Source organism: Cavia porcellus, unplaced genomic scaffold (genome assembly GCF_034190915.1).
Source record: "Cavia porcellus strain 051 isolate PalLab524CR breed Dunkin Hartley unplaced genomic scaffold, mCavPor4.1 scaffold_2, whole genome shotgun sequence".
NCBI lineage: Eukaryota > Metazoa > Chordata > Mammalia > Rodentia > Caviidae > Cavia > Cavia porcellus.
Window position 1 is genome coordinate 20,546,142 of NW_026947485.1, and position 72,089 is coordinate 20,618,230.

Below are 72,089 nucleotides of genomic sequence, written 5' to 3' on the forward strand. Positions count from 1 at the left end.
TTTGTCTAAATTCACTGATAAAATTTCAGAAATCCTTACTTTTCCTTATTGTCTTCCAATACACTCTCTCTGACAGGTATTTTTTATGTAAGGCACGAGTTTAATGTGTGACTTTTGTGCATATTATGCCCTTTTCCCCTCCCTCTGATGATTGCAAATGAAAACCATAACATAAGGTCCACTTTTTCTTCCCCCCAAAAGTCATTCAATTCTGTTTTTCCTAATTTTTGCCTGACTGTGTAGTACTTAGAGAACTGGAATTGTCTCAGGTTGCATATAAAATAAATAATAGTTAATGTACGTAACAACACTTTCCTTCTTAATAAGTACTTCTTTCGTAACACAAAAAAAGAAGGCAAGCGGCCTACGGGGTACAGGTTGGATACTCCTGCCTAGGATCTTTAGGCTCGGTGGCTTTGCTTCTTGTAGCAGGTGACTTTAGACAATAGCAGGAAGGAAACTCAGGCCAGAACTCAGGAGCTCTGATTCTGCTCCTGGCCCCAATTCTGAGAGACTTTCCCTCTTTCCTGCCAGTTTCCTCTCTGGCTACCAGGAATGGTGGCATTTGTTTCTAGCTGCTGGCTTCCCCCATTTCAAAGCCTGTTCGGGAGAAGTGAATGAAACACTCTGGTGTTTTGAAAACGAAGTCAACACAGACCATTGCAGTGTGCAGCAGCTTGGCCTGGGCCGGTGCAGTGTCAGCCACTAGCAAACCTTCAGTCCCTCTGAGACAATATCCACAGCCTCCTCCCCTCTGCACTCTGCATTACTAGTTTTGTCAGATTCAGGTGGACAGGGACAGCAGACTTGACAGTGTTCTGTAACCGCAGTGTATCATGGGACTCAGAGTGGTGCCAGAGGCCCCTGCTCTGGGTCGTCAGGCAAAGTGGGCACCTGTCAGGCCCAGAGCACTTATTTGGGGACTTACAGGACTGATGCTATTTTGAAATGCTTCTGCTGACATGAGCCTATGTGCTTTTCCTCCCTCAGACTCTTTAAGCACCAGGCAGGCGCACCGCATCAGCTGTGTTCACCTCGCCGTGATGGCGTTTGTTTCCAGCTACTCCGAGCAGCCTTGATCTTCTGCTTACCAATTCCAGAAACGACTTACCAATTCCAGAAACGACTTCCCCAGCCACTCTCTCCCTGCCCCTGCTCACCTACATCTTGCATTTGTAGGAAGAGAAGAGGGTGTGGTGTTGAATCATTGCCTTTTGAGTCTCAGCCTTTCACGTTTTCTAATGGTCCACGGACCCTAACTTTAGGGTAAACAACAAGAAGAACAAATCCGGCAACTTGTCAGCGTGAGACCCTTTAAAACCTTACCCTCGTCCACGTGTAAAGTGAAAACAGTTCTGACGTGAAACTAAGAATCGTGCAGTTCATCGCCTTCCTGGTCCTGGGTTCAAGTGGCTCAATTAATTTGGGTTACACCCCAGGAGCACACAGGACTTTATCTCTCCAGCCGTGCAACAGGAGAGCAGCCTGCATCGGTGGGAGGGAGGTGCTTCCAAGTTGTGGCTCATTTTTAGTTCCTTTATGCTTTTGTATCCATCTGTGATAACACAGGGAGTGCGCTGAACGTGCTCTTAATGCAGCAATAGTTTTTATTCTTTGTCTAGATTTTGGGGAAGTGGATTCTGAGTCACTGACTATCTCCAAGTGTGCTTGGAAACCAGGGCTCTCGGTATAAACAGCCGGGCAAGGCATTAGATGGGAATCTTGGACGGGGCACTTGTAAGACCTGCACAGACCGCTTGGTGGCGCTCACGACAGCAAACTTTTCTAGGAGACAAAATTTCCAGCTGCCACGCTTTAGTTCTGCTCTGCTGAACAGAGAGCTGTTCAGTCCCAAATCTGATCCCGAATTCCAAACCATAGTGTGCTACGAAACACTGAGAATTCCTGTGACGACAGATGGAGGGGGAGTTCGCTTGGCTTGTGTAGTTCCAGAACAGCCTTCTGTCAACAGCCTCTTCTCCCGAGAACTAAATTTAACGTGTGGCTAGAAGGGTTTAACCTGGCAAGTCCAAGCGAACCCTGACTAGAGTGCAAGCGACGCCCTGTAGTTACAGAAATGGTCAAAAGCGATACAGCCAAAGCTCACCAGGGTGAAGAGAGACAATCCCTTTCTTGCACTGTAAGTCTAGTGACAGTGAACGTTCGGAGCCCTCAGCTTGTAGGCACAAAGTACCTCTTTTTTTTTTTTTTTTCTGTCTTTTTCCTTTTTATTGGTACCAGGGATCGAACTCACGACTGCCTGCTTGCAAGGCAGGTGCTTATGCTGCTAAATCTCCAGGCCCCCACAGAGCACTTTTTGCAGGCCACTTGATGTACAGCACAAAAGGAACACAGCAGGCAGGGTTTTTTTTTTTTTTTTTTTTTCCTAAAAGCACTTTTGCTTTATTAGTAAACACCAGGCAGTGGGGCAATCCTAGACTTCGTACACCTTTGCACAAATTGTAATTTCTTATCTGTTTTTATGTTGCATAGTTTTAAAAAATGAGCCATGGAGGTGCCTTATGACACATTTTCTTTAAACTGACTATGAAAATTTAATCCTTTCACCACTGGGAAGCAAAAGTGATATTCCTTGAGAGGAAAACCGGGTAATAGTCGGAATCGATGGCTCCCTAATGGCTTTAACCAAGTTCAAGCTCCCTGCAGGCCAACCCAGCCTGGTTTCTGCCCTCCGCCCTGCCCTTCCTGGAACTTCTCATCCCCAGGTCTGTCTCCCAGTGGCTCTTCAGCTTGCAGGTGGCCAGGTTTCCCTGCTGACCTTCTGCTTAGTGGTTCCCCTGTGACTCAGGCTTTTGTTCTATTTACAGCATCTGTCCACTGCTAAAGTTTGTGATTTTCCTTTTTACTGTTGTTTACATATTTCCTACAGGCATTTTTAAAACTCTTATTTTCCTTGGGTTAAAGTTGTAGCTGTTATGAGTTGGAGACTTTACATCTAATGCAGTGGCATCATCTGTTAGGTGAGCTTAATACCTTGCTAGAGGATTTGCTTGAAGAATAGTCACAATACTGCATGCAACATACTTAGAATGACACTAGTACATAAAGAGGCTTCAAGACATGAAACTATTACTGCTGTTGTTAGAATCAGCACCTCTGGGTGGTAGGACATCATTTGCTTGCTGATTGCTTCTCTCTTTTCTTTCTGTTAAAAAGTGCCACCCAGACCATATTACATAAATCATAGTAGACCCCCTAGGATACTTTTCCTCGTTCCATTGTCTAGCTCTAGCTGGCTGCACAATATTTTGAATATTTTAATATACAGTTGTCCTTCATTATCCATGGGGGATTGGTTTTCTGGGACCCCTTGCTGATAGAAAAATCTGGGGATGCTCTAGCCTTTTGTCTAAATGGCATAGTTTTGCATGTGACCTTTTCATTTTTCTTCTGTGTATTTTAAATTGTCTCTGGCTTGTAATACCTAATTCAGTGTGATCGCTATGTAAATCATTGCTGTACTGAATACTTAGGGAATGAAGACAAGGAAAGTCTCTATGTGTCTAGCACAGATGCAGGTTTTTTTTTTTTTTTTCCTGATTATGTTCTATCTGCTGTGGGTTTAATCCACAGACACATAACCCACAGATACGGCTGGTGTTGACCTTTTTATTGATGATTTTCCTTTCTTGCTGGAGTGTAAGCACCATGACAGTGAGGAGTTTGTTTTGCTCACTGCTGCATTTTAAGAGTTCAGTAGGGGTAGGTGTGACATACTGAGTGAAAATCTGTTGCATGAATGAATAATTAAAAAATGATTATCATCATCCTCTATCTCCTCTAAAAAGTAAGCATGGTCGCATTTAACTTGCTTATGTGTGTGTCCTTGGTAAAAGAGCTTTAGAAATATTTGTTAAATAAGTGTATTTTAAAAAATGAATCTTGAGAGTTTACCAATGCAGTGAATTTATTAGCGATGGTTATTTTTTAATTAATTGGTGATAATTTTGATGTTTGCTTTCAAATCAGTTTTATAAAGGATTATAGATTTTTGGGTTTTTTTATTTTTATTGGTACCAGGGATTGAACTCACGACTGCCTGCTTGCAAGGCAGGCGCTTATGCTGCTGAGCTAAATCCCCAGCCCCAAGGATTATAGATTTTTGAAATCCCATAATTTAAATTTAGCTTGTTACTGACCCTTGCAGTCTGATCTGCACAAGGCATTGTGTTTTTTTACATATTTAGAATGAGGCAATGATACCGTGTATACGTGGCTTAGAATCTGCTATGCTTCACATCTAAAATGTCCCCAGATGTCTCATGCATTCCAAGGTGGTATTCCCCGGAAGTGCTGGGTCATAGGTTGCTGTATTAATCAGTAGAATTATCCACTGATAAATTCATAGCTAAATGTGCTGCTAGTAGATGGAGCCTGTGGTCCATCCCCTTCTCTTAGGTCCTCCTCTCTCTCTGCCATGCAAGCTGGAGCTTTCCTCTACCCTGCCCTTCTCTCATGCCCCGTCTGCCTTGGTGCCATGGACACAACCATGAACTGACCCCTCTGAGACCAGGAGCCAAAATGAACTTCTCTTACTTTAAACTATAGGTGCTAGGTATTTTTTTCCTAGCAACAAGAAAATGGCTAATATGTATGTATTAAGACTATTTCACCAAGAGCTTGGAGAAATGTACGTACTCTGCCTTTATTTTTTTTCCTCTTGATGAATAAGTCCCTTCAGTTTTTCAGACTCTCAACTAGATTCAATCAAAGTAATAAGATCAGTCACCAGGTATCAATATCAAGCATCATCTTCATTTCAAAGATGACTTTATAAGTAAAAATATATATTTCTCCATTAATATTTTGAAGGATATCATTAATGCCAATAGTTACCATTTTCTTGCTTGCTATAAAACCTAACAGTCCAGAAACAGAAGGCATGTTCTTTGTCCTCTAGAATCTCCAGGTTTAATTGTGGGTGTTTAGACACCTCCCCAAAGACAGTTACACAAGTTAAGCAGAAAACTTAAGGGGCTGAAGCGTTGACTGAGGAAGTAGGCGCTGTGTAGCTCAGAAAAGGAAGTCGTCTACCAGTGCTGGCGACCGCACTTTGCCATCCTCGGACACAGTTGTCAGCATCTGGTGTTGACAATGCATTTTGTTGTCTGACTCCATAAGTTCCAGAACTTCTTTTATATAAAATGAGATACTAAGTTTCCTAACCTGCTCTTTAAATTCCTTGATGAATAAATCCCTTTATGTGGGTTTTACATTCATGGGCTTAACCCATTGCAGAGGAAAACAGATTAAGTGGATATGACACTTTGATTATTCAGCCTACTTTGAGATGTTATTACTTAATTCTCTTCCACATATTCCTTTCCAGTGTGGTTTTCTTCTTTGAGTCTCACTGTCAGCTAGAGCTGACCCTGTTCTATAAACTCTTTTCCACCAATTTCCCGTTATAAAGTTTTCATTCACTTTCATTCGAAGGCCCTTGTTGTGGTCCTGAAAGTATGTCTTCTTCCTAACATTCCTCGTTATTTTTTCTTATAGGCATTAGTATAATTTATCTAACTGATACTACACTTATTGGAAAGAAATGTTATGGGGAGACAGTTCAAATGTTTTCCAATGAAACTTTCAATTATTAAGGAAGACCAAACTGGCACCCTCTTGGATGTGACTACACAAAGACAGAAAAGAATTTATTTCTATTTAAAAGAAAAAATCCCTTCAATTCATTTTAGAATGTTAATTTTAATAGCCTTTGTTTTCTGATTTTGACATTATGGATACTTTATGTTAGGGATGTGCAGGATTTAGATTTTTGGATGTGTGTAATATGGGACATTTAACCTACAGCTTCTGTACTGAGCCATATCTCCAGCTTTTTTAAAATTTTGAGACAAGCTCTCACTAAATTGCCCAAGATGGGCTTGAACTTGCAGTTTCCTGCTTCAGCCTCCCAGAGTATAACCTGGGGTTCCAGGTATGTATCACCACATCTAGGTAGGATTTGAGAATTTAAAAAAAAATATTGTACGCTGATATGAAAGAAACATTTTGTTACATAAAAGTAAAATATTTTATGATATTTGCTATTAATATATATTCCTAATATTTAAATAATGTAAGAGTGATTACTGGATTCATCAGCAGTTATAGACAATTCTGGGCTTGGAAGTTGGTTATGCCTATAAATGCCTGTGTGAGAATGAGAACCATGCTTTTCCTTTAATTGAAGCAGTACCAGCACCATGCAGTACAGAGTACCCTGAGTGGTGTGGACACACGAGCTTTCATGGAGAGCTCTGTGTTTTTCCTGATTTTTCTTTGCAAAGGCTTCACTCTTCCTGGCTAGAGGGAGGGTACTTTCCTGGCTCATGCCAGGCTGAGTTTAGGGGACCTTAAAGGCCAGAGCACTGTCACGTCTTCGTGAGGCCAAGGGAGCAGGACAGGCCTGGCCGTGGTCAGTTTTGCCTGATAGAGCTCTTTGTTTGCTGTTGCTAGTAGACCGATCATATTTTAGGTGCAGGATCTCAAAATAAAGAATTCATTTCTTCTTGACTTGACTCCGGAAGAATGAGTCTGTGTTTCTGAAAGAGCACAGGTTGGGCTGGTTTCTCTCTAAGCAGGAAAACAAAAAAATTCTACCTTACAAGAAAAACACAAAACAACTGTAAATAAAATGTTCATTGGATTAGCGCATCGCAAAGTAATATGATTACTTGTTACTGAGCCGAATCTTTAAATGGGGACGCCAAAGGAGAGAAATGACTCCAGCCACGGGACCTGTTTAGTCCTTTCCCTGACTTCACACTGGTTTCTGCTGCTTCTCAGCTTTATTAGCATGTGATGAGACCAGAGGAAGCAGCCCAGATGGGCTGTGTGCTCACAGCGGCAGTGTTTTTGCTTGCTCCTGAAAACAAAGAGATGGACGTGCTTACACTGCGGCGCCTCCTGGAGTTTTAATCAGAGGCTGAAAATGTCAAGACAGGGGTCCTTTCGTGGTGCCATTTTCCGAGGTGGACGACCCAAGGACCTAACAGTGGCCATTTCGGCTGTCACGGGGCAGGAGGAGCAGCGACTGCACGGTCCAGCATCTTCACCCTCAGCCAGCTCTCCGAGGCGGGAATATTTACTCGGTCTCTTAGTGACTGCGGGTTTGGGGCAGGCTCGGCTACTTCCTCTGCTGCACCACCCCTTTCTACACCCTTTTTATTCTTTCCCAGCTGCTTCCCTTTTTAATGCTCAGCTTCCTCTTTTTTCTGGCTTTTTTTTTTAACCAGTGTGCTTCTCCCTTCCCCCACCTTTCCTTTTAGTGACTGCGTACTGATAACACATCCATCCTTTCCTGATCTTTGAAATAGTATATTTGTTTCATCACAGCCTTTATGCTGCTTTCAAAAGACCATTTAAATTATTTATAAGGTTGTACTTGGGAAAGTAAACGTACACTTACATTAGAGTCTACCTTAAAATAAGCTAGCACTTTGCCAATGCATTTTGGTAGCATGGGTGGTAAGGAGATGCTTGCTCCTGACTTTGAAGGTGGTGCTGTATGCTGTTTCTGCATATTCATATTTTCCCAGCCACATGGCCTCAAAACAAGCCCCCTTCCGTATTTTTGCTCTTTAAGGAAAATATTAACATTCCCATGTAAATGAAAAATGCAAATGTCTCTTGTCTTCTGGGATGTTTTCCCTACCTTGTGCATGGCTAATTAATTTTCTTATGGCTGCACCCTTGCTGTCCTGAGCTATCTATGCTCCTTTCTAGAAAATCTGTGCAAGATGCTTACGTAGCAAGGTGAAGGGAATGGATTTCACTTGTTAAATAGGTAAGATTATAATGGGAAAGGAAATGATGACTTTCTATCTAAGAAATTGCTGAGGCCACTGCTGACCAACGCTTTTCACATTCTTCTCCAGGCTTATCTTGACAAAGCTTCAAGCCAGCATTTTCTTAATCCCCAAAAGATTCCTTGAGTTTACACTTCCACTGTGACAACTCTGCTCGAGGGGGCAGAGAGCATTTGGTCTGCCAGTCTACTCAGGCTACACAGCTGTCATAGCCCCATAGAACCCAATTATGCACAAAGATCCAAAGAACCAGTGTACCTAGTGGGGGAATGTGGTACAGGGCAGATGCCTGGGAGGCACTTGTTTAAAACATGGGTTTGGAATAATGTCCAGATTATTACCCAGCTCTCTGGGTTGTTGGACTCATACACTTACACTTTCTGAAATTTTGACTTAGTAATCATAAAAATCAGATTTCCAGTGGCTAAAAAGTAAGCAAAGCAATAAAGCCCTATGTTTGTGATGTGGAAACTTATTAATATACATGTAAGAGCTTAATACAAGCCAAGCAATGCATTTGTGTGTTCAGTTGCAATTCCAAACAGTCCCCTGTAAATAATGCATGTTATTGGCAGTGCCCACAGCGTGGTCAAAGTCAGGAGCAGTCTCGATTGACTCTGATGTGTGTGACCTCATCATATAGTGCAGTTCCATAAGGCTGTGGTGATGTAAATGTTAACTGTGCCAAAGTCTGCCTCTCCCAGGTCCAGGGTCATTCATACCAATAGGTGAGGGTGGGTTTAGGCCACACTTATCAGCTCTGGAGCCTCCTGGAGGTGGGCAGCAGGAAGGAAGCTCTTTAGACAGATTACAGAGTGTGAAGAATTACTCACCTGCCATGAAACAATCAAATTCAAGAACAACCAAGAACAGGGCAAAGATCAGCATAGAGGGACGCTCGGTTATTACTCATCGAATATTTAAAATGGCTGAGTATATCAGTGCATTTTATTCATTTGGGGTACTTATTTCTTTCCTTTTTTTTTTTTTTTTTTTTTTTTTTTTTTCTCTTTTACATCTACTGTGGATGCCGGATGTTCCTCCCGGCTTCTTTGCTTTGGTTTTCTCTTTAACTCAACTCTCCCGAGAGCATCACTAGCGGATCTTCATTTTGCTCACGGTTGTCTGCTTTCTACATTTACTGCCTCCCTGATTTCCTACCATTGTGTTCAGAGCATGCAAAATAATACAAATTTCCTGTTCAAAAATGTGGGGTACCTGTGTCCTAGATTATAACTCTCCACACTTGGGCATTTGGAGCCTTCCTCACTTAAATCTTGGTTTCCTGCCTGAGGACCTAAGCAAGCCTGCCAGTCACAAGTCCTGCTCATGAACACTGCTTGCCCTATACTGTAAGTGCGTGTGTCTATGCATCTCAGGGAAGGAACTCAGTACCTACTCAGTAGAAGAGACCTCTGTACACTTGGACAAAAAATCCCCAGGACCTTTCTCAAGTTTGGAAAGCATCCAAAAACTATGAAAAAGACCAATAGAATGGAAATTAAAACAAAAAGAAATAGAATAGATTCCTGTAGAAAAAAAAAGTTAATTCGGTAAACAGAATAATGTAATAAAAAAAATCAAGAACCTATAAAAAGTTAAAGAACAAGAAGACCCATGTGGACCTTGAATGCGTTTTGACTAAAATAAAATATTTCACAAGAGAGTTTGACGCTAGCAGTGAGGAAATTGCTTAGAAAATAAAGCAATGACAAAAAAAAATTGAAAAAAAAACAGGAAAAAATCAAAGAGTTACAACATACGAGGTTCATAAATGGAGAACAAAGAAAAATGTGGGGTGGAAAATTTCAACAAATATGAGAAAGACATTTCCCACAGATAAAGAAAAAAGTCAGGGTTTGAAGTTAAGGTGCTATGATGGCTGGAGAAACGGAAGACAACCTGGATTCACCTGTGTGAAGTTTCCTATCCTTGGGTTCAAGAGAAAATCTTACTCATTCCTGGAGAGGCAAAGGAAAATGCCCCCTTTGTATTAGGAAAAATTGAAAGAGTAAAGGAATCCTGGATTTTAGGAATCAACAGATTGGTGTCATGAAAGGATTGGGGAAAAAATCATTTGAATGTAGAATTTCCCAGTCTTCCAAATTATTAACCAAGAGGGAAAGCACTTGGTTAATAATTTATAATTTGCCTAAAATGTCTTAGACCCAAAGACTTAGAAGCTGTAGTTTTCATGTATCTTTATTTGGAAGAATTTACCTGCGAAGAAAAAATTCTTATCAAGCATTTTTAGTACTAAGAACCAAAGTAAGAAAAAAAAGACGGGGAAGAAAGATGGCCTCAGAGGGTCCAATAAACAGTGCGCTAACCCAGCAGTGATTTGTGTGAATCCCAGCAGGGAAGTGGTGTTAGCAGATTTGTATAATGGTATCTCGATGAGTGAGTGGGATTGTTTTAAAGAAGAGAATTGCAGCGGCTATGATTCAGATGCCGATGGTATTAATGACACAGTGACAAAAGCATGTTGTTCTCGTCAACAAGAACACACACAGCTCCAGTCCATTAAAAGCAAAATCCCCTCCTGATATTATCTCAGCCAACTTGCCTCCACTGCATAAAACATGGAAGATATATAAAAGAAAATCCTCTGAGTTTTAAGTATTATAAATGTTTAAAGTAAATGGAATGATAAAATGCTTAAGTATATCATTGACACATAACTAATGAATAAAAATAAAAACAAAAAACATATCATTTAAACAGCAGGAGTAAATAGAAAATACCTTCGGTGCTTAAATCAAGAATTACTATATTATTCTGAGTGGGAGACAGAATTACCACAAGAAACAAAAGACAGACCAGAAGTAGGAAGTGGTATGTTGGGGTGGATAGAGATCGAGATCATTGCCTTTAAAATTCTTAAAGGCATAGTAACTTAAAAATATATATATAGTAGCCCAATAAAATGAAATATAAAGAATGTCCTCTATATTATTGACCTTCTGTAAAAGTTTTGCTCAAAATTTAAAAAAAAATAATAAAATGCATCCCTTAGATGTTATCCTATTCTCATGGATTATTGAAATGTTTTTATTCATTTGGATCAACTTTGTCAGAATTTCCTTTTTTAATGGTATAGAGGAAGACTTGCTTCAGCCTTCCTAGTAGCTGGGATTACAGGCTTGTACCATGCTATTCAGCTAGACTTTTCTTTCTTACGTGTATTATGATATTATGAGAAATTACTCTATTGCTTTATTTTAAAATAGTTCAAATACACTGGCACACTGTTTAACAATAGTTTATAAAATTAAAAGACTATACACAGCTGAATAAAAATATCCATTGTCTTTTCTAAATCTGAATTTTGATTTATTGCTACATCTAACCTGGATCTAGTTATCAAACTTTTTGGTCTTCTTGTTTATGGAGTTTTAGTTCTTTAGCTAAAATTAGTTAAATGAAATCCCTAGTGTTCCAAACATACTAACTTGTTTATAAACAGGAAGACTCAAAGGCGTTAGCTGGTGTGAGGGTTAGATCTACTAATGAATTAAGGTCTTAGGTTGTAAAGGAAAACCTCATTAGCTTTGGTGCATTCACCAGAAATATTTCTGTGGTTTTATTTTTCCTGAGTTTTCTCTTGTAACCATGCAAGAAGATAAAAAACATACATGTACATGTAATGGAACTATGTGTTGTTTATGCGCTAGTAGAGAATAACATTGAGTACATGCTTCTAGATCAAATAAGAAGTCAAGGAGGAAAACATTACATTTTCACTCTATTAAAGTCGTTATTTAAGTGATCTTCTATTAGCACAGGAATAAGACTGAAAAATTCACAACATTGTTTAGGATACACATGTTCTAAAAGATTGTTCAATTCAGCAGCTTTATATTTAATGCTATAAGAGGTACCAAATAGTACAATCATATCTACTGTTCATTGCCTACTGTCTATATCAACAACGATGCTACTGACTGGATGTTATTTGGTCACTGTGAAGGATTAATACAAATTTCATTTCAATTGTGTAAATCATTTCTCTAGATATTATTTATTTCACAGCATTCTGGTTCTCAAGTTCAGTGTGAATTGCACACAGTCTGACACCAACTGTGGCACAAGAACAAATGTTTTCCCCAATGAAAAGATCAATAGACAAACTCAATTCCTATGACTTTTGATGACTAAGCATATTTGTGTTTTAACTCATGTATCTGTGTATGTGCTTCTCAAGTAATTAGGGGATGCACTTGGATTTGTCTCTCTTTTGAAATTCTCAGATCGCTTTCTAATATTTTCCCTAAGTATACTACAGTGGTTTTTGGTTCATTACGTTGTGTCTACCTCCATAAAACTTATGTTAATTTTAGGTCTCCTGTTTCACGTCTATTTATGTGTCTTCCACTTCCTTCCAGCTAAACACCTAACTTCTGGAGAGTTTCTCTGGCTAGAATGGAAGCAGTCTCTATATTGGCAGCAGCCTCAAGAATAAGTAGGTTTACATTCTTTCTTATTTTTCCCATTCTGAAGTATCAGTGGCAGGTAAAATGATGCAATTGAATTGAAAATGGAAGTGGATTCTTCATCCTGTGTCATCTAACACTTAGTATGAATTGTGTTGCTAAAGTTTTGCGTAAGCTAGACATAAGATTCAATTTTCTGGATTGGCCAACACCTATGGCAAACTTCATTTTTCTTTATTTTGTTTTCAGTGAAATATACCATCCTGACAACACACTCCTATTGCTGAAAACAACCCTTATTATTATTATTTTTTGTTTGTTTTTTGAGACAGGGTTTCACTACGCAGTTCAGGCTGGCCGTGAACTCACTTTGTAGCCCAGGTTGGCCTTGAACTTGCATCGATCCTCCTGCCTCAGCTTCTCGAGTGCTAGGATTACAGGCGTGAGCCATCATGCCCGACAACTCTTTTTATTTTGGAACAAGTTCTTGGTATTTGGTTTTAACCTATGGCACTTTTTCAGTAGTCCTCATCAATGTTAAAAAATATTATCCATGATGTATGGTAGATTTAACACCATGAAAAGCCTATAAAATCCCAGAGTTTTGCTTAGCTGGTCTGCCATGGTTTTTTAAACAGTGTTACATAACAAAACACCCATTACCCTTGAAATTTGGTTCTTAGATTATAATACGAAGCAAATGGCTGGAATAGCAATGAGAAGCCGTATTGAAAGTGAGTAGAAGAATTGAAAATATATGACTACATTTCATATACTTAGTCAGTCCACTGAATCTGTACAGCAAATACACTGAGACAGTTCTGGGCTTTTCGTATTCGGTCATGGATCACTGAGTACTGAGGTAGTTCATTACCACACAGCAAGAAAATGTGCACATGTGTGTTATGTATGTGAAGATGAAAGAATATAAAACTAAACTCTAGTTAAGAATCTGGACCAGGACAGAAGTAGTGACAACCCTCTTTCTAGTTTCCTGTCAGAAAGACAAAAATGCACAAAGAAAACAAGCCAGATTCCAACATGAGATAACTATCTTGTTTAGTACCTTGTGTGTTACTATTATGGGAAATCCAGACCTTTTAAACCAGTTTTTCCTCTTACTTCTAACCAGGAATAGGAGGGCAGTAATGGTGGCCTGGGTTTGGGAGACAATGGCTGCCTCAGACATTATGGGACCATGGTGTTAGACACAGACATTTTAATATAAAAATGGAAGCGGTTAGATCTTGAAACTTAGAATCTATCTTTTTGGAGTGATGACCTCTGTTTTGTGAGTATCTTACAATTAGGATTCACTGTTTTTCTCTCTTGTGGCTGGATAAACTCTGGGGTTCACCTCTGTTTGAGAGGAAACAACTTACTTTTCTTCTGACTCCCAGACAGCTCAGAAAGCTACTGGGAAGAAAATCAAGGAGAAAGCAGACCTGGCTTGAGTAGGTTAAATTGTCCTTCATACCCTCAGGGCAAAATGGTCTCTTTCCTCAATAAGAGTTTTGCTTAAGGTCATCTTTCGAGTGTTTTAGTTCAGTGTTTTCTGCCTATCTTTAGTCTAACAGAACACTTTGATTCCTCCATCTAACCAACTTGTCATGCAGATGAGTTTCATACAGACTTGGGTCAAAGCCTCTAGTTTGGATTTGGGTGTCTTTTTCATGTATGTGCATGTGTGTGCACTGAAGCACACACACAAACAATTAGAAGATGTGAAAGATATATTGGTGTGAATCAAGCTATGACAACTGACTAGCAGTGGACTTGGGAATCCTGGTCAATTCTCTCTTCATCTCAGACATATAATGTAACTGCTTTTCATAGACCTTGACCTATAATGGTTAACATTTTCTTGTTTTACTCTTACACATTTTCAAATTTTATTTACCTTATTTCTTAGAAGCTATTTGTAGGTTGGAGTCTTTTAATTTGGCATAAAATAGCAACACAAACAGTTATTGATTGGTTGTGATAATTTTTATAGCAACATTTAGATTATCACTAAGAACTATTTATGATAAACTGACAACTTGAATGGACATCTATATAGATAGAGCATAGAGCAGATGTCCTAGTAACTAACTGTATCTTTCAAAAATTATTAAAAATTAGACACATAACAGAAAATGAAAGCATAATGAGCTTCATGCATTTATCATCTGGCTTCAATAGTTTCCCACACATAATCTTATTTTAACTAAACCCATTCTACCTAAATGCAGGCAAATATTTTGCAAGAAATTCAAGGGATTTAATTTTAGCTGTAGAGATTTTAATGTCTGAAATGCATTTTAAGTGCTGTGTCATATTATCTTTTTATGTGTAATCTTATCCTGGAGTGATAAAGAATATCATATTGTGTTGTGAGTGATAATTGGGATAATTGACTGTATTCTAGAAAGCTCAGTTAGGATGTCCAGAAACTCACTATGGTGAGGTAATTAAATTTGTGACAATTTTGAGTCCAGAAGAACATGGCTGATAGATAGCAGCAGCCTAGGAGGCTCTCTGAGAAACCACACTTGAAATCCAGGAATGGTGCCAGGCAGGAAGTCCTAGGCAAGGGGAGATATTCTTTGCCGATCCAGGAACTAACTAATGAAGAGAAACCAACTGGAAATGCAATCCAGGTGATACAGCAGGAACAGATAAGGTCTCAGCACAGAAGCTGGACCCCGTGCCACTGGAAACTGCGATTTCAATTTCCTGCAGCTGCTGTTGCGTCCCGGTCAGCACAGCGGGAAGAGAGGCGCAAAAGCTTGGAGAGTGGGAAGCATTGAATGGAGTTGGGAGTGGGGCTGGCGAGGTGCCCTGCCTCGACCTGCTGTGAATGAGCAGATCGGGACCCTTCCATAGAGAAGGAGGCTTCAGCGGAGGACATACTTGGACCCGGCAGACTTCCCGGAATGAGATGCTGCAGTGATTTCAGTCATATATCCCCCTCTCAAGCGGGTTTGGTGGGGAGTGCCTGGCCTGCGAGATGCCGCTGGCTGAGACCCAGTGGGCTAGCCCAACCCAGGTCCCAGCACCTGGAGGTGCACCCTAGCAGTGAAGTCTTCGGTAGGTTGACCTGGAGGGGCGGGCCTGGCATAGACTGCCCAGGTCTGTGTCTCCTTGGTGTGCTGTGGTGGGCGGGAACACCTAGCCGGCACAACTCAAACAGACTGGCTGACAGGGAAGGCAGCTGGGCCTCCTATATATGCTTATATATAAGGAACAAAGAATATGGGGAGAGGGAGCAACAAGAAAGGGTCCTCGGCCCCCAATCCTGAGAAACATGCAATAGCAGACACAGCACCAATAGACATAAAGCGCTATCTCCAGAGCCTCATAGATGAGTTCATAGACAGAATGAAGTTATTAATGACCTGAAGCAAGACATAAGCAGAATAGTTAGAGAAATGCTAAGCACTGTCCAAGAAAAAACAGATGGAATGGTAGAACAGAAAAAAAGGGGAGAATTGTTTGATGGAGAAAATAGAGAAAGCATAGAATATGTGAAGCAGGTTCAAAGAGATTACCAGGAAACTAAAAACTCTATCAAAAACTGGCATAACAACTTGAAAGAAATTAAGGATAGATTATCTGAACTGGAGGGCAGATTTGTAATATGGGAGCATGAAATGAAAAACTTCTTAAAAATAACAAAAAAACAAACAGCAACAATACAAAAGCTAGAAGATGAAAAGAGGATCTATAACTTAAGAATTAAGAACATAAGAGAAGAAGTGGGGATGCAAACAAATGGACTACAAAAGCTATTCACAGAAATAATCCAAGACAATTTCCCTAATTTAGCAAATGGTAAAGATATTCAGATATATGAGGCATACAGGACTCCAGCCACCTACAACCCAAACAGAGCTACACGCAGGCATATAATAGTCAAAATTCCAGAAATCCAATATAAGAACAGAATATTAAAAGCCGTCAGAGACAAGAAACAGATCACTTACAAGGGAACACCCATCAGAATTACAGCAGACTTCTCGGCACAAACCATCAAATCACGAAGAGCGTGGGGGGAAATAATTCAAGCTTTGAAAGATAATAACCTCCAGTCAAGATTGATACATCCTGCACAACTGTCCCTAGAAATTGATGGAAAAACAAGGTGCTTCCAGGATAAAGAGGAACTAGGGGAATTTGCAACCACTAATTCAACTCTATAGAGAATACTGCAAGATAGTCTAAGAAAGGAAAATACCAAGATTCCAGAAAGAGTGGCAGAGAGGCCACAATGAATGGAGCAGAAAATGAAATGAAGAAGACAGACTGACAACAAACGACAGAAATAGAGCTCAACAGAAATGAGGCAGAGAAGATCAGATGGTAGGAACAGCTATTTTGGAGAAAACAAGACATCATAATAGCTAGTGCTGATTTAGCATCATCTTGTTTTGAAGTCCCATCAAACTTGTATTCTTCTGTCTCCATCGGTCTTACAAGGTTGTATCTTACTGGATTTTATTATATATGATAATATAAGCAAAAACTTTTATAGACAAGGAGTTTATATAGAAACCATTGTTCATTTTTTGTTAATTGGTTCGAAATACCCTGTAATAATGTCATTCTCTTGAATGATTTTATAGTGTCTTGATATGTTTGGTGCTACAGTATGCGAAGTTATACTCAAAGATTTCAAGGAAAGAGACACTATGGTAACTATTTTTATGGCAGGATATCTTGTGGTGAAACACTATTTTGCTCAAATGGTTATGCTTTGACCTGTGCTGTTCTGTTGTTATGCCCTCTTCTATCTCAATCCCCTTTTAAAAAATTATTTATTTTTTTCTTTTTCTTTTTTTAATTAAGGAAAAAATTAATAAAAATAGCAGGATACATTATAGTAACCTACTTTGATTTCCTATTAACTTGATTTGAAATCCTGTATTGCCCTCACCATCTTGTTTTGACTGATTTTCCTCTATTCTGCTTTGCTTGATAGTACCAAGTTTGAGAGTATAGGCAAAAACTGTGAAGACAATAAGATTCATTATGATGCCCATTCTGGTTCACTATTATTTTCTTTTAAAATCCTATAATGTCTCCAATGTTTTGGTTTTATTCTTTATTGTTTCGTTCAATTTTATTATAACTGCCAATTCTTCTTAAAATAGCAAGAGGCAGTATGGTATGTTGATCACCTTATATTTTGTTTTTACATCACCTATTATGTCCATCCTTTTGATTTGACTCTTTTCTGATATGTCGCATTTGGTTTTACTCTCTTCAAAAAAGTAATAAGAACTGTGGGAGTAATAAAACCCAAAATGTGTAATTGTCATTGTACAAAAGAAAAGAAAGTGCTCTAAAGTTTATAACTGCATATATGTTTAAGTGTATAAGACAGATAACCATATTACTGAGTGTTTTTTTGGATCATTGAACAAAACTGTTTGCACTCTCACTGTTTGAAAGTCCACTTTATACACTTCAATTTTGTAACTTGAACAACTAAGATGAGAATATGTAATCTATTAACTAGTGATTTCTTACTGTTTATTTTTTAAATTCTGTATTACTTGTACCCTTTTTCTGTTTTTTTCCTTTTTCTCCTTAAATTAAAAAAAAATTTGTGACAATTCAGCTGTGCAAGATGACACGATAGAGGAGTTTATAATACAATAAAGAAAAAGGATATTTCTCATGTTTTTGGTCACTGTTATTTGAGTGCCAACATTCCAAAGTGCAGTCAGTTTCTTCCAGACCAGGCTCAAAGTTAGTAAGGAATTATCAGAGTTAGCACACCAAATGACAGCCTCGTCTTGTGTCTGCCACAGGCATCATTTCCAACATCTGGCACAGTTTAAGCGCAGCCCTCAGAAACACAGTGCAAACCAAGTGGAGAGAGGGTCACAAATGCAGAAATCCTTGTGTTTATCAACTGCCAGCCAATTACAGTCAGGTTTGCAATGACTCAGCTTGATTGAGGCATGATTTTTTCTGTGCTACTCCAGAAAATCTTATATTTCTTTGAGAATAAAGGCATGGTGGTGCATACCTGTAACACAAGCTACTCAGTAGGCTGAGGCAGGAGATTTGCAAATTTGATGCCAGTCTGGGAGACTCAGCAACTGCCTGCTTTCAAGGACAAAAGCAAAAAATCAGAAAAAGGAATCTTTGAAATCGTATTTGCATTCCCATAACATTTATTAAAGTATATATAAGATGTCCAATAGGTACTCAGTGCTTATTAACTGAATTCAATATTGAGCAGAAATAGGAAAAAGTTTATAAATCAGGGCAATAATAGGCACACTGAAACATACTATAAAATACTGCATTAATTTTTAGAAAATACTAATGAAGCAGGGACGTATTTTTGACACATAGAAAAGAGAAGAGATGGATTGATTGTATTCTAATACTATGTGGTCACCCTGATTGTTGTGTTTTGAAATTTTGGGGTTTTTTTCTTTTTCTCTTTGAAATAAAGTGGATTTGAGAAACAATATTATGTGGTAAAAAATATAGCTTCACTGCAGCTAGACATATAAAACAGGTGCATTTGCTATGCATTATGGGTATATGTGGGGGGATGGGAGCTGGCTTGCCAGCTACCTGCAGAAGTTTTATTAATGGGTTCTTCCAGCAGAAGCACTGAGATAAATAAATAGCCTCCTACTGAGGAATTTCTTTTGTCAACGACCATTGGAAGGTCACATTACCATTGACAGTATTATACTGGAAGGGGATTGGGAAAATTCAGTAGAAATCTGTGATATAGAAAGGTTCTTTGTGATCCTGCGGTCCTAAAGAACTTAAATTATCATCATGTCGAGTTTCACATTCCTAAGAATTAATAGAATTATAGTGGCATTATGAAGGCAGGCAGAGGATGTTGAGATATTTCTTCCTTGTGGGCTGGAAGGGTAGCAAATGTCCACATTGTTTACAGCTGCAGAAACACCTGTCATTGCACAGTAGAGCTCTGGTCAAAGGACAAATTGGAGCGTTTGACTTAGACTAGAGGCTTAGGTTGAACTTCTCTCCTAAGAGCCCCTTCCCAGTCTTGGGACTCGCAGGCTTTGGTGTTCCCGTGCACACAGAGGCAAGCAGGCCTGGGTGGGGCTGCATAGAACCTATGAATGAGACGGCAGCAGGCCTGCAGCGGGGGTGTGGGCCACCTCAGCTCCTGACACAGCTACAAGGAGAGAAAGAGCAGAGTCAGAAGACGATGACTTGTGGGTTGGTGGCTTGAGGCAAAGCAGACATCCTGACCTAACTGCGGCCATTTTGTTAAATAAAGCTGCAGACCTTCTCTTCTCTGCACTAAACTCAGCTAGATTATGAGATTTGTCATCAAATTGAAACTTCTGTAAATATGCTAAAAACAACTTGCTACATACACAACAACGGTCATCACACGTACCTATTGTATCCTGGCCTCCAGTAGGAGCTTATCTTGTTCTTGTAACTTCTATTTACCGTGCTAGAAATAAGACAAACTGTCTGTAATTGGGATCTCAGACTTGGGAGATTACTCCTTTGGGGTCTGCTAGCATTAATAAAATTTCCTTTCTCTCCTGAGATCCTGGCTGCTGTACATTCAATTTTTTCCACAACAGTAGGGCATAGGAATTCTATCTCAAAGTGATTATGACCAATCAATATCTCCATACCTTGTTTTTTACAATCGTTTCTTCATTAGTACCCGTGTGCAGAACATAATGTTTCCATGCCTTGTGGGGAGGTGGTGCATGTACAAACACACCTCAACGTGTTATTTCAACCAGCTTTCATTTCCTTTCCCCCTTCTCTCTCCTAGACATTGCTGCCATAAGAAGTGCAGTCAAACATCACCGAGCTTTCATCGCACCTGGAAAGAGTGGCCATCATCAAATACTAACCACTGCTGCAAGGCTGAGGGGAAAGATGCACATATCTACATTCGTGGTGGGAACATAAAGCAGCCCAGTCAATGTAGAAATCAGTATGGTGGTGATCCCTCCAAAAACTGAAACTAGAAATTCCATTAGACTCAGTCATTTCCTTCTAGTATCTTTCTGAATGAGTTAAAGCCATTGTATTACAGTGATTTCTGCACACCCATGTTTATAGCAACACAAGTCACAATAGCTACATCTGGGCAGCGTCTATGTCCATCGTTAAGTGAGTGGGTATTGCTCTGCCATTAGGAAAGATCATCTTGAGCCGTTTCTGAGAAACTGGATCCACCTTGAGACCATAATGTTAAGTGAAATAAATCAGACATATAATATTGCACAGTTGATATTGCCTGGTTCCTTTCATATGAGAACCACCAAATATAAATAAACAGCAAAATAAAAATTAAGTAATAGAAAGCAAGGGGATAGATCCTTCTCAGAGGGGTAAAGGATCACGAGATAGAGAGAGAGAAGGGATGACAGGAAAGAGTCTGAAAAGCAATGAAGATGTATTAGGTGTATGTGCCAACTCCATGTAAGGTATGTAAACACTGTGTCCTGCAACACATACACAACAAATCTCCCTGTCTGAGCAGCCCAATTAGCAGCTCCTCTGTTTTGTGGTGAGAGTGAAGAGGCAGTGGGCAGAGGTGTGAAAGGTGAATACATCACTACAGCTTCCCCCGCGTTACTCATTAGTAGACAGTAGTTCATGCCATATGAAAGCATCGCTCCTAACTATATCTTCAGACTTACAGTAACACAAGGTCACAGAAGAATCATGCTTAAATCTTGTTGAGTAAATATATACATACCTGCCAATGCAGAAGCTTCACTCCCCAGAACATTACCTGTGAGCACTTTTGAAATAAATTAAGTCAGATCAGCCCCGTAGTGATATCACTGTAGCTGCTCATTAAAATGTCTCCTCAATTTTTCCTGCTTCCCAGCTGGGAAGAAATTTCCTTCTGTGTCTACTTATATGGCAAATTCATCAGAATTTCCTTGTAGTTGTGGTGGAGCGAGGGAGGAAGAAAGGCTTTCTCCTGTAGGATTTTCCTCTGTGGCTAAGGAAACTCTCCTTTCCACTAGGGCCCAAATACGCATAGATCCTCAGCTAGGCACAAGTGGGGGCATCAGCTGCCTCTTGGTGCTCAGTACCGCTTGGCTGCATTCCCAGAGTTTCACTGGGTAACGCTTTCTACCTGCCTGCTGCTTTTCTTTGTGGAGAGAAGAATCTGCAAAACAGTTCACCTGCTTTTTCTGGAAACAGATTTCTGCTGCATCACTACTAGTCAACAATGATCGAAGTTCGAGTCCGTTCCCTCCCTGAGTCTTTGTAACCCCACTACAAAATAATCTTTGTAGTAACATCTCCCGTCTGTTTGGGTATCTGGTGCGCTCAGGTTCCAAATCTGAAATGACTCCCTGAGCCCCGCAGGTGACTCCCGTGCATTCTCCTGGGACCTGTCACTCTAACATCCAGCACCTCACTTTGACCTGCTGGTTTATCAGGGTCCCCCTTGCTCACCCAGTTCAGCAAGGTGGTCTTCGCTTGGTGCCTCAACTGCTCCATCTCTAGCTATTTTTGCAGCTTGGAAATTCTTTTTATGTTCCTAAAACTTTGCCACTGGCTTATCTTGTATCTAGGCTAAAATAATGGGGCTAAATTAGCTGGAAACTGTTGGTTTTTTAGTTATAAAATTTTGAGAACTAGATACTTTTCAGCTATACCAATGCATAATAAAACATATTTTCCTTCCTATAAGGATAAAAGCATTTGGAGTCTTTCAAATTGAGTATTAAACATTTGACTGAGAGTATGTGCCTTGACACTTTTATAACATTGCATGCATCTTGTTTTCAGTGTTAAGAATCTGAGTTTCAGCCCTGGGTTGTGCTTGGTATATGGGGTTGGGAGCATCTTTTTTAAAAAATTTTATTTAAAGAAAGAAAAAAACAAAACAGTAAAAGGGTACAAGTAACAAAGAATTTCAAAATCAAATAAACAGTAAGAAATCACTAGTTAATAGATTACGTATTGTCATCTTAGAAATAGTTGTTCAAGTTATAAAGCTAAAGCATACAAAGTAGGCATTCAAACAGTGAGACTGCAAACAGTTGTGTTCAATGATCCAACAAAAACTTAGTAATATGGTCATCTGTCTTACACACCTAACATACTTGCAGCTGTATCCTTTAGAGCACTTTCTATTCCTCTCTTTTTTACAATACCAATTACACATTTTGGTCTTTATTACTCCCACAGTTCTTATTACTTTTTTTGGGGGGAAGAGAATAAAACCAAATGTGACAAAACAAAGCAGAATCAGTCAAAACAAAGGATGGACATAGTACATGATGTAAAAACAGAATACAAGGTAATCAACATAATGGTTACTGTAATGCCTCTTGCTACCTTAAAAAGAATTGCCTATATCATTAGGTATAATAAATTTGAACAAAATGGTACAGAAGAAGACCAATAAAACCTAAACATTGGAGACATTATAGGACTTCAAAAGAAGACAATAGTCAAACCAGAATGGGCATCATAGTGAATCTTACTGCCTTCAAAGTAGTTGCCTATACCCTCAAACTTAATACTATTGAACAAAACAGAATAGAGTAAAATCATCAAAACAAGATGGTGAGAGCAATATAGGGCTTCAAATCAAGTTAATAGGAAATCAAAAAAGTTACTATAAATATATCCTGCTAATTTGCACCTGGAAGCCGTGAAGTTCCCTGTCCGGGGCCCAGTGAGGGTCCCAAACCAGCTGGACTTGGGGAAAGTGTGGGGCACTCACCCCAGGCCACCCAGCCTCTCGCTGGCTCCCGCTTGCTTGCTTAGAACTACAGAGTCTGCCAAGCACAGCCAGGAGTGGGGAGGCCATTGCAGGCCTGCTCCTGGAGCATCTCATATTTGAATTTATAAGATATATTCCTATATACAGTTGAAAACATTGCTTCTAAAAATCCCACAATTGCAGTACAGGAAGAGTATCTGGCAGAAGTGCTACTACCATACGTGGGGGAAAAGCACTGTAGGCAGTGCTTGGAAGAATTAAGATGCATGCAGTCGCTCCTGTCTTTTTGCAAACATTTGCCTCCCTCTGGAGATGCAGCTCAGGGAGGGGTGGCCATCAGCACTTAAGGGACAGATGGCCACGCTAATAGATACCTTGGGGCTGGGCAAGATTTATGACACATGCAAGCCACACAGAAGAGCCTAGAAGAGCTCTATTTTGAGTCTGCAATGTAAAGTTAAAGTATGTAGTGAATCATAAGCTTTTGGATGGGTAATAAAGGCAGTTGAAATCATAGGCTTGGAATTAGCAAGAAGAGAGGGTAGCTAGACCTTTTTTTTTAAAAAAAGACCAATAAGAATTTAGTAGCGTAGCTGAGTCATTACTTTCTGGAACAATGAAAGTTTACAGTGTGGATTCCTAAATTTGTCCACACCAAATTTGAATTAAATGCTTCACTTAGTATAAAGATTATGAGGATGAATATAAACAATATAAATACCAGAATTAAAGAACTGGAAGATGTTAGAATGTCTGGTTCAATTTCCTCCAGCCATTGGGAATCTAAAATACCAAAGTCATTCTTCATGTGGAATTAGGTCTAAAACTTGAGTTTATTTCTCTGTTAAATCACATAATTTGTTCTGCAAATGGGGGAAAATGTCCAGAAAGATATGAAATTCTTGTATTATTATGTATTGATGTAGAAACAAAAGCTTGTTAAAACTTTGTGCCCAATTTTTGGGAGTTAGTGAATGTGATCTAATGACTGTTTGTTATATACATGAGAAATTAAAATGGCAGCCTGAAAATCTGCTTTTCCAAATGGTGTCACAGATGACATTAGAGTCATTGCATCATGACCCTGGGCCATGACAGTGGCTACACCACAAAATAGCCACCTCTTAGAGGAGAGGAGGCTGGAGCTGGAGGCTCCTGGCATCTGTGTACTTCTCACCCACCAAGAAATTAGGCTTCTATTCACCCACACTACCATCCATGGGTCTCCCATAACACAGTGTATGCATCTCCGCTATCAAGCTTGCAAAAATGTTGCTTTGTTCCCTTGTTCTGGTGGCCAGTGATGTCCAGCTTCCTCACCAAGCTACTGTTCTGAAGGGTTGAGGCTATGATGTTCATTTCTATGTCCTCATGGAAAATAACCTGGTACCCTACAGGCCGCGTTCATTTAGAACGGGTCTATGGAATTCAATGGAAACCAGGGATAAAATATGGCTAAACAATTCAACTTGTTAACAGTCATTAATTAACAGTTGATGCATGGGTATATATAGGTAGATATTTTAAAACCTGTTTCAGAAACTAGGTTTTAGGTTTTTTAAGGAAAGGATAGAATAGGAGATCTTTTGAAATGTTACTGTTTATAATCCAGCAGGACAGTTTTTAATACCACCACCTCTTTTTCTGCCTAGCGCTATGGGTTTGAAACAATGTCAGATTCTTACCACAGAGCTTTCTCATCTGTTTCAGACATATGGGAATTGACATAAAATGTAATCCTTGTGCTTTTATTTTTTAGTATTAACAAACATAAAGTATTACTTGAGCACAACTTAACATTTTACAACACTTTAAGGCTTTGAAACTAGAAATCACCTCCCTTGGGAAAAATGTGGTAATATTCTTAACGACTGCTTCCAAATCTCGAGCCCAGTGAGTTAGCAGATTCTAAACTTGGCAAACTAATGCCTCCCATTCCTAGTGGGAAGTATTTTGGTTTTAACTTCCTTTGGAAAATCTCCCAAGCTTGAGGGGGAAATAAACATACTCCAAGAATCAAAGCTCCTTTTAGAATTTCAATTTTAAATTTTTTTTTTCGGGAACTCTGGCGCTGGCCCTTTAAATTTTTTTTTCTTCTTAATCAACATTTCATCCCTCTCTTGTTGGCTGCCAAGACCAGCCTTGTCCTGGACTCCCAGGGATCTGAAAAGTTTTGGCAGGCTGAGGAGGAAAATGGGCGGAGACACTCACAAAGAGGGTAAGTGTGAAATGATATTTCCACTTCCCAATATTCTTGGCCAGATTTGCTTTCTGTGTGGGAGGAGAACACTCTGGAATCATTTCAAGTACTCCACAGAGATTCATAGAGCTGGGCTTGTTGGGTTGGACTCATTAAATCAACAGATATGTAGCTTGCATTGGGAGCTTCAGTCCATACAGAAATCTCAATTCTCATCTTACTCTTAAAACACTTAGATTTAGTTTAGAGACAGAATTCTTGCTATTATAATGGCACTGTAACAAATAAACATAACTCCACACAATCTGTGATCAGTTATAGAGATATGATTAAGACAATAGAGAACTTAGAGAATGTTGGGATCTTTATAAACTTCATGGTACCAGGAGGGTGGTGATATCTTTCTAGATTTCTCTGGTAGGAAATTGAAGTGTAAGAATGAATCACAGAAGATGGATATTTAACTGGACTGTGACTAATTAATAGTGCTATTATCGTATGTGTGTAAAGTGCGTTATTTGCCTTGTATATATTCCTTCTAGTCTGACACTGAGCATGCAAAGTGGGTCTTTTTGTTGGGTTGGAAACTTCCAAAGAGCAGGGATGGAACTCTGCTTTTGTTCCCTAGATTGCTTTTGTATCCTTAGGCTCAGTACAGTACATAGCAAGCAGAAAGCATCTAATGATGCTTTTATGTGTTGATTATAGATGAGAAAGCTGAGATTACAAAGTTCAGTAACGGGGCCAAGGTCTCAGCGCTAGTTAGGGGCAGAGCTGGTATTACAGCTCAGAATACGTGAGTGATTTGAAGCTTAAATCCTCCTGGGATGTGACACCCTGAAGAGGTGGATATGATTTAATAGGGAAATTTCAAGCCCAGGCCAGGAAGGGAATTAAAAGCGAGGCGGGTCAAGGAGGGATACCTCTTAGACCAATTTAGTCATGCTGTTAAAGAAAAGCTAGAAAAACAAGGTGTGAGGTCAGAATCTAAAATTCTCTATAGTTTATTCAAACTTTTATTTTACTCTCAGTTTATAGAAAATAAGATTTTTTTTAAATTAAGGGAAACGTGATAAAAGCAGTGTTTTAAGATAATCCATGCAGCAGTTTATGTATGATGGAGGTCTCTATGGAAATGGGTCCTTTATCACACTAGTGGAAATTGAAAAAATGGGGGTAGGCAAGAGATAATTTAAAGGAAAGAATAGACATTCCTGATAAGATTTGGACATTTAAAAGGGGAAATTTCAAGACAAGTGTATTGTTGAGTGCTTGTGTAGCTGGGTAAATGGGGAAAGGCAGAATATTAATTCTTCTAACAGAATTTGGTTTCAACCCGTTACTACTGGAATCATGAATCCTTTATCCGATGGCGAGGAAGTTAGGTGTTTATGATGGCTACTAAAATTAGCAGTCAGGAACAGAGATAAGCAAAGACACAGAGGACATTACTGAAATGCGGGAGTGGGTGAGCAAAAGCGAGGAGTGATGGAATTACTTAAAAAAGAAGCCGAGTTTCTTCTCGTTGGCAAACATTCATGCTGAATTATAACACCAAGATACAAGTTTTAAGTGAAGTTTTACAGTGACGCAGTTATGTATCCCAAACATTATAATCTAGGATAGTGGTGGTGAACCCATAGAATGTGTGTTACCTGTTTTCCTCTTCAGACAAAAGATGCTAATGTTTGAGTAATTTTTATGCTTAAAACTAAAACTGCGACATTCAAGTTTAATTGCAGGGTCAGCGTTTTGTTATAACTAAGTGGGTTAGTCCGCTCACCTCTAAAAGGTTTGCCATCACTGACCTAGAGTACTGCCACCATCCTAAAGGCCGTTGTAACAGTCTCCCATCAGGCTGACCACTTTTCTGATTTCTTCCATCAGAGATGTTTCTGAGATCTCATTTAATTGAAATCAGGCAGTGTGTATTTCTGTATGTGTGGCTTCTTTTGCCCAATATTATGCATATGAAATGTATCTTTTCCAATTTGACCCAGTGGTTATTTCGAATATATTACTTAATGTTAGCAAAATTGGAAGTTTTCTAATACCTTTTCTGTTACTGATTTTAACTTAATACCATTGAAGCCAGACAGTAGTTTTTTATTTTATTTTATTTTTTTATCGGTATCGGGGATTGAACTCACAACCGCCTGCTTGCAAGGCAGGTGCTCATGCCACTGAGCTAAATCCACAGCCCCCAGACAGTACTCTTGATATTATTTCAATCCTTTGAAATTCATTGAGTCTTGCTGTACGGCCTAGCATATTTTCCATTTTAGGAAATGTTCCATTACACTGGGGAAGAATATGTATCTTGAATTGGGAGCGCAGTGTTGTGTAAACACCATTAGGTCAAGTTCACACCTCACAGTCTTCAGAAAGACCACAGGCACCTTTGATGTTTACTCCAGTGTTCGTTCTCTCAGTTACTGGGGGAAGTAGCCCGCATTTTGTCTCTATTATCGTGAATCTCTTTAGTTCTGCGAATGTTGTCTTTTTTCTTCATGGAGGTCTAGGTTTCTTATCAGTCGGTCATGTAAGATTTTTTTCCATATGCAATGTGTCTATCTTTAGTACTATTTTATTAAAATTGACCTTTTCTAATACTATTATAGTCATAGAAATCCTTTTGGCTGGCATTTTTGTGATAAAGCTTTCCTTTACCCTTTGATGCCGTTTTCTGTCTTTATACAGAGAGGAATCTGCTGAGCCCTGAGTCACTCAGAGTCGCATTTGAGGAAAGTAAAATTTAAAGACGAGAAACAGAGGTGGGGAGATTAATACCCGGAAACAGGGAAGCAGGGAAACTAAGAAAGAATTTCAAGCACCCCAGTCTGGTGCAGTTATAGTGGAGGCTCCTTGTCAAGTGCTGCAGGGAAAGGAGCAAATAGAGATTCATGGACGATCACTGTGCTCAGAAGTTAGGTTTAAGCAGTACTTACGGTTTTTAAAGTTAGAGTAGATTACATAAATCAAGCATGGAGAAGTATTAGTGGCAAGGAAATGAAAGCAGTAGATATATTTATAAAATGTATTTGTGGAACACTTTGCTCTTATTTTGTTTTTAGCAAAATATCTCAAGCTTGTAAAAAACACTTTACAAATTAAAATTTTACCATGGCCACATCGTTTGGCTTTTCCAGTAAGTCTGGTTCATCTGCCTTTTAATGGGTTCTTTTCTCATTTTTTTCCTAAGCTATTACTCTCTATTTCTGTACAGCAAAGCCCCCCCAGCCTTATAGACCAAGAGAAAGCAGTGCTTTTATGCCTTGAGCAGGGCAAACAGTCCCCCACCACTGTTCTGTGACCCTCAGAGTCAGAGCTGGGAGCTGAGCTGCTGGGGTGACACCTTGACTCCTCCTCTCCCTGAAGATACAACTGTCTTCTGCTTTGCTCCACAACACAAATTAGTTAAATGAATTCTGATTCAGCCTTCCAAAGCAGTTGTTTTCACTTACAAAGTGAAAAGAACAGAATGAACAAGCTTATGGCTGACCTGGAAAGACCTCCAGACAGTGTGGCATTAAACATGCGAGGCGCAGGCTGGAGGGGACTGAGCAGCACCCTTGCCCTGCCAGCTGGTTGTGTGCCAAGCTTTCCAGAGGAGGTTGCTCTCCTCTTCTGTCTTGCCCTCTCCTGAGAAATATACTCTAAGTGATTCAAAGATCTCTGTACATTTCTGGTGAGGAGAAGTCACTGGACTCCAATCATGTCCTCCTGTTCCATCATGTCCACCATGTCCATTCTGTTCCTTCTTTAGATAGAAAAAAATGCCAACTTTTTCTTGTGGTTCATCCTTTTGCAGCGTGGCTACATTTGGCAATTATTCTCAAAGCCGTGCCATCTTGTGCCTACCTTAGTGTGGCTGAAGTGTGTTGGGTGCGTACAAAATCCAGAAAGGAAAATTGGATAGATTCTTTGAGAAAGTCAAATGAGTCAGTTTTGAAACAGAGGAGACTTTATCTCAAACAGAAAGCAAAGAGGACCTCCTCAGAGTAAACATTTAAAGTATATGGGGTGTGGGGGTGAGGAAGTGTGTGTATGCGTTTATCTAGTCCTTAACATGTGCCCAGGACCACTGGCCACTCTGGAGTGACACTGGCCACTCTGTGATTGATACAGGAGTCGCTGTCTAAGGAAGACGTGGACAGTGCAGCACAGCTTGCCTGCCCTAACTGTGAGGACAGGGTAAGGTGGTGCTCTGCGTGTGTCTGGCACTGCTGTGGCACCAGAGCCACAGATCTGGGAATTCTGCAGAATCTGTTGCTTGCTTGTTGCATTTACTGCTGGTACAAGTACGGATCACAACCTTTGTTTCCCTTGTTGAAGCCACCAAGCAGCAGGATCTCCCTCCCTCTCTCCCTCCCTCCCTCTCTCTGTCTCTCTGTCTCTCTCTCTCTCTCTCTCTCTCTGTCTCTGTCTCTGTCTCTGTCTGTCTCTGTCTCTCTCTCTCTGTCTCCCAATATTGTCTCCCTGGCATCTTCACAGCCCTTTCACCTGCCCATCTGACCCTGTCACTTCTAACATTCAATCACTTAATGTCCCATTACACTTTAATAAGTGTTTATGACTCCAAGTTTTGAGTTTCTAAGGACTGCGCATGCTGCCACCCAACAGCAGCTAAGATCCTCTCTTCCCTGACTTCCCAAAGCCTGTCAAGTTGTTGATCATGAATCTTCTTTGCGTCTCTTTGTTCTCTATGCTTGCTGCTTTTGACATTTCCTACCTGGACTATGACCACCATCCTCTTACCTCCTGTCTCCTGCCCGTTCTGTCTGCCCAGTGTGCCTGCTGGGATGCTCTTCTGAAACACCCTGAAGTGAGCTGCTCCCTTCCAAGAAAAATCCCAGCAACCACCACCAGCCTTCGTGGTCCCTGACAGCCTCTGGGGAGACCCACACTCCTAGGCTCCCTCCGCACCAGGCGCCCTGGCCTTGGCCTCTTTCTGGTCTTAGATTTTGCTACCTCCCTTAACTGCTTCCCCTGAACGACCTGTGAGCTTTGCAGGGCCCGCGCCTTGCCCACCTGTCTGCCCATGTCTCCCCAGCTCATTAGAATTTCCATCCTCTTTCTTGCCCCACAATTCTTTTGCTCACTACCTTCTAGTCATTTTAAAAACTTGTCTCACTTTTCCCCTAGAAAACGTTCTTTCTTTGTTTTGTTAAACTAATTTTAAACTGAAAACACCGAATTATACATATTAGTGGGGCATTGTGCGATGTTTTGATACACCGCGTAATCAGGGTAAACATATCCACCGTGTCAAACCGCCTACCATGGAAGCGGTCACAATCCTTTTTCTAGCTTTCTGAGATACACAGAACACAGCTGCTGCCTCTGCCACTCCGCCGTGCAGTAGTGGAGAAGAACTTAACTCTATTTGACTCAGTACCCATTGATCAAACCGTCAGCGTCCTCCCTCCCTGTCCCCCTCCAAGCCTGGTAATCACCCTCTCCACTCTGAATTTCTCTGAGATCAAGTCTCGGTGAGGGAGCTCACACCATACTCTGTTTAGAAACCGTTTCTGAACACTGTGACCTCCAACTGCATCCTCAGGTTGGATTTGATGCGTTTCTGTTTCCACAGCATTGATGATTAGCTCTGCTTTAACACTTAGTACACTGTGCTTTAACTGCCGGTTTCTGAAAAGGTGTCATCTCTCACGTTTGTACCTTCAGGGAGCAGTGATGTATCTGGCCACCCTAGAAAGGACGTCTTCCCATCAGAGAGAATCCATGAGTGGTAGATTCATGGAGTGGAAATCTTGTGCCTTGAGACATTTTTTTTTTTTGTATTATTTTTTGGGACTAAAAGTAGATGAAGATTGAGAAGTCAAATTGCATTGTCCCTTAAATACTGGGACAGATCATACATGAATTTTATACAGGGGTATACATCATTTAATTTTACTACAGTATTTTGATTCCAAAATAACCAGAGCTGGCACTAACAGGTAGATTTCATCTAAAAATAAGCTTAACTCTCTTCCTTTACAAAATAGCTTTTTTTGTTTAGAAAACCATCCTTGATTAGTCAGTGGATATTTTAAAACTCTGCTGCATGATTTGTAAGGCTCCGAGTCTCTGAGTCTCTGTACAGTGCATGATTAATGTAAACTTGGGAAACTTCTCTTGCTTTGTTTTTCTTACTGGTCCAAATTTAAGTTGCTTTTAGTCACAAGATTTCTGTAAATACAAACTTATGTCAAAGAGGCTTGTATTTACTTTTTGATTCAACTCAGCATGTTTATTTAATCTGCAGTGATTCAGCTTACTGGCGGCCTTAGAACCGAGGAGTGTGTGTGTCCTCCTGGTGCCTGAGTACGCTCATGGCTTTGATCTGCACCGAAAAGGCTCAGAAAGGGAGCCTGTTCACCCTGCAGATTTCCCTGCAGAATTTCTTTTTCTTTTCTATTAGGAAAATACAGTTATTTGACTATAGGGTCACTCTCAGCTAATTTGGATTTTTCCAGACTTCTAGAGTTAAATTTTTTTTTTCATTTTGGGTGTTTTTTTTTGTGTGTGTGCTTTCAAATGGAAAAGGCAAGGTCACTCCCATCTATCATCAGTGGAAACCTGCATTGTTGATTTTCTTTCCCCTAGACATCCTGGAGGAACTACAAAAGAAGATGCTGACGTTAATCGGTGCAGGAGGTCCCAGAGCTCCAGGGTATGAAGAAATGATTATTTTAATGACTACATTCATTTCTCTGAAATGCAAACAAAGGGGACCCCAGTGTTGTTTCTTCCTTAGGGGAGACTCGGGTCTCTGGCCTCGCAGCTCTTCTCAGTGGTCTCCAGGTACTGTGGTCACCCCTCTTTTTTGAGGTCATGCTCTGGGGAACTCTTCACAACTTACACTCGCTGGAGCTACTTGTCCTCTTAAATCCCTGAATTCCTTGCTGCTGGGGGAGCCTGTCCCCGAGGCTAAGCTGGCGAGGCACTCACAGGGCGCTCAGCTCTGGCCATCACACGGGACAGGCTCCCTGCGTCTTAGGGAAAGTCTCCGGGAACCCGTGTGGAAAGCCACTCGAGGTGTCAACCCGCCTCATGATGAATGGCTGATGTTTAAATCATTACACTAAGCTATACATGGGCATTAATCTCCCTCAAAACACTCGTCCTCACTTTGAGCATGCTTGTCCCATCATTCTGGCTGCTTTCTGAAGCAGCTCTGGAAGTCCTCTTTCATGAGTGTCTATAGAAGGGGGAGGAGAGAGAGAGAGAGAGAGAGATTAATCAAGCTTTCTGAGCACATCTTTGCAAACCTTAGTGTAACCTGCCCAATGCTAGTTTGATTCATGTACCCAAACCCAGTAGTTGAAGATTGTATGTCCCAATTTAACTCCTTTATTTCCTTCTTTGCTTTTTTCCTCTTTTCTTCCCCCCCTTCATCCCGTTCTTTGTTCTCTCTTTTCCCTTCCATCTTTCTTTTCCTTGTTTTTCCTTATATTTTCATGTGTTGCAAGTCTACAAAGATTCCTTTCATCTGTAAACCAGTATGAGTTGAAAATATGCAGTGTGTTTCTAAGTATGTGCTTATCAGTTCAATTTGGCAATGGCCCCTGGCTTCTAATCCATCCTGCTACTAGCCAGGTGCTCTTTGCTTATTTGTTAAAGTGTGCAAGCTTTATTAGATACAGATGATCCTGCAGGTGAAGTGGGTATGAAACATTTCACTTCTATAAAAAGCTGTGCAGTGTCTATTGAGCAATTACCAAGTTCTGTGTAGATATGACATGAAGGAATTGGTTTCAACTTGATTTTAATCTCACCAGTTTCTCTGCTGGCTTTCCTTATCGCAGCACAGAAAGAACACAGAGTCACCTGACCGGAAATGTGGCTGCATGAGAGAGAGAGAGAGAGAGAGAGAGAGAGAGAGAGAGAGAGAGAGACAGAGAGACAGAGAGAGACACACAGAGAGAGAGACAGAGAGAAATAGAGAGGACTAAAGTGGGGCATAAATAGTCATTTTATAGAGTCATATTTTATAATGTTTTAAAGAAAATCAAAATTGCTTTAGGAAGCAGTTAATGAAGGCTGAGGAGAACTCTGAGTTCATAGCCAAACAGAGCTACATAGTGTTAGAAGACAGCCTGAATTATATAGCAAGACCCTATCTCAAAAAAACCTGAAAACAACAGTAACACCCTCAATAAACAAGACTCCAAAAACTAAAAACCAGTGAACAGTTAATGATGTCTCTGATATTCTTTTTTTTAAAAAAATATACCTTTGCTGAGTTATAAGAAGTAACTGAGAGTTCTCTGAGACTAATGAGTATCTGGGGATAATTAATCTGTAATTAATCATTTACCCTAAAATAGCAAGAGACACAAGAGGGAAGCAAAAGTTGAGGGCCAGCTCTGCACTAGGCATGTGCTAGCCTGCTTTCATGTCAAGTTTGATGCTAAAGAGAGAAGGCAGAAGCACTTTCAAAACCATAACTGTCAAAGGAAGCTGGAAATTGACAGTGACAATGTAGTTTCTACTATAGAGGAAATATGCAATAACTAGACACTGTGACTGATGATTATGAGTCTGCTGCACACATTCTGGGCTCAGGGACCCTCTGGGCTTTGTCACCTGACCCAGGATGCCAGATTCTTAGTGGGTCTTGTGCTCCAGTGAGCAAAGTCAAATACCAAGGGTAAAATAAATAACCAGATCCTTCATGATCTGAAAATCATTTACCCGTCTAGATGTAGATCCTTAAGTCTACAGTGTCAGTGAATCAAAATTCTTAAACACGGAACTCAGATCATCTGCATTTTAAACTTGTTCTCTGGAGGCTCTGGATACTCATTAGAATGTGAAGATTTTAGTTTTGGGGCGATTCTAAGGGAAAGGAACGGAAGGGAGGGAAAGGGAAGGGATGCTATTATATTTCAGTAACCCTTAGTGCGCCTTTGCAAATGATCTGTATTAGTTAGCACTACCGGCCAGGTAAGTTCAGAGCACGTTCAGTGGCAATAAATTTATTTTTGATCCACTGAAACTTTTTTTTGCAGTCGAAAGTCTGATTTCATGGTTTAAGCCATTACAGTTATGCGACAAACACACTCAATGCGTATCAAATCCTGGGACCTGAAGGTTGTACGTCCCAACGTAGCTTCTTTATGTCCTTTTCTTTTTTATTCCTTTTTCCCCTGCTCCACTCCGTCATCTTAGTTTTTGCTAACCCTGCTTTTTCATCCTGTCCTGCTCTTCCTTACAGCGCAGTGTTTCCATGTGGCCAGCAGAGGGCACTGTGCTGCAACAAGTCTGGACGTGGAACATCTAAAAGATAAATTGCTGATTAAATTCTAGGAAGACAGGCTGAAACGAGCCCATAAATGTTGTTACATACGTGAATGCTTACTGCATTTAATTATGGTGATTTACACGGACTTCTCATGGTCACATGGCTCATAAAACAAGCTTCATTTTAATAGCCGTACTTAGCGATGTCCCTTTCCTTTACGAGGATTTAATTCTCTTTTCAAACACTGAACTCCTGAACTCCTTTCCTCTTTTTAAATAAGATGTACTCAATGTAGGGTCTCATTGGATTTGGGATTTTCCCCGAAACTCCCGTTTTATTGGACTGTTCTACTGGGTAATTGTTTAGTTGAACTTGGGTAAACACGTGTTTTACCAGGAAAATTAGGTGGATAAACAAAATGTTCAAAAAAAGATGGAGCCAGTTAGCACTTTTTAGCAGAGACATAACACACAGAAACGTCTTCACGAATGGATGGGCTTTTCCTTAGAGATTTGATCCCAAATTAGAGTTCCTGGAATTTACAAGGGACAAAAGAGGCAGCTTTCCTAACTGAAACAAAACCACATTTGTTTGGGGAGCAGAGCAGATGGAGAGAGGAACCTCCACTACCTGCCCAGGATGACTGAGTCAGCCCTGCATCGGGCGGGCATTTGTAAGAGCAAAATTTTATCCTCACCTCATCGGGTCTCTTTTGAAGAAGGTGGGTGGCTGGACAAGGATTTCCAGAGCTGTGGGTAATTTTCTGGGAACTAGGTCAAAGCACACAGGTGCCCAACATTTTTATGCTGTGAAGCTTTTTGCAGTGCACGCTGTGGACATTGATGTATTGAACGGACCAAAAGTTCAACAATTGTTCTGGTTTTAAGTTTATCAATAAAGTATTCTTTTGTAGAACTTAGATTACAATTACAATTTTTTATGGAGTATAAGTGACAAAATCTTATTTTTGTGGTGTACAACCTCATGTTTTGTGATATCTATGCCTTGTGAAATGCTGGTTGCATCAAGCTAATCTGACATGTCTATCACCTCACACACAACAACTCTCAATTTCCTTTACTTTCCACACATATTATGATAGCACAAACAAACAAACAAAAACCCTCTTAACCAAGAAAATAAATGTGCTCCCAGAGACAGAATAAAAGAGTTGAGTGAACATCGCTCTAGATACTTGATATGACCACACACAAGCTAGCAATACCATGTATTGTGTTTTATAACCTTCTGTTTCACTTGATGGAGTGGAAACCTTTATAAACTAATGATGACATCATGTCCTCTTCATGATGTCACCTCTCCGCACCCTCCCTTGTATCTCTTTCTTCTGGTAATAGTCTCTCTTCTTCTGTTGTGTCGTCTGTTTTAGATTCTGCACACTGGGGATCAGCGTTGTTTTAAGGAGCACATAACATCCCATAATTTTCCCCTATTTCTTGTTTTTGGCCAACCAAAAACAGATTCCTGTTTTGAGTGTCATCTCTGACCTGACTTCACTTCCTGTCTTCTGCTTCTTCTCTACAGTTCAGGCCTTAATTAACTGATGGTTTATATTAATACGATTCAAGGTGTGGTTCGGTTAACACAGAATCAAAAGATGTGTTTGTTTCTTTTTGAAAAGCTCCCTAACATAACCAAAACATGAGATGTGCACTAATATCTTCCTTCATCACTTTTTACCCCGACTTTCCTAATTTTTGTTCAGTTTGAATTCTGACAAGCTGCAGAAACTTAAAAATCGTGAGAATGAATCCCACATCTAAAGCTAAGAATTTCTTGCCTCCCTCAATGATGCAGTGACATTATATAGGTCTGTCACTTCACACTTTGAGCTCATGTGCATCCTGGATTTTTCAGAGTTGCCTGGGGAGTGGTAATAGGGTGTCTTCTAGGAAAAGAGGGGTCGCATTCCAGGACACTATCTGTTATCCCACTCATTTTGCTCCTGGCCTTCTCTAGATTTCTATCTGCTTTGTCTCCAAGGCCCTTTCTATTTATTGTTACAGTATCTGTCATCACTGACAACCTCCTTGTTTCTCGGTCTGACATAGCTACTCGGGTTCTTGGGAGATTAATTTAGCATGAAGTTGGGATGTTAAGATGCAATTAGACAGGTAGAAATTAGTAAGTGTTAATGAACCAAGACTTTTGTCTCTATTCATGGAGGGGACTTTCAGGGGAAAAAAATAGTCAAATGATATGGCCTACACTGTGTGTAACGAATAATTTTTGGAGTTATTTGTAGATTGCTGCCTTAGACCATGTGATTTAGCCTGGCCTACGCCAGGGCAGAGAGAGAGAGAGAGAGAGACAGAGAGAGAGAGAGAGACAGAGAGACAGAGAGAGAGACAGAGAGACAGAGAGAGAGACAGAGAGAGACAGAGAGAGAGACAGAGAGAGAGAATATCTCACAAATGTTCAGTATTGCAGCTCTGAGATAGTGCTGTGGGGATGCATTTTCTGAAGGGTCTTTAAATATTTCAGTATCTTTACAAGCATATTTAAACAATTTTTGGCTTTTCTTCAAAAAATAAAGCTGTATTTTGAACAGAAATTTGAACACAGTAAAGTATTAAAAAATAAATAATTGAACCCTAAATGATAACAATCAAAGAAAATCCACAGCATTTTTCATGAAACACTGAAAAGTAGCAAGATATAAATAGATAAATGATTACTTAAAAAATGTACCCAAAACCTACCACCTTGAGTTCCACCACTACTAACATCAAACAAAACTTTTTCCAGACATTATAAATATATATAATGAAATCTGTGGATCTATCTATGTTGGCTAGTGGCAAAAACGTGACTTTGAAAATGCCATCATATGATAATGCTGTTTTAAAATAGTGAGTTTTCATTGAATCTTATTTCAGTGTAGTAGAAGGAAACAATTGCATTCTAGACCCGACAGGGGGCCACGCTGAGCTGCTGCTGTCTCTGCAGGGTGAGCCCCATCAGCTAGGCGGGCAGGCAGCGTCCCAGCACTGCAAACCAGTGACCAGGTGAGAGCGACGGTCGGAGTGGACAGAATTGATTATTTCTTCTCTCGGTTGCCTCTCAAAGTGGAAGGCAATCAATACAAATGGAATAAAAAGCTAGAGAGGAGTGGTATCTTTATCCATCCTCCTCCTCAAGTATTTGACATTTTTCTGGCCAGTGCCTAAATCCAGGAAGCGTCCAGAACGCTGTAATTTTCCTCAGAGGATGATGATAGTAGAGTCATTCGATTGACATTTCAACATTAAAGATAACCATGAATTACATATCAACAAGGAGGAATCTGATTCCATCCTAAGGTGTGATTTCATCTGTGTAGGTCCTTGGAGAGAGGGTAAAACATTAGATATTCCAGGCAGTCCCTGAAGTCTTGCAGACACCTGCCTCCCAGGTGATCTCCCAAAATAGAGAGATGCTATAACTCTCCAGTTATAGCAGCTGGATGCAGAAATCAAAGACACAAGCCATGTGGCCATAAGATCTCGTGTCCTTCCACGCTTGCTCAAGATGCCAAGTCTTAGCAATTTAGCATCGGCTGTATCGTGAGGATTTTTCTGAGGAGCATAAGATTTCTATGACAATAGCTAGGAAATCTTGAGTGAGATCATCACTTTGATCTTCTATTTTCCAAAATTAGCAAGAGGTCTTCCAATTCAGAAAGAAAAAAACGAATAAAAATATCTTTTCAGAAAAAAGACTGATGAGATCAATCTTAGAAAAGTAACTGATTCTAATAACAGTGTTGGTAAATGCATTACATTCAGAGTTTCATGAACACAGGATTCAGCTGTGAGGAAATGTCATGGGTGAGAAGAATAGCATGATCTTCGGGAGGGAGGCTAACGCCTTAATTGTGCTGTGTTGATGATTGCATAAGTGATGCAGTAATTCTGCTGAACAATGGGTACACTGTCTGCTTGTAATAAGGAAGTAAACAGTTTCCACTGTTGCCCCCTGGAGTTCCCTAAGCCCTTAAAAAACTCATGGGGACATTAGGCTTTATAACTATCCAGAGAGTTAGATTCCTCTGCTTCAGGGTGAGATGGAGGGGAAGCTAAACAGAAGAGAACCCGCCACAGAGTGATGGCTCATTCCCCTCCTGTGGCGGGTTTGCTTGCATCCTCCTTGGCTTTCGTATAATTGGGGAATCAGATGCTGAAATCTGGGCAAAGTCACAATCTCTATTCAATTTTCAATTGTGTAACAAAGAACAGTGGATGAAAGCTTAGTGAGGGACCAGATAGTGCTCAAAAGCAACCCTATTTAAAGATGAGGAGAAGTGATTTCATCCTTGTGGGTTTTAAGGTTGGTTAGTGGGGTTAGAACTTGTTTCTCCCCACTCCTAAGCCTTTTCCTGCTGATTGACTGGATTGCTATGAAGTGTTTCCACATTCAGGGCTGGACCCCATCTGGTGCAGTCCCCTTGGGATGTCTTAGGACTGATCCTTCAGGGGGTTCTTTGCCCCGATTTGTGTGATTTCTCCCCCTTACCTGTATGCAGATCAGAATTCAGCTAAGGATTCAGAAGAGATACGCTGTACGTCAGCCAATGCGGCTCTTAGAAAAGGCAAATCTGAAGAAAGAGTACCTGGTAAAAATGTTGCTGCACATAGTTAGGAGTGCGGGGACCAGGCGTAATAGCTCAGTATCCTCAAAAGTCACTTATCATGTGGTAATCTTAATATAATCTGCTTAATAATTCAGCAAATTATCTCTTTCTTAGCATTTGTTCTAATTTAATAAGGCCCTAAATTACTAGGGAGATCAGATCACATGTTGGTTAACCTTGATGTTAACCATGATAAAGATGTTTTGTGCTTATTTTCTATCTGAAATATATAATTACTTTAGAAAGAAAACTACCTCCTTCTCCTCTTTACAAGTTAATACAGTCTTTCTTGTTGTTTTAAATGTTAAACTTAAGTTCTCTTTGTTTTATAAAACCTATGCAAAATATCATCACTAATGATCACATATATATTTGAATTTTTACTACATTTATTGCTATTATTATCCAATTATGTACTTCAATGGTTATTCTCTTGCAAGTTTCTTCACTGGAAAGTCCCTATATTTTTCTTCTTTCATATTTTTTTCTCTTCCCTTTACCCTACTGATAAGTTGAGAATAGATGCTTGGTAAGTACTTTGTTATCTTGAAATTAATTCTGTGTCTTTAAAACTAAATATAGTGCTGGGGATGTAAGTTAGTGGTAGAGCTCTTGCCTTATATGCGTAAGAGTTTGATCCCCAGCATCACAGAAAGGAAAAAAACACAATTAAGTATAACCCCCTTTCATCTTTCTAAATGCAACTACCATAATCCAATTAATAGTTCAGAAAAAAAAGGAAAATATTGCTTGTGAAGGGCCACACAAGAAGTTAGATATGAAATTAAAATTGGACCTTAGAGTCTCAAACTCAATGCTAAATTCAAAGCAAAAAGCCACACAACCCCATCTATATAATTAGATTAAGAAAGCATTCGTAAAGCAAAGCTGCTTTGTCCAGAAGGAGAGTCTGCGACTGTGTGTTTTTGTAGAAAGTAAAGACTATGAGTCTCATTAAAATGTCCCCGGCCCCAGTGTGCTGGAGATACCAGCCGTGTAAACATTCTTGAAGGGGAACGTGTACTCTGGAGAGAAATCCCTGCCTTGGATGGAAGTCCCTTTGGCTCTGCAGTGGTTGGTTGTTTTGTTTTGTTTTGTGTGGACAGCTGAGAGTCATTTCCTCATCTTTATTCCAAACGAAGTCGGACACTCCCTGTTCATTTTTGAAAAGTAATCTGTGTGAGAGGGAGCTGGCATGTTTACCCAGTGGGCTCGGGGCCAGGCGCAGGCCGCCCACTTTTGTTCGTCCTTCCCATCCCTGTTTCCCAATCACCGCTGCTCTGAGATGGCCAGATAGGAAAAGTTGCCAGTCGGGATGCCAGAACTTCAAAGGGATCTATCACAAGTGCACACAAAGGCTTGTCTGTTCAGCGCTTGGACTTGGACGGAGACGCCAGTGGCTCCCAGGCAGACCCAGGCTCTGAGATTTGTCTTCGCTTGACTTTGCCTGTGCCATGTGGCTGATGTGTCCTCCCATCGTGCCCTGGCTCCGCTCGAGCGGGCAAGACCTTTAGCCTCAGAACTTGCTGCCAGTTTGAAATGGACAGCTAAGGTCATCGCTGCTTCTGGAATTAACAAAGGGATAGAATTTTTCAAGATGAATTCTATTTCCTACAATACAGATATGCTGGGCCATATAGATTTGAGAGATAAACATGGTAACTATTTGAGAGTCCAAGTTTTATGTGTCATAAAGATCAGTATCCCTCCCAAAAAGCAATATTCCCCTAAACATTGCAAGTAAACCATAAATTCTGGTTCGAATCCTTGAGAGTCTGCTCTTAATATTAATTTCTTTGGTAGGAACTTTAAGGATTTAAACAGTGCTAGGCGGATGGTGTTAAGATGTTAGCAGCTGTTTCATGCTGGTGGGAATGTTTCTGAGTTGTTTCAAAACACAGATTTTTGAGGACAAGTATGGTGGGGTTGGAAGATGAGAAAGGACAATTATGGAAGGGAGAAAAATCAACCTGAAGGCTGAAAGGGTAATGGACCTTATCTTAAAGGTAGGCCCAAGATTCGGTGTGGCTGCCAGAATGCGTGTGTGTTTACATTTTTCTAAGGTAAAAACATGTAGATCTATTTCCTTAAAACATTTTAAATGTGTAATCTGAGCCTGCTAACTGTGGGCAGATCTTGTTGACTTGTTCATTTTCAAGATCTGAAACTTTTATCCCATTGAATCGAAACTCCATTTCCCCTGATGTCCAACCCCAGCAACGACCATCCTGCTCTCTGCTTCCAGGAGTGTGACTGTCTGAGAAACCTCAGGTGTAAACACTGTCATGCAGTGTTTGTCCTCCTGTGATTGGTTCATGTTCCTCAGGAGGAAATCTGAGACATGGTACTTGAGAAGGCAATCAGTCTCTGGCTCAGGCACAGAGAGGCTGAACCCCTGAGTTTCAGTGTCTCTATGAATTGCACTTTGGGGACCATATTTACCTCCTTGTTTCTAAGAAAGTCACTTTCTGTCTTTTACCCAAACTATTTCTGGTCCCACAGAGTGATGGTAGATGGCAGATGAGGGTGAAAAGGGGTTTTTTGACTTATGAGATTTTAGGTGATTTTGGTGACTTTGAGTACACTTTTCTGGAAACAGAACTAATATTTACTGTCTGTTTTATCTATCAAGAATGGTGAAAGGCCTGAGATTTTGTCCTAGTAATCTACACGAAACTCTGAAGTTAACCCGTACCAGCTTCATGGATGCTGGAAGAAGCCAGGTAACACCTGGACCAGAAAGAGAAAGCTGCATTGTCCACAGGAAGGAGTGTAGCTGCGGGTCAGCATGTGTGTTGGTTTCTTAAAGTCCCATTCCCTGAGGGTGCCAGGAGAGGACCAGAGAATAAGGATGAAGATTGCATTATGGGAGACAAACCTCAAAGTTAAACAAAATATTTTATAATGGGCAAATAAAAGGCCAGCCCTTGTTCTGAAGAGAGATACTATCTTTAGCATTTTTGCAGTATGCCTGATCTTTGTTCCAATGGGATCCCTTGCATATTTGTTTTTAGAAGGGTTTTTTTTTTAATGTGAAAGAAAAGTAAACCACTCTCTTGTTTTAAGACTATGTTTATTGGAATCTTTTGTTTATGCACTGCCAGACTGAACCCTAATGAATGCAGAATTTGGCACCTGGAGGCAGACTGCAGTGACATAACAAACCATGCCCTGGCTAGCGGTGGAGACGGGCTTGCAGAGGGAGTATTCAAATAGTCTCATCACGGGATAGGTAGATATCAGGAAGTCTCGTCATCCACTGTCCTTTGGAAGAAAAATCACACATGGATTGGAGCTGAAGCACTCATAGAAGTGGTAGGAAACGTCAGAATGTTGGTGTGTGCTGGATATTTCTTGACATTTTCAGCAACATCCTATAGGAATAGAAGGTGAGCTCAGACTCCAGGAAGTCAGAGTTCAAGCAGAGACAGGAAATGGCTCTTTTCTCAGGTTCTTTCTGTCAGCAGCCCCTAGAATAAACTGGCAGTAAGTCCTGTATTTCAGGTGCTGGAGCTGAGGAAATCGCCTTTCCTATAGCTTCAGCTAGAGGCGTTGTAAGTGATGGGTGTAAGATCCTCGTCAGGTGGGGAGAAGTGTGTGGGCCCAAGCTTCTTATCAAGGCTTCATACAGATTGCAGGAACTAGACTGAAAATATAAGATTAGGTTTCTCATTTTTTCATTTCAGTCTGTCTTTTTGAAATGGTGTCTACCCATTTGAGAGTGTGGGCAACAGGTAAAGAAGGCAAGACAGTAAATAAAAAATGAAAGTTACCAGGCTGGAAATGTAAACAGAGACAGCATCTTGGTTATTTGTATATAGAACTAATTGGGAACAAATAATTAGAAATACTAAGATCTGAGGAATGAAATTTGCAAGAGACAGCAGATTTGGTCTCCAGCCCTGTGACAGTGCAAGCCCTTTGGTGAACCTTGGATTCCAGGTGGCAGTGGCTGTGAAAGCTGTAATGACCCCGATCCCCCAACACACCTTCCGGGACTCGGTTCAGCACACATGGAGAGACCTCCCAGCAGAAAGGCCAGGGCACAACAAATGAATGAGAGTGTTTTTCTAGAAAGTAGAGCCAGAGGATTTAGGGGTCAACAAGGGAACTTACCCCCGTACCAGGGCTGGGCATCTTTTCAGCTCTGCTGGGCTGGATTTGCAAATGCTTTTGCAGGCTTGCCATTATTCCCTTTTCTGTGTGGGAGCTTTTATTACACTCAGCACTGAGTCTTTTCTTGCCAGAGTGCATCAAGTGTCTTGGAGGAAGGATTTTCTTTGTTTGTGTGCTACCAGGCTCTGAAGACCTGATGGAAAGGACTGTACAACCCAAGACAGCCTGGACAGGGAGTCAGATGCACCTAACTGGGGACCGTGCGGGCTGCCTGCCCTGGAGAGGAAATGCACACACAGGGACTCAAGTATCCACAAACACGGCCCGTGGCGGAGGACACTAATTGCTCACCCAAATGCATTTTTCTTCCTTTTTCAGTTATAAGATCCTAAATTAATTTTGAGAATCTGTCCCCTCAGCAAAGGATCATACATTTCAGTCTCCCTGGTAGCCTTGTGCAGAAGCGTGACGAGGTTCTGGCAAGCGAGCTGCAGAAATGGCCGGCAGATGCCGTTTGGGGAGGTTGAGGATGAGACTCCTCCCTCCAGAAGGGAATAAGAGATCACAGAAGGCAGAGCAGAGATGAGGTCCTGGAACTGCTAAATCAGCCCGGGACTACAGAATCCATACTTCTTTCATTTTGTGTTCAAACCATTGTTATTTTTTTTTCATATGCCATTGAACTTAATTTTGGTAATTGTCAAACTCTACAAATATGAGGATATTATTAACATTGTAAGTCAAGAATTCTGTCAGAGTGGATGTTCAGTGTTTTTAATAGAAGCAAAGTAATTTTTTATTCATTAAAGATAATCTTGACAAAGGGTGAGAGTGTGTGTATTCCGATATGACCTACGCTGCTAAACCTTGACCAAGCCTGCAAGCCTTCCATTCATGCGGGCACAGTGCCCGCCATATGCACATGACCATAGAGGGCCTTTGCTGTCTCATGTTGGTGGCACACTCGTAGACTGAATTATTTGACACTATCTCTTGCAACACCCCTAATGGGGCCAAGGCGGGAAACTAACCAAATGCAGTCTGAGTGTTGGGCAGCCTAGTGACCTATGATTGGCATAACCTGCCATGGTATGAAAGGAGGAGCTGGGTCATTTGGCACCTTTCTGTCAACTGTCTGAACTATGAAAATAAGACAGGTATCAGCTAGCAGTGAGAGAGAAAGCTAAGGTCGGCGGAAGTCAGAGTCACGTGATGATGGCCATGGGAGCGGAGAGGAGGGAAACTATGAATGAGCAGAAGCCCAGGAGAGCAAAGGAAACAGGGCCAAAGACGAGGCTGCACCGCGGGAAGGACGGACAGGACAGCCAGAGTGTTGTGGACTGCAGGGATGCTTGAGCTCTTGATGCTGAGGTCTCTGAGGCCTTTGCACGACTAGTTGAACCCATCTGTGCAAGGTAAACTGAGTTCAGGGGTTCCCCCCTCCTTTCCCTGCCGCCCTCCCCTCTGCACTCCTACAACAGCACATTACCCAACTCTCTTTCTCTTGTCTGAGAGCCTAATTAGAGCACATGTGATATAAATAAATATTTTCATACTTAATTGCCCAAACACTAATATTTTCATATTGCTATAAGTAATTTTAAGATACTTCAAACCTGTTTAATTTTGAAAAGGGCCAAATTGAGAGAATTTGTCACATTAAAACCACTGTCACAGAAGACAGTTAAAATGAAGTTATATAGAAGAGAAAAATCATTGTAGCAAGATCCTAAAGGGAAATGGGAGTTTAATGAGGAAATTAGGAATTCACTGGCTATTTCAGGCTGGTGATGAGCACTTTATGTGTGTTATGACCCTCACCACCCTCATATTTATAACCTTACCAGCAGATGATCTTCTTACCCTCACTGTGCAGATAAAACTCTGAGACCAAGAGGTTTATACTTTGGCCAGGGCTTTTGAAATGTAGATCTGGGAATTTGATCTATGTCTGATCTTAATCTATATTTTTAATCACTATGCATACTGAGTGTCTACTTACCTTGAGGCTTTCCAGTCATGCTTCCCAACTGATTCACAAAGCTGAACTCTGGGTTTTGTTTGTGGTCTTTTTGAGACAGGGTCTCACAATGCAGTTCATATGCTGACCTTGGATTCACTTTGTAGCCCAGGCTGGTCTTGAACTTGCAAGGATACTCCTGCCTCAGCCTCCCAAATTCTGGGATTACAGGCATGCACCACTATGTCTGGCTCCATAGAGCTAAACTCTGGTAAAGTGCAGACAGATAATGTTGTCAGAACTGTCCATTGGTCAAGATGTTGATCCAGCAGCCATGATCATGGGGAACCCAAGGAGATAGATATCCAGGATCTGGACCTGAGTGGCCAATTGTGGGAACTGTTATGAAATCCTGTAGGAAAGAGGCAAATGGGCCTCCTCTCTGCCCAGCTAGTTTATTTTTAAAAAATTAGAGAAAGAATTAGAGAATTTTCTCTCCACACTCCATTCATTAGCTCCTAGGGATCTAGGGTAGAATTGAAACTCTGGTCACCAGGAGAGGTGGTACTGTTGTTCTAGGCACCAGTATATGCCCCTGACTTCAGGTACATTAGTAAAGTTGTTCACCTCTGTTCTTCATCTGCAAGAGGCGATTTCATTGAGAAACGATGTCACATGTGTAAAACTATTCTAAACATTAACTGATTTAATGCAGTAAAGCCCTTGAGCTAGTACCTGGCAGATAGAAGGAGCTCAATAGATATCGGTGGTTGCCACGATTACAGTTGTCTTTCTCCGCCTCCAGTGGCAGAACCAGGGGGCAGAGTTTCAGTGGATGCTGGCAGGGGTGTGCAGTAGGTGAGTGGGATCCACAGCATTCTCTTTCTCCCTCAGACTGGAACAGCTGATACCATTAGTGAATCGAGACCCGTCTCACTTGGCTCAGGTGCTTTTCCTCATCCCTCAATAAGAAGAGCAACTAACATCGCCTGTATATTCAGTGCATGCCAAGCACTTTAAGCACTTCTCACAAAACATGACCTCTACAACCGTCTTGCAAGTTAGGCACTATGAGTAAGAAAACATTGGAATTGTTTTAAAGTTGCAATTCAGTTAGACTGTGTTTCAGTTCTGTGAAATCCAAGGAGATTCTGCCTTTTTAAAAAAAATAAACTAGCTGCACAGAAAGGTGGCAGTACCGATGGTGGTACAAACATATCTCAGGATGAAAATCTGAATGAAATACAAGATCTTGCACAGGCCCACAAGACCCAGGTAGCACGAAAATATTGGTGTTTGCTGAAAGTGTGATGCCTGGGTTAACGGGGACCATTTCCTTCCTCCTCAAACTGTTTTATTTGGGCTTTCATTTAACTACTCAACCACAAAAGTCAAGTCAGCTTGAAAGATACGGGATTCCTAGAATGAATATGACCAGCAGAGACAATGTAAATACCTCAAATACATCAAATGTGTCCTCTTAGTTTTAATCTGTGGTGAATCAGTTTAAGCTGAGATTGGTTGGGTTCACTCACATTTCTGGGGCTGACGTTCTCTCCAAGGACCAGGTAGACTTGCTCTGTTTCTTGCATGTCTTGACCACAGCAGGCAGACCCAAGCATGTGCTGATGCTACGTACAAGTGCGACAGACAGCAGGACCAATCACACAAGCACTTTTCAAATGCTGTTGTAACACCAGGGGTCCTTTCATTGGCTAAAGTCAGTCATGTGGCCAATTTACAAGGATGGAAGGTAGACGAAATCCTAACTCTTTAATGAGAGAAATTTCTGGACACAGTAGACAGTAATGAATTAAAATCATCACTGTAATCTCTACAGGTATCTTTTTAAAAAAGAGAAATTATACCATCAAAAGATCATTTTTAAAATTTAGCTTTTATTTTAACTAAAATATATATAAAAGAGTCAAATGATTTGGTATGACCAATCCAGTTCCTCAATAAATGTCGCTCTGTATCTTTTGTTGTTAATTTCCACAGCTCATAGAAATTCTTATTTGCTACATTACTACAGTTTGGGGATTGGGAAGAACCGGGGATTGATCCCAGGGCCTTTACATTGAGTTACATTTACACACATTCCAACACATTGTCCTGTAAAAACATTTTGTTTTTGTCTTTTTGAGACTAGGTCTCATTATGTGGTTCAGGCTGGCCTTGGGCTCACTTTGTAGCCCAGGCTGGTCTCGAACTTGTCACAATCTGCCTGCCTCAGCCTTCCAAGTGCTGGGGTTATAGGAGTGCACCATGAAGCCTGGCTGTAAAACCATTTTTTAAAACAAGATCTCACTAGGTCACTGAGTTGCCCAGGCATGGCTCAAATTTACGATCCTTCTGCCTCAGTCTCCCAGAGCTCGGGACTGCAGGTATATACCATTATATCTCGCTGGTTACTTCTGACTTTTCAGTGTTAGGTATTGCCTATTGACTATACTAGGGAAGATAAAATTCACTTCTTTTTGGTGTCTTTTCTCCACTCCTCTCCAGGTACAGGCACACATCCTTTGCTCTGACCTTTTATATGTTATTTTATTATTTTGTTTATGTTTCTGTATTTAGCTTGTTGAGACAATGTAAAAATTACTTTAGTAGTTTAATAAAAGCAGATACTTGATCCATAAAGTATAATTATTTTTCCACTGATACATTTTATTGTCTCTGAAGCTAATTATCATCTTATTTTTCTTGCCTATTCCTGTTAAAATTCAACTCTCTTATTTGATAGTGAGTCCCTCACTATGCCCAGATATACTGGACTTTCCTGTATACTTCCATAGGGATCACTTCCTCCAACTGGCTTGACTCTGTCTGGTGTTATTCCTGAATCAGTGACTCCTGGATGCATATCTACCTCACGCTCCAGTTGATGGGATGCATCCTTCCCTAAAAACAGTAGTTAGGAATCGTATGAATGCCCTAAATATTTGATTACATACTATTGTGAGTATAAAGAGTAGGTTAACCTCGTGAAAATAAACTAAGAGAAGTAGGTGCAGAAGATTAACAAAAGCAGAAATTTATGATTATCTTTGTCTTTTGTGTACTTCAAAATGAACTCGGCTTTGACTAATACCTGTATCATTTTTCTTATTTATGGGACAAAATACCCAATACTCACAAGTTAAAGGAGAGGTTTATTTTGTTTGTAGAAGTTCAGTTCATAGTTGGTACCTCCAAGTGAGAGAGGCATACAGAGGAGAGACAGTCCATGGCACAGCAGACAGGAAGTAACAAGCCATCAAGGGTGGAAGAGGGATGTATACCCTCTGGGCTCTACCCACAGTGCCCCACCCCTTCCCAGGCTTCATCTTCCAACGTCACACTCAGTTATAACCCCGTCAGGGTGCTAATCCAGTGTCACACACCATGACCCAGAATCAACCACTCAGGACCCAGTCACTCCTCACAGCCCCACTTACGAGTGAGCACATGAGGCTCTGGGGGTCGGGGGGATTTAGATAAAAGCCATAACATCTAGTGAAATTGTTCAAAGATGAGAATTTAGAAAAATTGTAAGATGAGTCTTCTTCCCCATACCTATATTTATATATTTAAATGTTTCTATTTTTGTCATGCCATTTGAAGGTAAGTGACTGGTATTGTGAAATTCACACTTAAATATCTCTGCATGTAGCTCCTAAGAATGACAATATTTTACAACAAAAGCGCGTATCTCAGAACTTGATCTAGAATCAAGTCCGTATTCAAAATTTTACTAAAATTCTTTTTATTTTTTTCTTTTTCAAAGCATAAACAACAGTATTTAATCTAGGTTTATGCAATGGAATTAATTTTGTGTATTTATGGTTTTTTTTTAAATCTAAGAAAAAAATCACTAAAATATTTTAAGCTTACCTGCAGCCGAATTAACTGTTTTTGGGTATAGTTCTGTTAGTTTTAATACACATGTTTGTATGTGTAGTCATCACCATCATTCATGTACAGGACAGATGTATCACCTCAAAATATTTTCTCAAGTTGCCCTTTTATGGTAGTAACTTTTTTCTTGAGCTTGTAATCCCTGATCACCATTGAATCTGACAACTGTCTCTGCTCTATGTACTATGTACTGCAGTTTGTTTTTCTACAGAATGCCAAATAAATGTAATCACACAGTTCATAAACTTTCAAAACAGACTTCCTTCATTTCCTATAATTCATTTATACTTTGTTCATGTTTTGGGATGTATCAACCATTCATTCCTAACCAGGCATGGTGATGCACTCAGAGTCCCAGCAATCTGGAAGGCTGAGGCAAAAGGATACAAACTCAAGCTTTGCTTGGACAAAGTAGTGACTTAAAGAGACCTTGTTGCAAAATTAAAAATAAAGAAGCTTTGGGGATAGAGCATGGTGCAAGAATCCTGACTTCAGTTTCAAGATAGGGAAATATTAGTTTGTTCCTTTAAAAATATTTCATTGTATAGATATACCACACAATTTTTCTGTCTGTGTCCTCACCGAAGAACATGTGGAGTGTTTCTATTAATTCTGAACTGTTAATGTAAAGAAGTGCTTATGTGAACATAAGTTTTTACTTCTCTAGAGCAAATACCTTGATGTGGCTTGCTAGGTGATGTGGTAAGCACATGTTTAGTGTTTTAAGAATCTAAGTAGTGTACAATTTGGGGCCCCCATCAGCAATAACTGAGAGTTCCCTTGCTTAGCTCTTGCTTTCAGTTTGAATTTCCTAATAACCAGAGATGTCAAACATTTTTTCATAAGTATATTTGCTGTCTCTACCTCTTACAGAGTGTCTGTTAAGGTCCTTTGATACATTTTGATTGAGTGTTTTGGTGAGAAATTGTTGTATTTTGAACATTTTTATACCAAATAAGTGTCCTTTAGACTTGTTATCTGTAAATATTTTCTTTTTGTGGTTTGTCATTTTATTTTTCTAATAGGACATATCCGTAAACTAATGTTTTAATTTTGATGAGTCCAATTTATTAATTGTTTAGATTGTGATTCTAGTATCCAAAAACACTTGGTCTAACTGGCAATCATGAAGAGTTCCTCTTGCAATTTCATTCTGACTTAACTTTTTATTTATCTAGCTTGTTAGTCTTAAATCACAGCATCTGACTGCCTCTTCTAAATATACAACAATCGATGATTATATTTTTTCCCTTTTCTCTTTCTATTCCCCCAAATAAAGTCTTCATACTTTTTCAGACCATATCATGTTGTATTCTTTCACTGTTTTCCAATGTCATTTTATTCATAGATCTCCAGCTGGATATATTTGATGTTCATTACTGGCACTTATTTTCTGATTTTTTGTTTTTTCTAATGACTTGTGAATATGTATTTTGGTCTACTCTGTTTCAGGGTGACTAACAAGGGGGAGAAACCATGACTTTATATTGGAGGAAAAAATTATGAATGGAATGGAACGGGATGGGATAGAACACGCTGCTTGATATGTTTATTGAGTGAATGAATGCAGTGGCCTAAATGAAAATTAAACCCAAGCTGGATATTAAACTTCATCAATAAGAGCCTTTGCTGAGGCTAATAGTACCTAGCTGTTTAGGGAATAGGAAAATAGAAAGCGTAATGAACAGAGATGAGATTAAAAACAAAAAAACAGAAACTATTGGCTATCACCTCTTCCACAAAACAGCAAAGATGAGGTTTCTGTTGTGCGTAGGACCAGGCAGCTGCACAAATATGATTAGTTAACTCAGTTGGTCTTTTAACCTTTTCACTGTGTGGCAAGAAGAACAGACTCTTACAGATTTTATTCTCTGCGATGCAACTGAATGTATGTGAGTTTTTCTTCCTTTCTTCTCTACTTTAATCCAACCCCCCCTATAGGGGGAGCTAAGGGGTGTCAGTACATTAGATGTAATAAATTCACTGTTCACTGAATACAGAATCATTATGTTTATACTGGAAATATCACAAAACCATCAGTAAATGTTTGTTGAACAGATGCGTAGATGTCTGGGATTTGATCTTTTCCCTGCTTTTTTTTTAGTGATTCAGCATTATTGAGAAGTAACCACAGGGGTCAGGTCAGTAAGAATGGCCAGGACAGGCCCAGATGTCAATCAGGGCCACTGCTACATCTGGGATCCCAGGCTCAGAAAAGTTGCCCAATGTCCTGAGACTAGAAAAAGGCGCCGGGGGGGGGGGGGGCGGGCGGGGGGAGACACTTCTCAAAAACAATGCCAAAAGCTATTTCCTAATAATTTCTTTTTTTTGCAGATGTCAGAGTGAATGGAGCAAGCACATAGGAACAGCGGAAGCACGTGCCTTGTTCTAGCAATGCCAAAAGCAGAATCTGTGATAAAATCACTTCCTATCTGTCTGTCTGTCTATCATCTATATTTCTCTTTTGAGAACTAAAAGGGAACTAAAACTCCCATCGACATCGTCCTCATCCTCTGCTTTCTATCCCGCTATCTTCATAATCTCTCAGGCACTTCAAAACAGAAGGGTAGTTAGAAAAAGGAAAAGAAATCTATCCATCAAAGGGCAGAGGATGCGACTCAGTAGCATGTCCTGGAAATGCTGGCCTTGTTTGCTCTGAGTATGTGATGGTGCTTTAGGACCTACAACATGAGGGAACTTAAATTACATCTCTCAAAACATTCTTGCCTACTAAAGTGAATAAACTATTTTCCAAATAGTAATCACTTAATTGTTTTGGATTACTTCATTCTTCATGATAGAAAAGATTTTGAAAACATTAGTATATAATTTTATAAATTTAATTGTTATTTATCTCATGTTAACTATTTTCATAAAATTTCCATTTGCTTCTTTTAAAATCTCCACTTAGCTAAGCAAATAATCAGCAAACTTAAGAGTGGCGAAAGATGAATTGTAAGTTCCACTGTGATTTGGCTTTGCAAGCAGTAAGAGCCACTGCTTTTCCTTCTCTGAATAAAGGAAATGCATTAGGCTAAGGATGGGACAGATTTGTAAGTGGGAAAGAAGAGAAAGGCAAGGAACACACACACACACACACACACACACACACACGTCTATTTGCACAGTGGTGGAAACAGCACTGCACCTGAAATGGTGGAATCTGACAGCGTACAGATGTTATTAGTAGATCAAGTTGGGTGGGCAGGAATTTGCCAAAGCATAGAAGATGAGTTGTGATTACTAATCGGGATCATAGAGAAACTTCCATAAACTATAACTACTTTTACGATATTTTAGTGTCAGTAACCTCTCAGTATTGCTGTAGGAATCATTTCTACATACAACACATTTATATTTAACTCATATAACGGAAACTTTATTCAAATATTATCCAAACTTGGTATTAACAAAATTGTGTGAGACCATGGAAATACAGAATGTTTTAAATGTGTTGATTTGTGCTGATCCATATGATTTGCCCTGTTTATAAACTAAGAAGTCAAATGAACTTATCAGTTATCTATATGGTGTTACATTTCAGTTTCCATAAAAAATGCAAAAACTTTGACTATTGTCCACTACTTTACCATGGTGCATGTTAAAAGTGTGCAGTAGTTTTCTGTTGCCTATCAGTCTCTCCCCATTGGGTAATTTTTAAAAAATCTGAAATGTTCTTTAGCTATTCTCTATTTCTCTCTCTCTTTCTCTCTCTTTACTTACATGTATATATATGCATATATATATAGTTACCCTATTTTATACACCATCATACAATTTAGTACTTACTATAATAGTTCTTCAATACCTTTATCTTTAGTATTTTGTCTTAAAATTTATATTTCTTTCTTTCTTCATTTAAGGGAAAAAAGACACAGGAAAGAAAAACAGAAAAGCAAGAAGCAAACAAACAACAAACTCAAAATAATAACAGTATAGGTTTTACAAACAAGATGATAGGAATTTAACAATGGTTATAATATTGCAGATGTTAAAGCATTGCTTAGATTACCAGATATAGACATGCAAAATTGATCTGATCATATGAGTATTAGCTGTTCTTTTCTATTAGAATTAGTAGTATACTCATCTTAGCTATCTTATGTATGTACATATATATGTATATTTATATACATATATGTACAAATTTATATAAAATTCCTATGTCTTAAAACTACTTAAAAAACTCAGCACGTATTTGTTTTGGTAGCAGGAATATAACTCACTCTATTGCACTTGCTAGGTAGATGCTTACTCTGCTGAGCTAAATCCCCAGCAAAACTTAACACTTTTTTGTCCTTCAAACAACATGGAAAAAAAATCTGCTTTCTGGCTAAAGTAATAAGAAGAGAAATGAAATGAGAAAGTGGGACTCTAAAGAAGGACAAGGGGACATTATTTTTAAATGAAGATTTATGTGACAGAAAAATTATTAGAACTAGTAAGGATCTGTTAAATACCCAGATACAGAACAGATGTTCAAAGAAATAAATTCCATCACTTCCTTGCACTGCAGGCTGCAGAGCTACCTGTGCTCACGTTCCCAGTGGAAACTGTCCTGTGACCTTTGCAATTCGACCCACTCCCTCACAGAATTCATCCAGTGAGCTGGGGAGAAGCCTTGCCATCTGCTCATGGTTCTTTTCCTTTTCTTGGCTAACCATGTCAGCCTGAAATCTAAATGGCTTTGCAGAGATGCAGCTCTAACTTTTAACACCACCTTGGATAACTCACCTGAAAGCACTTGCAGCCCCTTGGAGCTGAAATCTCAAGAATCACCATGTAGAAGATCGAGTAAAGATGGCAGATAACAGCAGCTACAGAGGCTCTCTGAGATAGCCAGCTTAGATTCCAAGAATGTTGCAGTGTGAGGAGTCCTAAGCAGAGGGAGATATACCCTGCTGACCCAGGAATGTACTAAGCTGAGAGAAACCAATTGCAAATACAGTTCAGGTGCTATGATTGGAACAGCTAAAGTCTCGGTGCTGCCGTTTGAACTCATGGATTGAACTCACTGCTGCCGCCATGCCTAAATTGGCGCAGCCAGGATAGCCTGCTAGTTTCAACTCACTGGAGACGTGAACGCTCTGAGAGCAGGAATCGGCAAACTGAATTGACAGCAGAGCTGGCAGGGAACCCTGCATCGACCTGCAGTGAGTGAGAGGAATAAAGACCCTTCCATAGACAAAGCGGCTCCAACAGAGGACATTCTGGGACTGGGCAGATTAGCTAGAACAGGCCAGTCCCCTCTCAAGTAGGATTGGTGGGGAGCGCTTGACCTGGGTGATGCCATGGACTGAGGCCCAATAAGCTGGCCCTAACCAAGTCCCTGTGCCTGGCAGTGCATCCTTATGCAGTGAAGCCATCAGTAGGTTGACCTGGAGGGGTGGGCCCATCATAGGCTGCCTGGGTCTGTACCTCCTAGTACACTGCAGTGGGTGAGACCACTTAGTCATTGCGCCTCAGACAAACTGAAACTGACAAAGAAAGAAACTGGACCCCCTATATACGCCTGTATGGAAGGAACAAAAAATATGAGAAGAGGAGGCACCAAGAAAGGGTCCTCAATCCCCAATCCTGAGAACACTGATCCAGAAAAGGTAAATGCAAAGGAGAATGAGGACAGGAAACATGCAATATCAGGCATGGCACCAACAGACATAAAGCGATATCTTCGGGACTTCATAGATGAGTTCAAAAGTGAAGTATTTAACCAAGTAAAGCAAGATATAAGTAGAATAGTTAAAGAAATGCTAAGCACCTCCCAAGAAAAAACAGATGGTGGAATGGAAGAACAGAAAAAAGGGAAGGATTGTTTAATGGAGAAAATAGAATATGTGAAGCAGGTTCAAAGAGATTACCAGGAACTCTATTGAAACTCTATTGAAAGCTGGCATAACAGCTTGAAAAAAACTAAGGATAGATTATCTGAACTGGAGGACAGGTTTGTAATGTGGGAACTTGAAAGGAAAAACTTCTTAAAAATAACAAGGAAACAAACAGTAACAATACAAAGGCTAGAAGATGACAAGAGGATCTATAATTTAAGAATAAAGAATGTGAATAAAGAAGCAGGGGTACAAACAAAGGAACTACAAAGGCTATTCACAGAAATAATTAAGGAAAACTTCCCAAACAAAGGAAAAGGAAAAGATGCTCAGATGTATGAGGCATACAGAACTCCAGCCACCTACAACCAGAACAGAACTACACCCAGGCATATAATAATCAAGATTCCAGAAATCCAATATAAGAACAGAATATTAAAAGCTGTCAGACAAACAGATCACTTACAAGGGAAAGCCCATCAGAATTACAGCGACTTCTTGGCACAAACCATCAAATCTCGAAGAGTGTGGGGTGAAATAATCCAAATCTTGAAAGACAATAACCTTCAGCCAAGATTGATATATCCTGCACAATTGTCCCTAGAAATTAATGGAGAAACAAGGTGCTTCCAAGATAAAGAGGAACTGGGGAATTTGCAACCACCAATCCAGCTCTACAGAGAATACTGCAGGACATTTTAAAGAGAGAGAAAAGTACCAGGATTCCAGAAACAGTGGCAGAGAGGCCACAATGAATGGAGCAGAAAGCAAAATGAAGAAGACAAACAGACAACTAATGACAGAAAAAGAGCACAACAGAAATGAGGCAAAGAAGGTTGGATATAATTTCTAATATAGGTGGCCTAGATAGATACACTAACTTAACGGAAAAAAGAGAGAATCGCAGGCAGAGTGAATCAAGAGGTAGGGTCCACCGAGAGGCTCTTTATAGGAAATATAATTAGCCTGAAGAAGGTTATATGGACCAAAATCAAATATAAGAAAATGAAACTCAATGTGATAGGGAACCAGAAAGTAATAGGGGTAACTGGACTAGTATTTATGGATAGGTTGAACAGACAGGCTTTAATAAATGAAGAAATATAACCAGAAATCCAGCCTAGGAGTGAGAAAGTTTGGGAACACTTAGGTAAATAGCAGGTTGCCCCCCCAATATAAAACTGTGAGTATTGGGGAACCCCCAAAATACATAGTTCATTCTGGGGGAGTAAAGGGGAGGAATAGTCTTTAAAAAAAAAACCAGCAGAAGAGATAGCTAATAGTGTACCAGGAATTAAAATCCTTATTACTTGCACTACTCTGCTTGGTTGGAACTTGTCCCATCCTAGTTTGTATACAAGCATGGGATCTGAGGGCACAGACAGTTGTCTGTGCAGATATCAGGACATAGCACAGTGGTCATCTTTAATTTCTTATTAACCCAATAAGGATCCCTGTATGACTTACACTGCTGTATCATGAATGATCTTAGTTGAATCTGACTTGTTTGATTGCTGCTTATTATTGACAGATTTCATTCAAAACTGTTAGGTTGCTGGTATCAATTTGAGGAGTATAGAAAACTATACTGAAAATGACAATGATTCACCACGATATCCATTCTGATTAATTACTACCTATTTTTGTAGCTCTGCACTATCTACAAAGTTGTATTTCTATTAATTCTGTTATGTACTGATATGTTCAATTATACTTTATCTGATGATATAGCCAATTCTGTTGATGATAAGAAACAGCACAGTGACCATGGTAGAACTCTGTATACAGCAGTTTTATGTGTCTATAGGAATATGTTTAGTTCTGTCCTGCTTTGTTCTGCTTCTCCTTCTAATACAGAAAGGATAGAAATACGTGTTAAGACTCAAGCATGACATATAAACATGTAAACAGTTTACAAGAACTAACCTCATGACACATGGTGAAATGAACAAATACTTTGAAGGAAAGAAAGGGGCACTACAGTACCCAGTGCTGTTTCTGGAGTATTATGATGTGAAATCCAGCAATATTATTAATCTTTGTTTAGAAGGATTTTAATCTAATAAGTTTTGTTAGGTCTCAACATAAATAAAGATATGGATAAATGCATACATGTCTAAGTGTATAGGGTTGATAGCCATATTACTTAGTTTTTGTTGGATAATTAAACAGAACTGTTTGCAGTCTCGCTGGTTGAATTCCCATTTATATGTTCCACTTGTGTATCTTGAACAACTATTTGTGGGGGGACAATATGTATACATCAACTAGTGATTTATTATTGTTTATTTCTTTTCTTTGAAAGTATATACTATTTCTGCCCGTTTTCTATTTTGTTTTGTCTTTCTTTAAATAAAAAAAAAAAAAGAATCACCAAGTAGGAAGTATTATGTGTCACTCAAAAGCCCATCTGGGGGTTTTCCAGAACAAAGGAAAAAAATATTCCCCCAAATTGCTGATAATATCTAATGTGTAATAGAAAAACTTCAAAAACATTGTTCAGGATTCTCTGAATACCTTACATTCTTTTGCTTCCAAGGAAATAGCTAATTTCACTCCAGGATGAGGCATTAACAAAGGGTAAAAGCAAGTCTAAGAAACAACTAAAAACCAGAACTTTTCACGTTCCTGTTATCTGTCCCACTGCTTGAATCTATATCATGAATGTGATGTATATTGGACTCTTTGATCCCCATGAAAATAAACGTTACAAACTAAGGACTGAAGGGAGAAACCTGTGAATTCCCTTGACTTCACCTGTTCTGTGTGCTCTTTGAAGTCCAGGTTTCCAGTTACCCTCAGCTAAGCTTTCCTGGGGTGCTTAGAAGTTCAGCGATGGGTTTCACAGTCCCAGCACAGCAGGGTAGAATTCCCCTCCTCTTGTCCCTTGGAGAGGGAAATATCCTCACCCTGAAGCCCCCATCATCCACAAACTCAAAGAAAATAGACTTTTCAGAAAACTAGAGAATCCATGACTGTGCTGTGACTCCTGGAATTATGCAGCCATTCATCTTGCTGCTGTGTCTTTCTGAGGCTGGATCAGAAAAGGCCGATTCTTTCCTCCTTTTCTCTTTCCTGAGGATGAAGGGTCATCAAACATCACAGGAAAGTGGGTGAGCCCACTCTGAGCTCAGCCAGAAGCTAAAGAGGAGACACTGCGTTCTGGAGGATGGAGGATGAGGACCAGAGAGCAGAAGAAATGGCTGTCTGAGCACCTCTGTCGTACACTGTGTTGCGGTGTGCTGGTGTTGGAATAAGTCTCAGCTTTTGGTAACAGATTACCTCTTGCTTTTGTACTCTTCCAATTGCTCAATAATACGGGTAAAATTGAAAGGATTCATTTGTAATTTGGGCCATTGGTCCTGCTTGCCTTTTCCCCATTTTACAGATCCCCTTTCCACTAGTAGAATGCACCACCCTTTATTCCTACATGGCCGTTTCTCTGTTCTGGGTCAGCTGGTAATTGTTTTTTTCAGTTGCTTCGCAAGGAGAGCTCTCTGGATGCCAGGGAGCTTTGACCCAGTTGTGCTACACTTATGGGTCAAACAACCCCCAAGAGGCAGAATCATTTAGAGAGAGGAGTATGGGATTTGGCTGTCTTAATCCCATTTAGGCAGAGGAAATGGAAAGGGTATAAAAAGGCAATATTAATATTCACTAAGAAAGGAGCCGACTCTGCAAAGTCGAGTTTGTATCATTTGTCAAAAGCATACAATTTCTGATGAAGCCCTATAGTCTGACACCTGAGAGGATGTCCCAGGATGAAAATAGGATCTCTTTTTCCTCTCTGAATCATCCATGGAAACAAGTGGGAAAAACACAGTGATCTTTCAAGCAGCCTGCAGAATGGGTCTTTAAATGGGATGTGAAGAGGGAGAGAATTATAGGCAATCTCAGAGGGTGAAGAATTCTTTCATTAAACTTCACATATTGCTTATCCAATCTACACAATTGTATTCTTTAAAACAAATACATGTTACATGTCATTATTTTTAAAAAAACTGTTATTTTAAAAATTTGTTGAACTATTGTTCAACAGCCATTGCTAGGGTGTGTGCCAAAGGTTCATGTGTTGGAGGCGTGGCCCTTCCTATGACAGGGAAGAGAGAACATGGAATCTGTGAGTGGTGGAGACCAATGTGGGGATGCTCAGGTCAGCAGGAGCTTGGTCCTTGGATGAGATTAAGGCAGCTGGTAGCTACCTCCAGGAACAAGTTGTTATAAATCTGATGCTGACCTCTGCATCTCCCTCTGACTGTCTCTTTGGTGGCATTCTCTGTCTGCCTGTCATTTGGTGTGAGGTCCTCATCAAAGCTGAGTTGATGCCAGAACCATGCCTTTGAATGTCCAGACCTGTGAGCTAAATAGATGTCTTTTCTCTATAAATTTGGCCTGCCTCAAGTGTTTTGTTATAGTAATAAAAATGGACTAATACAACAAATAAACTATGCAGAACAGTGAATCTTATATAATAGGCAGCTAATTAGTAAACAATAGGAGAAAAACACATCTATTTGATGAAGGTCACGGTTTAAGTGGATTTGGTAAGCCATAACTAATTGCCAGATTAATGAGTCAGTTTTGTTGGGGTAACTACAAATGTTTTTTATCCAACTCTGCAACATTCTATTGGGCTGCTTCTATGTATGGAGAATAGATTTTTCACAGGCTTATGATTTACAACCTGGGCAAAATTTTAGCATATGTACTTCCATAGTAGAGTTTCATCTTTTATAAAATGAAGGCAGTTTGATAGGCATAAACAAACTGTACAGGATATATCAATAGTGAAATAAATTTTAGTAAATTAAAATTAAAGAAAAATTAATCTAACCTGATGGCATGATGGCAGATTTTTCTCAGAATAACACAGAATAAGTATAATTTATAGTTATTTTTGAATGATTTAGTTAGGATATTGAAAAAGATAAGGACGTAGGGGTGCTTGAGGCAAATTGAGACAGTTTTATGACTTAATTATATACACATAGAGAATCTCCTGTTAAAACCCAATGAACTTTGTTGTGATATATAGATGAATGGTAATATTTTAGACTGCACTTGACCTAGGTTTTTAAGTCAGTGCATAATTTGTAACTTCCAAGCGTGTTTTTCAATTTTAATTTTTTTTATTAATACATATTTGTAGTACATAATGATCACATTCTTCATGGGAAGTTACTTCATGTACATAACACATTTTTATTCTTTTTGTCTTCAAAAAAGAATTCAAGCAGTCGATATTGACATGTGTTTATATTTTAGCTTTGATGAGTTAATTTAAAACCATGTAGAGATGCCAATATTGCTTTGGCTCTTCTGAGAATGTTCTCCCTATTTAGGAATCAGTTACTTTTTAAAAAGCAGTGCATTTAAAAAGCAGTACAAATAAGTGGCATGGAGTCATGCTGTCTGGCAAAAATAAAAAGAACAGTATTTTGGAAACTGACATTTTGTGGTTTAGACCGTCTTTTAACTCTCACCGGAAGTTAATTAAACTGTACTGGGTGTTTTTCTTTTAAAGTTTATTTTATCTTCTGTCAGTGTACTTGTTTAGTGGCAGATACCAGAAAATTTCTCAATCCCCGATACTAATTGAAAAACAATTCTTCAATCTGGGCAGTGAGCTCAGACATCCCAAATACCTCTTTTTAGTTGGATTAAAGGTCTTGCAGTCTAAATATCTTGATTTGGAAGAAACATGAGGAATTTCAAGCTTTTCAGTCTTAAAGTCATAAACAAAGAGTTGGCAATGCCAAGCTTATTCCTTTGAATTCCTTTGCGCTCAAGGCTGTGGTGTAGATGGAGACACCTATGGGCAATATTCTGGGTGACACATACATAATCTGAATGTGTCCTCGTTTTCAAAACATGTATATTAGTTCATATCCTGATTCCTTTGGGGAACTTCAGTTTGCTTTGATCTGTATGTGTCAAGGTCTACGGGTATTTTCCCTAGTTAGCACTTAGGCGTGGGCCCTTCAAAGGTATCACATCTGGTGGCGATGATTATCTCTGTGTGTGGGGAGATTGCCAGTAGGTTGTGCACCTTGGCTGTTTGTTTTGATGTGGCTGCAGATGAAGAACACAGTTGTTGTTCTTTTTGTGTCAAGATTAGCATAGACTTCTTTCAAAACAAAATGGCCTCTGTGTTGTAATCTACAAAACCAGCAAGCTCGGGATAGCTTCAGTGACTTCTGTGCAGAGGTTTCTTTCCCTTTTCCTTTTCTGATCCAGTAATTAGTTAGTGCCACTCGACCCAGTGTGTGATTGGACAATAAGATTGATAATATGCTGAGTGGGGCCCAATTTAGCAAAGTGCCACTACCAGCTCCTTCCCTAGAAGGTTCAGCCACATCATGCAGGGCAAACTACTGAGTTTGTTTTCCTATTTGAGGACCTTAGCTTGACAGAGAGACCAGATGAGTTTTAGAGACAGAGGAGGCTGCAACCTTGGAGAATGTCCTAGCTTGGAGGAGAATCAGCAGGACTGAGAGCAGTGAGGGTGGTTTTCAGGGAAGATCAGGGTGAAAACAAGAGCCTCAGCTTCAAGTACTCAAGAACAAAAGGTCTCAAGCAGTGCTCAATCCAAATGTATCATTTAAGGAAGCCATAAAAATGGCTGCAGTGTAGCAGAATAAAAGTTATTTTGTGAACACTTGATTGGGATTTCTAAATTGAATCATTTTTCAGCTGTAACAACAAACGTTCAAAGCCCATGAGAGGTTTTGGCTTCACGTATTTTAAGTTTTTCTCCCTGCAGGTTAGTGTGCTGATTTTCGTTTTCTAGCCTGGTAGCTGTCTCCGGTTTCATCAAGCTGTTGGTATGCAGGAGGCTGCTTTGTGGTGAGTGCAGGAGTGTGTGCTTCAGATGACCCTCAGTTTCCATTTACTGTGAAACCTTCGACAAGGTGACTTAGTTCTCTGAATCTTGGCTTCCTTGTCTTTCAAATGTGGTAATATTTATAGAGCACCTACTACACGCTTTCTGCAAAATTGGAAGCAGGAGACAATGTTGGTGTTTTTGATTGTCATGATTGCTGTTTTGATAGGCTAAATTGACACAGAAAAAGCATCTTGTTAAGTTTTATTTTGTTTTGCTTGTATTTTTGATGTAGACTCTTGTTATGGCCTTGAACTGGCCTTGAACTCAGACTGTAGCACAGGCTGGCCTCAAACTTGCACTGATCCTGCCTCTGCCTCCCAAGTGCTATGACTATAGGCATGTACCACCATAGCCTACTAGTAAGGTTTTATAATAGACTATAGGGAATTAAATAAGGGGTCAAGATGGAGCAAAAGTGTGCTGTTTAAAATAAAATCAGTCTAGAACATAAATTTTACAACTGTATCACACAGTATACCCACTTAAATTTATCTGCATGCTAATAAATTAATTAATGAATGTTTTCAGAGTGTAACTCTAGAAAGTTTTCTAGAAGTATTAATCTAAAGTAATTAATCTATAGATAATCTTAATGTAACTAATATAGAGATAAATGATCTACTTCTCTCTCTGTCTCTGTCTCTCTGTTTACCTTGTGCCTGGGGATAACAGAGATAAAAACTAGTCCTTTTGCACAAACCTATCTACGATATTAATTAAGAAATATGTGCAGATTTAAAACACTTCTAAGATATTCTTTTGAAAGAATTTCAGCAGCTGTTGAAGTATAGCTTTATCTCTTACTTTTGAGTACGTGTGCAAAAGAATTTACGGAAGAATCCCAAAGTGATATCCACACTCTCATGTGTATTGCAGAATTATTCACAACAGCCAACACATGGAAACAATGCATGTATCTTATCAATAGACAAATGGATAAAGGAAGCATGATATGGTGATATAGTAGAATATTATTCAGTTTGTAGTAAAGGAAAACTCCGCTATTTGCAACAATATGGGCAAATGTGGAAGACATTGTGCTAATGAAATACATTAGAGGAAGACAAAGATTTTGTGATTTCACTTTATGAGAAATCTTTAATAGTGAAACTCATAGAAGCAGAGAATTCAATAGTGATCACTACAGCTAGGGGGGTGGAGGAACAGGAGGCTGCTGTTCCATGGATATGGTTTTGGTTATGCTAAATGAATAATACATTCTCGAGATCTGCTACACAGCACAATGTGCATGGCTAACACAAAGGTATTTTGTGCACTTCAGAATTGCTAAGACTATAGATCTCATGCTAAGTGTCCTTACCACAAAAACAAGAAGACACAAGGACACTTTGAGAGGTGTTGTATACTGTATGTGTGTCACCTTGAGGGTGGTGATGGTAGTGAGGGTTTCCATTATGTTCAGACTCATTAACTTGCACACATCAACTATGTATGCAATAAAGCTGTTTAAGACACTTTGATTGATTTAAATTTGTGCTCAGCAATCCCTTTGTGGTGGTCATTTACTGAGTGCAGTCAAAGTCATTGCAACCTATGTACTTCACTCTTTTGTGCTGTTTTGAAATAAGCGTAGACTTGTTGATGCATGTTTCCACCACTGTCTCTGCTTCCCCAGTAGACAAGTTCAGACAGAGATGGAGAAAGTCCAGTGGAAAGTACCGGAACTGAGGAAGAATATTTGTTTAACTACCCACCCTCCTGAACGCTTTCTTGGAAACTGCTCTCTCTCTGTGTGCATAAGATGATATCTTAACTCTCATATGTAATTTTTGCCTTTTTACAAAGCAAGTCTGATTCTACAAGGAAATCACCAAAACAAAAACATTCACTCAAGTTGTATCAGATTTATTGTCCCTAAATCTTCTTTTGCTAAAGTTATGTCTGACTTGACCATACATGGGCTCCTATGGCACATAGTACTTGATCAGCTTAGGGTACTTGGCCTGACCAACCGCTTTCTCTGTGCGTCTGTACAGGATTCTGGTGTTTCATCTTTCTGACTTCTTCTTTTTAGTTTCTGTTTCCCCCTCTTCTGACTGGACATTTCTTACTCACTATTTTACCCCTGGAGTTCCATTCTTAATCCTTTTTCTTTGGTTTCTACATGTACTCCTTGGGTAACTTCACTAAGCTATCATGTGGGTACTGATAAAGTCAAAATTCTTGCCTCTCTGCCTGCCCTGGAAAATCAAATCTCTGTTTTGCAGACATTTTAAACTTGAAATGTAGACTACAGAACACATATTCTTACTTTATTCTATCACCATCCTTCCTGCATTCTCGCACAGATGCGCCTTTCAACCTGGAACCCCCAGAATCCTATTCTAACTATGCTGTGTTAGACTTCCTTACTTACAGAAACTTTGGCCTTGTTTTCTCTACCTGTGACATTCTCATATGGCCCTTTTTTGGTTAACTTATGCATACTATATGGCCCAATGTCTAGTGCTAATTCCTCTAAATGTTCTTTTTATCCTTTTCATATTTATTGAGTATAATTTACAAACAAAATCATATTTTATGGTGCATGATTTTTTCTGAGATACATATACACTGTGAAACCAAGCTAATAGCATCTATTGCCTCTAATGCTTCTAGCAATCTTTAATTTCATCAGCTTAAAAGTCAAGAAATACTCTTAAAGAAAACATGCTCAGTATCTTAATATTAGAGATAGATCAAACAGTTTAGTGGCCACTATTCCGGATGGTTTATTGACATTTCTATACATTAATGTATTTTTAATTGACATTATCATATATACTGATGTATAACTTGCTATTTCACTTAATGGAGTACAGTGGAGACATTTTTACTGCAAATTCATGTCACCATCGTGACCTCTAAATTACATAATTAATATTTTTGAACCCCCTACTACCACTGCTTAAACTGCCTTCTTAGTTCTTTGCTTTTGTTTAATAAGAGTTCCCTTGTACCTTTATGCTATCTTGTTTTGATTTCACATATTAGAGAGAACTTGGAATACTTATCTTTCTAAGTCTGCCTTATTTCACTTATGACAATGACTAGTTCTATGCGTTTTCCTGAAAATTAGGTCATTTTACTCTCCTTGTGTCTAAATAACATGCCGTAGTAATCAAGTGTTTTTCCTGTGTTTTCTCCCAGAAGTTCTTATTTCCAGACATACTTAAATCTCTGATCTATTTTTAACTGATTTTTTTATGGGATGAGATAGGGATCTAGCTTCAGTTGGATGTCTAGTTTTCTTAGCACCATTTATGTTTACTTTTATTCCAACATACGTATTACAGTCTGTGCAAAGATGTCTGTGAATGTTAGCCTGAATTGATAGCCACTCTTCAGTGCTAGCATCACTATCTCAGCTCACCCTCAAATTGTTAGACATTAATTATATTCTCATAAAGAGAGCACAATCTAGATCCTTCATGTGTGTAGTTCACTATGTGAGTTTGCATTTTTCTAAGAATCTAATGCCAGTGCTTATATGACAAGAAGTGGAGCTTAAGCAGTCATGCGAACAATTGGGAGCAGTTATAAATACAGATGAAACTTCACTTGCTCACCAGGTACTCATCTTCTTCTGACCTCGAGTCTAGGGCTCTGACTCCAATCTTGACACCTATTATGTTCAATTCATTGGTCTATGTGTCTATTTTTGTGCCATTATCATTCTTGATGTATTATTATGGTTTGCAGTATAATTTGAAGTCAGGTATAAGATGCCTTCAGCCTTGCCTTGCATAGGATGGCTTTGTCTATTCTGGGTCTTTTGTGTTTTCCTATGAATTTGATGACTGGTTTTTTCGTAGTTCTGTGAAGAATGTCTTTGGAACCTTGAAGAACTTTTCATTGAATAGATTACTTTTGATATGTCCCTGTTAGCCAGTCCATAGACATGAGAGGTCTTTTTATCTCCTAATATCTTCTTAAATTTCTTTTTTGAATGTTTTGTAATTTTCATTGTAGAGGTCTTTTATACCCCAGGTTAGTTAACTCTTTTTTGGAAGCTATTTTGAGTGAAATTCTTTTCCTGATTTATTTTTCTGTAGGCTTATTATTGATATATAGAAATGCTATTGATTTTTGTGTCATTGGGGTGTCTGGCTACTTTTCTGTATTTGCTTATCAGCTCTAAAAGTCTTTATGAATTCATTAGGATCTTCTACATATTATCTACAAATAAGAATAATTTGAGTTCTTTCTTTATCTGTTTTATTTTTCTCTTGCCTAATTGCTTTAGTTAAAATTTTAAGTACTAAAATAGACAGGAGTGGTAAGAGTGGATTTCCTTGCCTTGTTCCTGATTTAATAGGAAACCTTTGAGTTTTTCCCCCACTCAGAATTTTGGCTGAAGTTTGTCTTGTAGAACTTTTACTAAATTGAGGTATGATCTTTTACTACCTAGTTTGTCTAGGCTTTTTATCATGAGGGAATATTGAATTTTGTTGACAGGATTTCCTGTGTCCACTGAGTTGATCATACGGTTTTTATCATTTATTGTTTTACATGGGATATTACATTTATTAATTTGCATATGTTAAAGCATGACTGCATCTCTGGAATGAAACAAACTTGGTCATATAGTGTATGATTTTTAAAAATATGTTGTTGGATTTGGGTGACAAATGTCTTATTAAGGATTTTTGCATATGTGATTCTCAAAGATATTGGTCTATCATTTTCTTTTCTTGTGTCCTTGTTGGGTTTTGCTATCAATCTTAAATGTTCTTGGATTTTTGCTTTTCAAAAGTTGTTTCGAGATAGAATTATTTTTCATAGAACTTATTACTTCCTGGGGAAATATACACTTTTCCATAATTATTAAATAAATGACTCTATTTCTCATTTCCTTATTTTTTGCCAAGAGCACAGGAGTCATATTTATTTGGGTTTTCCATTTTACCCTTCATAACAAGCCCAGCTCCTAGTACATGTGATCCTCTCGGTAAATCCCCTTGCGTGTTAAGTGACCTATTGATACTTTCTGACCAACCTCCATTGGTCACTATGTACTTTGGCTTCTATTAAGTCACGTGTCTTTTTATTTTTACTTTTTTTTGTCTTTTTGAGACAGGGTCTCACTATGCAGTTCAGGCTGGCCTTGAGCTCACTTTGTAGCCCAGGCTGGCCTCGAACTTGCAAGGATCCTTCTGCCTCAGTGTCCTGAGTGCTGGGATTATAGGCATGAGCCACCACACCCGGCTAAGTCACACGTCTTTTAAATCTGTTCTCTTGTCATTATCCCCGGTAACATTCCTTGGAAGAAGTCCATGATATTGCTCGTCTATCATCTGCCCTGACATTACCCACAAAACAATCAGTACTGTTACTTGTTAGACACAAATATGATAGCCATACTAACTTGTTCTAGAGTTATTATTGGCTCCAAAATTCTCTAATAACAAATTTCTCAGCCAAGTATGTAGGTTTCTCACCAACCTGACTGTAACTTCTTTCTGACATCATCTTTTTACATTATTTACCCTGTGCATGAGTGAGTCCCTGCAGAAGTGTCATATTCCCTGAAATGCCATATTGTTTTATTTTCTTTGTTGCCTCCCTCTACTGTTTTGAACCCCTCTGTCACCTATGTCCTGAAGTTAACACAAAAGTCTCACAGCTTGGATTATAAAATCCTTACTCATTACCATCGGGTATGATGGATGAATGATAAATTGAGGCATCACCCGATAAAAAGATCACTTTCTCTAACTCCACACTCTCCCTTCTTTTCAGTTAAGGAAACTTTGGTCCCAGTTTGCAGCCTATACTCACATTTTTCTGGTAATCCTTTTTTATTATCTGATGACTGCATTCAGATCATCTTTCCTGCGTTACCACTTTGGCTCTGGTCCCACTGTGGTCATGATGAGATTCATGGTAAATATCCTCTTATCACATGTGTTCATCTCAATTGTGAGTCAAAACCCACAGTGACCTCATTTTCTTGCTTTTCTACTGTTAGTAATGGATTACATCTCTAGATTCATTTTTAATATAACTCCACATGTTTGAGAAAAATTTTCTCTGAGGGGCTGAGATAGAAAACAACTTGGCAGCTATCTTCCACATCCAAAGTCAAATCTCTTCATTTTTTTGAGCCTTGTCTGGATTTGACACTCAGAATGACTTATTTGAGGATGGAGGCTGTGGAGGTCAGCTATGAACCCTGCCTTCTCTGATCATGTTTTAGTGGATCTTACCAGATTTTCAACCAAAACGGTATGCTTGCTGTATTTCTTAGCTAACTAACTTATTAAAATGGCCAATGTGCCTAAACCAGGAATTGGAAAACCTAAAAGAGAAAGATATCCTAAAATTAAGGCGTAAGTGATGCAAGATTGTAGTGGGTTGATAAACTACCTGTAACACCTGGCTGAATTGAGTCAGTGTGGTTTGGGGTGCAGAAGGCCCACCTGAGGATTGGTGCCAACAGCACAAGAGGTGAACTGCTGGGGAAGGTGTCATGCTGTTGCCGGACAAGCTCGTCAGGCTGATTTTCCTGATATGAATTCAGCTGTTATCATCATCGGGTCCTCACTGTTGCTGAGAATGGTTGCTGTTCTCTTCCAGGGAGCTCTCATCCTTACCTTGAGTGTCACTTCTTGGTTCCAATGCAAATCCCGCAGCCTGATGTCACAGATCCTTCATCCCACTGTGCAGACTTTCTAGCTTCCACCGCTGATCTGTGGGAATTCCCAGTGCAGATCCTCAATACAGACTTGCATGAGATATTATTGTAGGTTCTAGGCCTCCAGCTGGACTGCTGGAGGACACTGCCATGGGATTCAGGCTTTGAGCTGGATTCTTTGGGTCTCTAGTGTGTGAACAGATCTCTTGCATGCCTCTGCATTTGATTTTTTTGTGGTGATTATTACAAAATAATCCTATAAATCATGTGTCCTATATTAAATCTATTCCTTTGAATACCCTGATTATGACAAGGAGTGATTAGCTTCTGTAGTTAAAAAATGTATTTTCTGTTAGTATTGGAAGCTTTAGATTTATTTTTCTTTAACATCCTCTGCCATTGTTTGATAAAAATTACTAATGATCCCATAATACCATATATGAAGTGATGAATGTCAGCTTAATTAAATAGGTAATTTGTACATGTGACTACCAAAAAAGAAAATTCAGGGACGAAAAAGAGATTCCTCCCCTCAAAAAAAAAAAGTTTTCCCATATTCAGAGAGTATATTTTTTCCAAATAGTGGTTGAAATGGTCTCTTAATGGAATTTAAGCTCACTCTAATATTATACATATAGTAAGGTAAACTGTTTGACCATCTGTCATTTATTGAGATATTGGTCTTTTTATCTATTTAACTTTTTTCCTCAATGCTCTGTAAACCAGAGAGGAAGGTAATTTGTATTTAGACTTACAGTTATTATAAAAGGAAAGAACATTCTTTGTTCAGGAGAAGCAGAGCTTTCTTAATGTTGAGTTCCTAGAGAAACAATTCTTTTGTATCTTTTTAAAGTCAAAATATATGACATAATATAGTATAAACCCATGGTGTATATGTAATGTACATTTGTAGTAAAAAATTTTCCTCTACTAGGCATAATATAACAATGTCATCATAACTGCCTTTATAATGTTTTTCTAAAGTAGTTTGTAAATTCAATTTTGTCAAAGAACTTTTGTAAAGAATAAAAAACACACTATATCTGTTTCTCTATATATATCTATATATCTCTCTATATTTTTACATAGAGATATAGATCTCTATGCCAAGCCTCATGACATTGTAAACTTTTTTCCCTTCTGTTTACATGTAAAAATCTATGTTGCATAAGACATGTGACTGTATAGCTTTAGGCTTGAACTGTTTGTATCACAAGCATAGTTCTACTGCAGTTGCTAATTGTCCTAATACAATACAATTCAAAAAGCAAGACTTTCTAACCATGGTCTTACAGATTTGAAAATGGAATTTAAAGCCAAAACTCATGTACTCTTATCTGAAAACCTAGTACTCATTTCTTTTTACCTATGTGATGAACTCTAGGTAGCACAGATTGAGACTTAAAGGGTCAAGTCCATGTAGTATAGTTTTATTGAGATGCTAAATGTTTTAGTTGTAACCTCCTGAAAATCTCCTGGGTGTATAATTACAAAATACACAAAACATTTAAATTAAAACATCTCTACAGTAAAAGACACATTGCCATTAATCCCTTCAAAATACCCTCCCTCACTTTAAGGGCACTTCCTCCACGCTTCCAGCCACTTTCTGAAGCAGTTCTGGAGTGCTCTCTCATGAGTGTCTTTAGCTGCACTGCTGTGGTTGCGTTGATATCTTGAATCAATTCAAAATGGATTCACGTGTCATGGTTAATTTCACTGGGAAAGGAGCCAGAGATCACACGATGCCAGATGTGGCAAGTGCAGACGAGAACGCACTGTAGTGTTTTACAAGCCTGCCTTTCTGTTGGATGGAGTTCAGCGGTAGCTTCATAGGGGTGATCCCACCTCATGAAAAAGAATTTCCAGATCTGCTTTCAGAAGGTGGCAAGAATGATGGGATAAGTGTATTTGAAACAAAGGATACTATTTTGAGAGAGATTAATGGCAATGCCTCTCTTATTGTAATGCATTTGGAGAAGTATTGCATTTTTAAAAATCAGCTTCTGCATGTCTAGTTCTGTGTAAAGTCCTGTCTCTCGATAGTTTGCACTGTTTCATACATATATTTTCATTTAGTGTTGTCTTGTTGGTGCATTTTACTTCAATACCTAAATACTATTTTAGTTTATCTATGTTTTCTACTGGTCTACATTTCATGTAAGTCATTAGTTATTTAAAATATTCTACTATATTTTACTTGTGAGTGTTTATATTTCTTGATTTTCAAATCCCATACCCAGAGCACAGATATTTCAGTGGGTCGTCACCACTTGCATTAAGAGTTCTCCCTCTCTGTCCTGGAATTTAGCCCATCATTGAAATTACAATTATGTGTAATGAACAAGCTAACTGTTCTAGCATGGAAACCTGAAACCTCATTTGTGATAATGGGATTTGACTTGTCTTCTTTCTCTCACTTTTAATAATATCATAATGTTGGTGCATCTGAATGTAATTAGCATAAACAGCCTTAAGAAATACTTTGCTGTACCAGAAAATGTGCATTAGAGTTTAAATTATTATTGTTTTTCCAGACATTAACTTTTGGGGGCAGGCCAAATGGATTTCTGGTTCATGGACATTAATAATCTGTGTAACTGTGGGTGTATGTTTTCAAGATTAATTTTATGACTCGATTTTCTTGTCTTCTTGGCAACAACACTTTTCCTCTGATGTGTGTTGGAATGGATGAATTATTTTTGGAGAAGACTAGAAGGTAAAATCTAGATGGCAAGTAAAAAATTCCTTTGTCCTTAACCTTTTCTTTTTCTCTGCTTTATTTCTTTTCATGTAGAAGTCATTAAAAAGAGAATATCCTACCTACCATGCTTCTCCTATGTGTAGATAGTGGGAAATTAAATCAAAGGTTAATCGTTTACTTTTCCATTCATAAGTTATTCGCAAGAAATAAAAAGGGAAGAAATAATATGAAGATTAAGATGCAAAGAAATATTAATTCAAAAAGAGGTAGGCTTAACTATCTTAATAAATAACAAATAATTGAATTTTTTAAAACCAAAATTGTATTCTAATTGTATGGACACAAGATACTGATGAAAGGTATTTTTACATGAGAATCACTGTAGCAGAGCCTCACTGGTGAGATCTAGGACCCAAACCTTCGGAGTCCCAAGAAGCCTCTAAAATAAACAGGGGACAGCTCATGACTAGACTCTGAGTTGTTTAGTGGTAGGAGTATTTGCAGATTACACATGTGCTTCCTCTTCCTATATGAATGAATGAAATACTTCTCTCACTAGTTGCTTGTTAGCTAAGAGCTGAACCTGATATTTATGGGCTAGACTGCAGGATACAAGGTAAATCTTGAGGCTTAGTACCTATTCCCTGTGGATTAGAGATCTTCAATTTTGAGTGCTCAGCATTTTGAGTAATTAATAAGTGTCTGAAGAGTATTTAATTGGACTGACATTTATTTCTCAGTTTTACCACCAGAAGTACAGTAAAGAGAATTGTTTAGAAGTTATTGCAATAACTTCCTTTTTGTGGAAGTATTTAATATCATTTATGAAAATAAATCATTCTATGTTTCTGGTGTAGATATTTTTAGTCTCTGAGAACTAAAAATGCGTACATAAGTCTTTGTGTGTTTGTGTCTTTGTGAGCATCCTGACAAAAAGATATGAATAAAGAGTTGAAGGAAAAATGGGACGGCGAAAGATGAGCAAAAGAAAGCAAA

General features: G+C 39.3%; 1 long non-coding RNA gene across 1 annotated transcript; it reads left to right on the top strand.

Annotated features, from left to right (window-relative positions):
* The first annotated feature begins 24,911 nt into the window (after positions 1 to 24,911).
* On the top strand, positions 24,912 to 51,786 carry LOC106027700 (uncharacterized). The gene is made up of 3 exons (XR_001201281.3): positions 24,912 to 25,197; positions 31,789 to 31,855; positions 51,373 to 51,786. It is a non-coding gene; the product is annotated as an uncharacterized LOC106027700 (long non-coding RNA).
* The last annotated feature ends 20,303 nt before the right edge of the window (positions 51,787 to 72,089 follow it).